At 44.7% G+C, this 72,089-nt stretch overlaps 2 protein-coding genes across 2 annotated transcripts; both read right to left on the bottom strand.

Moving 5' to 3' along the window:
• Window positions 1-23,761: 23,761 nt before the first annotated feature.
• LOC134527829 (uncharacterized) lies at window positions 23,762-24,258 on the bottom strand. Its single transcript, XM_063360782.1, has 2 exons — window positions 24,177-24,258; window positions 23,762-24,132 (listed from the first exon to the last, which is right to left on the bottom strand). The coding sequence occupies exons 1-2, from the start codon at window positions 24,256-24,258 to the stop codon at window positions 23,762-23,764; spliced, it is 453 nt and encodes a 150-aa protein (XP_063216852.1).
• A 444-nt stretch (window positions 24,259-24,702) lies between these two features.
• LOC134527821 (uncharacterized protein K02A2.6-like) lies at window positions 24,703-25,191 on the bottom strand. Its single transcript, XM_063360773.1, has one exon. It carries the CDS (start codon window positions 25,189-25,191, stop codon window positions 24,703-24,705), a length of 489 nt encoding a protein of 162 aa, XP_063216843.1.
• Window positions 25,192-72,089: the final 46,898 nt, after the last annotated feature.

Here is a 72,089-nt window from a genome sequence, read left to right as displayed (position 1 = left end):
GCATAACAATCGTGAGCCGCCACTGAGGAAGTGAGCTGCGCGTGTGACTAGTCGCGTCGGGCAAACAGTTACGGCCAGAACGGGCAGCACCATGTATTGGGCTGTGCTGTATTAAATTCACCAACTATCTTCAGAAGCTTTATGTGATTATTCAGGCGTCCCGAGCGGCCATAACAGCTCGGGGGGCCCTACTGCGTTGACCCCTACCTCTAGCCACAAGGCCGAACCTTCCCTGAGATCTCGAACTGAACAAAAATCACGTCTAAATAATCGGAGGTAGTGGGGACGGCGTCAAAATGGCGCCCGACTAGTGTGGCTTTCATTTTCTAAAAATTAACTTCCAATTTTGTTTCAAATTTTTCAAATTTTCTCTCAAATCTTTCAAATTTTGTGCTTCAAATTAGTGTACCAGTAAGGGCTCGCGTAGGAAGTCAGGAATCGCGCGGAAACGGACGCGACGCGCAGACAGCCAAAGGAGCGGGCACCTGGCGATAGGCGCGCGTGAAGTTACACGCCAGACGCGCATCAAGTTACGCGCCAGGCGCGATAACGGCTGTGAGAGCGGAAGTCCGCGCGCCTCACACAGGGATCGGGTGCTACAGCTGCGCAGCTGCTACGCGCATGAACATGAGCCGTGACGGAGCGGTAAGCATAGACATGGAAGGGGTATGCCACGCGTGCCTTCTGCCAGGGTTGCCAATAAATCATGCCGCGGCAGGGATTTTCGCCACCTGTACCTGCGACACGGAGAGGAAGCACAAAACAGACTTTGACGACGGAAAACCAGGGCCGACGTCTACAATTAAGTGCGGCGCGAGGGGATGTCATCGGCGGCCCGATGAGGTGGCGTTCTGCCATCAGTGCGGCACCGTGAGGCACCGCTCGTGCACCGAGGCCCGGGAGTTCCTCAACTTTAGGAATGGGCTGTTCAGGTGCTGCGCGTGCGAACTCGCGCTGGACAGACCGTCAGCGATGCCGGCGCCTCCTATAGCACCGCGCCCCGGCGGCACTCTCAAACTACCGGAGTACAGAGGGCAGGAGCACGAAGAGTCCGTAAAATTCCTACAACGATACCGGGACAGGCTGGCTCGATATGCAGTCCCCACGTACGCACCAGCACGCCCCGTCAGGACGGACGGGCGCGGCTCACATCGCCCGTCAACGGCCCGCACCGGGTCGTCGGCGAGCTGCACCGTACCCCAGGTGGCCCCGGCGACACCGGCAGCACCTGCGGTACCCACGTACGCACCAGCACGCCCCGTCAGGACGGACGGGCGCGGCTCACATCGCCCGTCAACGGCCCGCACCGGGTCGTCGGCGAGCTGCACCGTACCCCAGGTGGCCCCGGCGACACCGGCAGCACCTGCGGTACCCACGTACGCACCAGCACACCCCGTCAGGACGGACGGGCGCGGCTCACATCGCCCGTCAACAGCCCGCACCGGGTCGTCGGCGAGCTGCACCGTACCCCAGGTGGCCCCGGCGACACCGGCAGCACCTGCGGTACCCACGTACGCACCAGCACGCCCCGTCAGGACGGACGGGCGCGGCTCACCCGACTCGTCAGCGGCCCGCACCGGGTCGTCGGCGAGCTGCACCGTACCCCAGGTGGCCTCGGCGACACCGGCAGCACCTGCGGTACCCACGTACGCACCAGCGCGCCCCGTCAGGACGGACGGGCGCGGCTCACCCGACTCGTCAGCGGCCCGCACCGGGTCGTCGGCGAGCCGCACCGGACACCAGGTGGCCCCGGCGACACCGGCAGCACCTGCGGACCGCCTGACGGCAGCGGCAGCGCCCCGGGAGCAGTGTGGTGTGTCGTTCCAATTAGGGCAGTTGGGACCTGGGGCGGGGCATTTACTCCGGATTCCCGTCAGGATGGATGGACAGCCAGTGCATGCTCTTGTCGACACGGCCGCCAGCCACACGTATGTGTCGGCTCAATGCTCGAGCGTACGGGACATTGACTCAGGGGCGGAGGAGGTACAGTTAGCGACGCAGGGGGCGACAGCGCGTATTGTCGGCCGCTCGAACATCACCCTCTCCATCAGGGACCATGTTAGTCACACAACAGCACTAGTAGTAGAGGGACTACGGGAGACGCTGATCCTAGGTCTGCCTTGGCTGGCGCAGGAGGACGCCACTGTGGAAGTCAGGGAGGGGAGGTTGCACGTTGGCCACCACGAGCAGCGCACAGTTTACAGCCTGGGCTATCGGCCACCCGCCGAGCAGGGGACACCCATCACGCTCGCGGACTTGAGGAACGGTGTGCCCGCTGCCCATGTAGAGCTCATAAACAATGTCTTGTCTCAACAGCCACAGGTGTTTGCGGCCACAGATATGCTCCGCCGTACCACAACCACGGAAAACACCATCCCCACTCGACCTCACCAACCCCAGTTCGTAAAACCATACGGGTTCGGACCCACTGAAAGGCACGTCATCCAGACCCAGATCACGGAAATGTTACGCGATGGAGTCATCGAACCCAGTGAGTCGCCATACAACTGCCAGATTGTCATGGCGAACAAGAAAGATGGCTCCATGCGTTTTTGTGTGAATTTCAAACCAGTCAATTCAGTAACCATACCCGCCCCACCGCCGCTCATTAACATAACAGACGCTTTGGCAGGGCTGGGCGACGCCCGCATCTTCACGTCCCTGGACCTCAAGTCCAGGTACTGGCAGGTGCCCGTACGTCCAGAGGACCGCCCGAAGACCGCGTTCACTGCCCCTGACGGCCGGCGTTTCCAGTTCTGTGCCATGCCGTTCGGGCTGATGGACGCTCCCGCGACCTTCCAGGCCATGATGGTGCGTGTGTTAGACGGGTACGCGGGCGAGTTCGCCGCCGCGTACCTGGATGACGTCATCATCTGGTCACGGTCGTGGGAGGACCACGCCCAGCACCTCGGCCTGGTCCTTGAGCGGCTGGCCAGACACGGCCTCACGTGCGCCCCCCAGAAATGCCACGTGGGCGCGGCTGAACTGGAGTACCTAGGGCACATGGTGGACGCGGAGGGTTGCCGCCCTCTGCCAAAGCACCTGAACCTTATTGAGTCCAAACCCGCCCCACGAACCCGCAAGCAGCTGCAGAAGTTGATGGGCCTTCTCAACTGGCTGCGCTCGTTCATCCCGCATTTTGCCAGCGTCACCGCCCCGATGACGGACTTGCTGTCACCCAAGCTCCGGTTTCAGTGGACCAGCGAGGCGGACGCCGCCCTGGACGTGGTGAAACTGCAGTTCCGCGAGTGCCACAAGCTCGCCCGTCTGCAGCCTGACCTTCCCCTGTTCCTTCAGACAGACGCCAGTCAGGAGGGGATGGGGGCCGTCCTATACCAGGTGGGGGACAAAGGCGTGCGCCGGGTGGTGGAGTACGCCAGCGCCAAGTTCGGCCAGCCCGAACGGCGGTACCATGTGAACGAGCAGGAGTGCATGGCCGTCGTTTGGGCTATGCGCCGCTACCGCCACCACCTGGAGGGCCGCCGGTTCACGCTGCGGACGGACAGCCAGTGTCTCCGCTGGCTGGACTCCGCCCAGGGCCGCAAGTCGAAGTTCACGAGGTGGGCGTTGATGCTCCAGAACTTCGACTTCGCGGTCGAGCACGTCCCTGGACGGGACAACCAGTTCGCCGACGAGTTGTCGCGCCATCCCGACCCACACAACACGTTTCAGGATGACCAGGACTGGGAGGGGCTGTTGCCGCCAGGGGGAGTCGCGCGGCCGGTCACTCCAGGGGAGGCGCCCGCAACTTTATTACACATCCCAAGGGCCCCCGATCATCCCGCCGTCTTGCCTGTGGAGACCCTGAGCGAATTAGTGGAATTCGTGAAACAGGCCCAGCGGACAGACGACCCCACACAGGCCGAGGTGCGGTCATGTGGGGAGCAGGTTCACCCCTACCACAGGTGCGTAGACGGGGTGTTGGAGACCCGGGTACCAGGGGACATGGACGCCTGGCGCCTTCATGTGCCGCTCGGTGCCCGCGAGCAGGTCATGGGCTTCCACCACACGCACGAGCTGGCGGGACACCCAGGTGCGCACCAAACCCAGTTAGACATCCGTAAGACCTTCCATTGGCCGGGGGTGACGCGGGACGTACGGGACCTGGTGCGGCGCTGCCAGCAGTGCCAGCAGAGGAAGACGAGGCGGTCTGACGGGGTAGAGCAGCAGCGCCCCCGACGGCCCCACGACCCGTTTCACACCCTGGCCCTGGACATAATGGGGCCCTACCCGCGGACTACCCGGGGGAAGAGGTTCTTGGTCGTCATCACCGACATTTTCACCCGGTGGGTCGAGGCCTTCCCGGTGTCCAACGTGCGCGCCGGAACCATAGCCGCCCTGCTGGACCACGAGATATTCCCGCGGTATGGTTTCGCGCGCGTGCTGTTGACGGACAACGGCTGTCAGTTCAGCGGGAGGCGCTGGAGAGCTGACTGTCGCCGATGGGGTATCGACCACCACACCACCCCCATTTACCATCCCCAGGCCAACCCCACTGAGAGGCGGAACCAGGAGGTCAAGGCGCAGCTGCGGCTGAGGTTGGGGGACGACCACTCCAAGTGGGACGTCCACCTGCCGAAGCTGTTGTATTGCCTCCGGCGCCGCACCAACGCAGTCACCGGTCATTCCCCTGCCGAGCTCCTGTACGGGAAGAACTTGGCGTTGCCCGGGGAAAGCAGGGTGGCCGATGTCGCCATGGGCACGGTGGCGCGCCCCAATCATGAGGAGGGGAGAGAGCACGCCCGACAACAGCAGGCCCAATTCCTGGCGGCCCACAGGCCCATGAGTAGTCACCCCCCACCCCCCATCCAGCCAGGTCAGCTGGTATATGTCAGGCAGCACCACTTGTCTTCCGGGGCGCGTAACTTTTGTGCGGGGTTGGCGCCCCGATGGTCGGAGCCACGGGAGGTCCTGTGGAGGACGGGCCCCTCATCCTATGCGGTCCGGACGCCAAGGGGGCGGCCCGCTAAAGTGCACCGGGACGACCTGCGCGTAGTCGCGCACGGGGTCAGAGTTGGCCCAACGACCCCCTCTTCACCATTCCCCACACTCCAGGAAGCCACAGATACGCCGCGGGAAGGAGCAGCACCTGAACCCACCACCCGGGGGGACATGCACACGGGCGACACAGACGGGGGTAGCCCCGATCAGGCACATGAGTGCACCCAACCCGACCTCCGGGACACCCCTAGCAGGTCCCCGGTGCCGCTGGCCACAGTTCCGCACGTCCCCGAGGAGGTGGGGAGTCCGTTGGTCTGGTTTCCTGACGAGGAGGGGGAGGAGGTCTGTGAGGAGGAGGACGACGAGCCACTGTGGCCGCTGGACCTCAGCCTGGCGGACGCCACGTTCCGGGTGTCCGTGGACGAGCCCGAGGATGGGGAGGAGGAGCCGGACAGTAGGGATAGGCGCCCCACCCGCAGACGTCCGGCCTGGTCAGGACGTGCTGCGCGGACGACAGCGAGCTGGTGGAGTTCGCTCCTGTCCCCACCGTGGAGGCAAGTTGCCCGACCAACCAACCGGACACGAGGGAACCTACCACACTCTGCCCAGTGGAGACCCCTACCAGCACAGTCCCCACCACACGACCACAGAGGGCCCGCCGACCCCCGGCCTACCTGGCGGAGTACGAGTGGTCCAGGTCCCCGTCGAGCTACTCCACCCGGGCGCGGCCCGTAAGGGGCGATCCAAGGGTGCCAACACTCGTGGCCGGACCCCTATCATTCCCCCCGCCCACGTCATCCATTCCACCACCCTGCCACACCCCGAAAACACTGACCCCCCCACCCACTTGTCACCATATTGAGTTAGAAGAGGCGCACGTCGCTGCCCAGTCCCAGGGGGGGAAAGGACACGGGTCAGGGCGTAACCCCTTAGCATTCATTGAGTGGGAGAGGTATTCAGGGTAGAATATTTGCATCACAACACACCACCACTCCACCGCGTAGTGTAGGGCTCGCAGTGCGGCGAACGTCAGTGAAGTGCTCAGCGTGTGAAGCGAGGCGTTGATGCACATAGCGGTCTCAGAGAAGGGGGGGTCTTTTATGCATCCCCATGGTCCAGCTAAAGGGTTTCAGTGGCCACAGGAATCTGGAAAGAAGAAGGATGAATGTCCGGTGCCACTACAAAATGTTTTGTTAGCAGTAAGCAATCCTACTCCACTTGGACAATCAGCAAGACTCCACACTTTCGACAAAGCTGAGTTGATGAAGATCCAGCAGATCTACTGTCTTTAATCAGCCAAATAATATTTTAGGAAGTTTGTCAATATATTGTTACGATTTCCCTGCGGGTTCGTAAAGGATAGCCCAATTAATAGATTTTATTTCACACACACAGTTTTATTTATTACCACTACTTGTTCCTTACAATTAATCTTCTAAGATGGCAAATAATTAACTACACTTAAAGAAATGTCTATTCCCCAGTCACTTGTTTCACACACCTCGCTGGGCCGCACTTCCCGCCGCAGCACCCCTCGTGGGTCTCCGCCGCGGGACTCCGTCGCCGCACTCCGCCGCCGCCGTTGCACCCTTCGCCGAGATCCCACACGACGACTCGCTCGCCTCTTCACTCGGGACTCCGCCGCGCCCGCGACTCTATCGCCCGGAAACTCCCGACTCCACTGAACTCACTCACTCCCTGCCCTGGAACCTTCGTCCAGGGACTTCGCCACTCTGCCGCACCCGCGGCACTATCGCCCGGAAACTCCGCCGCGGGAGAACTCCCCACTCGCTCACTCAGACTCTCTGCCCTGGAACCTTCGTCCAAGGACTTCGCCACTCTGCCGCACCCGCGGCACTATCGCCCGGAAACTCCGCCGCGGGAGAACTCCCCACTGAACTCCTTACTGACTCGAAGGTCGGCCCAAACTCCTTAAATAGCCCTTGGGTTCCCGTCCAGAACAATCGGGCATGTCTCCGAGATATCGCGCGACCTTCGCCGTCGAAATGCCCAGAAACGCATCGTGAGTCCTCGAAGGACGCGGTGGCTGCTCTAAGAACGCCGATAAAGGCGTCTGAGTCCTTTTATTCCGCAGTGCGGCCTCTTTTAAGTAACCCGATCTGAGGCAGGTGCGCGCTGCGACGGTCAGGATGTCGCGCGATAGTATGACACGATATACCAGGGAGAGGATGCAGGTGGAAGGGGGCGCAGACAGGCCGAACGAGCGTGGCGACGCCAGCACTGCAGCCAAGCGCGATCGTAACATTGCCCCCTCCTTAAACCTGTTCGTCCCGAACAGGTAATGCATCTCCTCCTGGAGGTCCCCATGCTACTCGAAGTTTAGGCCTCCTGCCTTTTCTCCATCGCGGGCTGTACAGTCTCACCAGGTAACCCTCTCTCGCAGTAGATGTAGCTTCCCTCGTCACCCAGTGACACTTCTGCGTTGCTGATGCCCAATGTCGTTCAGTCAGCTGCCCGAGACGGGCCGACCGTTGCCTTGGACGGACCCGATTCTCTTGAGAGCATTGCTCGTTGCCTCCCAATGGTTCGCTTGTTTCTTCCCAGCTCTTCTTCGTCTCTTCTTGGTTCCTCATTCCCTCTTTGTTCTTATGAATATCGTCTGGACTGCTTTCAGTTACTCCTTGCACCATTTTCTTCACTCTTTGTGTTCTCATTTTCTCTTCTCGGTCTTTATTCCCCTGTTCTTGGTCCTTCTTCACCTCTTCTTGGTCTTCCTGTGTTTCTTCTTGGTCTTCCTTCGTTTCTTCTTTGCACTTCTCTATCTCTTCTTGACTCATGTACATCTCTTCTCGGCTTTTCTTCAGCTCTTTTGTGAATTTTGCCCTCTCTCTTTGGTTTATCTTCATTTCTTCTTGTTCAATATTCTTTACTTTGTAACTCATCTTCACTACTTCTATGCTTTTCTTCAGCTCTTCTTTCATCTTCATGTCCTGGCTGAACTCCTCTCCTTGGCTAATGTCCTCTTCGCAGTGTTCTTCACTGTTCTCTTCGCTGTTCTCTTCGCTGTTCTCTTGACTGGTCTCCTCTCGGCAGGTCTCCTCTTCGCTGGTCTTCTCTTCGCTAGTCTTCTCTTCGCTAGTCTTCTCTTTGTGGTTCTTCTCTTCACTGTTATTCTCTTCACTGTTCTCTTCTTGGCTGGTCTCTTCTTGGCTGGTCTCCTCTTGGCTGGTATCTTCTTGGCTGGTCTTCATTTCTCTGTTCTTCTCTTCGCTGTGCTTCTCCTGACCGGTCTTCTGTTCGCCGTTCTTCTCTTCGCTGTTTTTCTCTTGGCTGTTCTTCCCTTCTATGCTTATCTTCACTTCGGTCTTCATATCATTCCTCATTTCTTCTTGGCCATGCTTCAGTTCTTCCTGAACCTTCTTCATTTCCTCTAGGCTATTATTTTACCCGCTCTTCTTTTCTTCATGGTGGTTCTTACTCTCCTTCCTTCCACTCTTCATTTCTTCCGTAAATTTCTTTATACTGGTTACCATTTCTTCCTTAAAGTTCTTCATACTAGCTAACATTTCTTCCTGACCCTTATTTATACTGGCTAACATTTCTTCCTGACCCTTCTTCATACTGGCTAACATTTCTTCCTGACCCTTCTTCATACTGGCTAACATTTCTTCCTGACCCTTCTTCATCTCGTCCAGCCTATTCTCCATTTTCTCCTGGCTATTCTTCATTTCATTCTTCATTTCTTCCTGGCTACTCTTCATCTCGTCCAGCCTATTCTCCATTTTCTCCTGGCCATTCTTCATTTCTTCCCTGTTACTCTTCATTTCATTCTTCATTTCTTCCCTGTTACTCTTCATTTCATTCTTCATTTCTTCCTGGCCACTCTTCAGTTCGGCCAAGAATGCCAGGACATTCTTAAGCTCATCGGCAGCCTTCTTTCTTGTCCACATATACTACAAGCCTAAATAATTTTTTTTCTAATACTGTTCTTAATTTTAAATGACCTAGCCGAACTTTCTAATTTAACTAACAATAACTCTATTACATTCAAAACTAACACTGACTACAGTATACTCAAACTAACTGTAGAAAATTTCAAATTCACTAAAGTTCTAAACACTAACTATTCTCGTAAACTAAATTCTATCCTTAACTATTATTCTAATAATGTAACAAAATCCAAAATCTGTTAATTAGGGCTATCCCACTTCTGACACCAAAATGTTACGATTTCCCTGCGGGTTCGTAAAGGATAGCCCAATTAATAGATTTTATTTCACACACACAGTTTTATTTATTACCACTACTTGTTCCTTACAATTAATCTTCTAAGATGGCAAATAATTAACTACACTTAAAGAAATGTCTATTCCCCAGTCACTTGTTTCACACACCTCGCTGGGCCGCACTTCCGGCGCAACTCTCGCCGCAGCACCCCTCGTGGGTCTCCGCCGCGGGACTCTGTCGCCGCACTCCGCCGCCGCCGTCGCACCCTTCGCCGAGATCCCACACGACGACTCGCTCGCCTCTTCACTCGGGACTCCGCCGCGCCCGCGACTCTATCGCCCGGAAACTCCCGACTCCACTGAACTCACTCACTCCCTGCCCTGGAACCTTCGTCCAGGGACTTCGCCACTCTGCCGCACCCGCGGCACTATCGCCCGGAAACTCCGCCACGGGAGAACTCCCCACTCGCTCACTCAGACTCTCTGCCCTGGAACCTTCGTCCAAGGACTTCGCCACTCTGCCGCACCCGCGGCACTATCGCCCGGAAACTCCGCCGCGGGAGAACTCCCCACTGAACTCCTTACTGACTCGAAGGTCGGCCCAAACTCCTTAAATAGCCCTTAGGTTCCCGTCCAGAACAATCGGGCATGTCTCCGAGATATCGCGCGACCTTCGCCGTCGAAATGCCCAGAAACGCATCGTGAGTCCTCGAAGGACGCGGTGGCTGCTCTAAGAACGCCGATAAAGGCGTCTGAGTCCTTTTATTCCGCAGTGCGGCCTCTTTTAAGTAACCCAATCTGAGGCAGGTGCGCGCTGCGACGGTCAGGATGTCGCGCGATAGTATGACACGATATACCAGGGAGAGGATGCAGGTGGAAGGGGGCGCAGACAGGCCGAACGAGCGTGGCGACGCCAGCACTGCAGCCAAGCGCGATCGTAACAATATGTTACATATAGTTGAGGAAGGGTAAGCAGTCTACATATAATTAATTATAGGTACATATTGTTGGTTTCAATTTTACTTTGAAATTTTGGTTTTCATGCAAGTTAAAGAGTATGCATATGTATTATATGTGTGTATATGTATTGTGCATATTATGTTAATGTGATAATGTATACACAGACTCTCCTTTTGTAATTCCCAAGGTTTCCCCAATTTACAAATTACATCTCACTTTTTGGAAACTAACAAAACATTTGTTAATTGAGTGTGCAGACCTTAGAAAATGTAAGAAAATTACATTTTCAAAAAATTCTAGAAATGTTTACAGGCAAAAACACACTATCCAACAAAGTGCATGCTATTACTAAAGGTGAGGACTACAAAGTTACAAATTTTCAGATTTTTAAAATATGGGATTTTTGAGTAATTTTCAATCAAAAATTGCACTTTTGTCAAATTTTGAAAGTTTTAAAGTTAAATTTTAATAATTCCATGCATCATAGAATTAAAAACAATTTTTCCTGTAAAACTACTGTAATAGGTCCACATATTACCAGAATTACTTTTTATGAAAATTGATTATTCCACATAAAAATTTTTTTTTGAAAATTCAAAAAAATTCAAATTTTTTGCCAAATTCTTTAGTTTCCCCCCCTTAAAGATATTGTCGTTGGGCTCATTGGAACTATTCCACTCTGTAGTTCACTATAATAGTGACGCCGACCGCCAATGCTCCTCTGTCGCATAGACCGCTATGCCTCATCAACGTCTCGTAAAAACGTGTGCATCGAACGCGCTCGTGCGCGCAGCAAAGTGCAGTGCGTGCGACGAGGCGAACACCATGCAACGAGTGCTGCGCCGGCGGAAGGATCCGGCCGGGTGTGGCATGTCCCTCCGCCGCACTACAACAAATTATTTTAATTATGTTTTCCACAGGTTTTATTAAACATTATTTTCCATTAATTAATAATTAAGTCTTTGCAAAATCATGTGTCACTGTGCGATTTGTCCCGAACCAGGCTGGTTCAGTTTCCCGTGAAATTCACACGTTTCCGCGGGAGGGCTGGCGGGGGAGGGGGGTCGCACGCGGCGACACCGTCAGTGTCCTTCCGGGAGCTCGAGAGGCCGGCAGCCTGCGCGCAACGTGGAACCTTCAACCTTTGCATTCACCGACATGTAGTTTTTCAATAGTGTAGTTTCTCTTAAACCTTTTACGTACAGTTCCGCGGTCGGCCTACATTTACCATGAGGTACTTAACTTAATTCATCAGTGCTCCGAAATGAGAGTTCTACGTCATACGTAAGTACTGTGGGGAGATGATGTGGATTTACGTCGGCGCTTCACGCCCAACCTAGCCTACCGGCTACCTAGTTTTGGCCCGCACGGGGCAGCCAGCAGGCGACGCGTGCCATCAAACTTTATAACGAGTAAGTCCCTGGGACACACCTAGGCACCACGTAGAGTCGCCGGAGACACGGGCCTACGTGTTGCTAGCCCAGTTTAATTAGAGTTAGGTCATAGTGTAGTGTATTGTGCGTCAGAAATCATGTGCCATATCAGAGTGTATTTTTTGTAACTATCGCATCACGTGTACAAGTCCGCCCCTCACGCGCATAACAATCGTGAGCCGCCACTGAGGAAGTGAGCTGCGCGTGTGACTAGTCGCGTCGGGCAAACAGTTACGGCCAGAACGGGCAGCACCATGTATTGGGCTGTGCTGTATTAAATTCACCAACTATCTTCAGAAGCTTTATGTGATTATTCAGGCGTCCCGAGCGGCCATAACAGCTCGGGGGGCCCTACTGCGTTGACCCCTACCTCTAGCCACAAGGCCGAACCTTCCCTGAGATCTCGAACTGAACAAAAATCACGTCTAAATAATCGGAGGTAGTGGGGACGGCGTCAATAGGTACAAAATAAAAAAAAATCAACAAAATCAGTATAATAGTTTTTAAATGCCGCTCATTTAAAAAACACCCCTTTTTCCACCTTTTTTGATTTCGAACCAACTTCAAAAGGCTATAACATGGGGAAAAAATTTTTTGGGACAAAATCCTTTTGGCATACTTCTTGTCTGCACTGGTTGTAACTGCTGTAATTTTTTAAAGCAAATCCGATATGGTGACCTGACACGCTCCTGCCTGAATTGAAATGGAATGGCTCTATAGAAGGATATGGATAAGTCACTGAAAAGGAGTTTACAATTATGGAGCTTGTTTGTGAACTAAATAGTAAACTTCCAAAGTTTAAAACTCATTGTTTTGTAAAACAAACTCAGAGCAAGTACTTTGAAGAATGCAAGCAGCAAAAAAATGAGAAAGAAGTAGTTGTGCAGATTGACTTTGCTGAGAATTACTACACTCTCACAGCTCAAAACCAAATCCAGAGTGCACATTGGAAGCAGCGGCAAGTTACAGTATTCACCTGTTGCATATGGTTCTGCGGTGAGGTGCACAGCATTGAGGCACTGACATTGAAAAGGAGGTGACATTTTTTACCAAAATGACATTTACCCAGGAAATCATTTCCAGTCACAAGGCCAATAGCTCTGAAAATGGGGCAAGTGCCTATGAAGTTTCATTATTTGTATTCAATTAGTCGTAAAGCGACACTGAGGTAACTCCATTACAGTTGGCATAGAGAAAGAGGTAAGTGCCATAACACAACTAACAAGCAATAACCTCCATGCCACAGTTATTGTTTGTATTTATAATGGTATCTATGACATTCACATGTTCACCTACTTTATTATCTGTGATACCGATTTGTTTACGTTTAATGTGACATCTTCCTTGTTACATTATCTATAATATCAATACCGTATGTTTACATGTTTACCTTTCACTTGAAGATGGCATGAAAGAAAACTGATTACCGTTTACCAGATAAGGTAAATGTAAGGGAAAAATTGTTTTATTCATTGTACGTATGTTACACTGTATTGTACTCAAATATAAGTAACAGTCAACTGTACCGATTGTTACACTTTTGTGTTAGGCCAGTTGCAAATGTCGCTACAAGTTGTCATTCTCTTACAATGAATGATTTTCGGATTCTTCATTCCGAGTTTTTCAGTTTAACACCAGAAGAACAAGGTACATATCTAATGAGTCGCATTAATTTGACGAACGTATCACGGAGGCGTCACGGTAAATATGACGATGCTTCCCAAAGTAGAAGACAAACATCCACAACATATAATGTTCCATCAAAAGGTGGAAACATACAGGTGTGCAACAAAACATTTAGAGCGATATTCATGATTACCAAAAAGAAAAATGAAAACCTTTTCACACGTTTGAAGATAGGTTATGTGGTATTCAAAGATGGTTGTAGAAAGAATCCTGCTTCACAAAGAACAAAATATACACATGATGATAAACATCTAATTAAAAATCATATACTTTTATTTCCAAGAGAAGAGAGTCATTATTCTCGCCACAAGTCCTCAAAGGAATACTTGAGCCCTGACTTAAATATACATCACATGTTCACAGCATTTAAAGAAAAATATCAGAATACAGCTATAGATGAAAGGTTTTATCGTAGGGTATTCAAACTGGAATTTCCCAAGTTAAGTTTTAAAAGGTGAAGGACGGATACCTGACGAATCTGTGATAAGTTAACATCAGAAATTAAGTCAGCAGTTGGGGTAGCAAGATTCCCCTTAACTGCTAGTCGAGAACTTCATCAAAGGAAGGCAGAAAAAGCAATGAAACTTCTTTCTTCCTCGATTCTGCAGTGTCATATCCTTCAAGTTCAGTGACAGTTGTAGCCATCGACATGCAACAAGTTATGTTCACTCCTGCTTTGACACATAGTGATATGTTTTATTCGAGACAGTTGTCCAATTTCAACCCATGTATACGTGTAGGGAACACTTCAAGAAGTTACATGTGTATGTGGCATGAAGGTATTGGGGGGCGAGGATAAAACAAAGTTGCATCCTGTTTGCTCAAAGTGCTCACATCAGAGTTCACACCAAACAAACATCTAGAAATTTGGTGTGACAACTGTGCAGGGCAGAACAAAAACCGAATGGTGTTGATTGCTCTTATTTTTCTTGTAGTGAAAGGGCACTTTAAAGAAATTGACCTAAAATTCTTGGTGTCTGGACACTCTTGTATGCCTTGCGATCGTGAATTTGGTGTGAATGAAAAAAAGGAAGAAGGTTTGTAAGTGTATGGTGCCAGAAGAAATTCATCAGATGGTGAAAACAACAAGAACTACCTGTTCTTGTTATCGCAGCCCAATTGTTTACTTGATACTAGCTGTGATGATCCTGTAGTTCTCTAGAGATCTTAAGGAATACAGCATAGCCAAAGCTGTTTTATAAAAGACCAGGATGTTTAATGTCAGTATTTTACGACTGTGGCCAAGACTGTTTCCCACCCTAATTAGGCACAAATTTTTCGGAAACCAGTTGAAATTTTAGAAAGACTATAATCTATGTAAATAAAATAACACCTGTAGTATGTATTCAAACTAACATTCTGAATTTTATTAAAATAATGGGTCAAGTTCAAAATACAATACCAGCCTTACTATTGGTCAGAAATAAAGTAGAGGAAATGTATGACACCATGGAAGTTGGCCAATGATAAACTGTTTTGCAGAACCAAGGAATATAGTCTGTGTAATATTGGCAACGCCAAAATCAGAATAAGGGCCAATATTTGGTAGCTACGTGAGGGGGGGGGGGGGGGGGGGGGCAATGTTAGAGAGAGTTTTGGAGGAAAAAAGAGAAGTGAATTAAAAAATCCATTAAATGATGTTTAAAAAGTAAAAAAAAAGTACACAATAAATAATAAGTAGGTAGGAAGAAATTTATTGCTAATGTGTGTAATAAGTCACGAGAGAAGAGTAAGGTCGTGTTTATTTATATTAATATAATAGTTCCAGTGTAGAGAAAATTGTAATCAACAGGATAGCCACAGTTAGTTTTCATGATTTACAAAAAATAAAATGAAGGAATGGCAATTTTTTGGCGTAAATTTAATATCTAAAAGAGAAATATTGACTGTAAACGATTATTGCCATAAAGCCATGAAAGGTAAGTGGTCTTTAAAGGGTGTTAAATGTTTGCGATTTAAAAAGGTATGTTGTTTGCAATATTCGGTGAAATAAGTTATTTGGTTAAGTGAATTATAAAGTGTAGTCGGTAATGTAAAAAAAAAAGCTCATTTTTCTATAGGTTAGTTTTGCAATTGTTCAGGTGATAAAAACAAAGCAAAAGTTTTGGTGAGAGTAGGCCAGATAATTTTTATATATATATATATATATATATATATATATATATATATATATATATATATATATATATATATCTCTGTGTGTGTGTGTGTGTGTGTATGTTTACATCGTGATATGGTAGGGATATTGAAGTCAGCAACAAGGTTGTGCAGAAGTTATTATGACCTCTACGTTCTTACAGTATATGTGCAGGAAAGGGTGTTTTGGATTGGGAAGATTCCCATGCTTGATTCGCAAAAGATAACGTTGATGAGAAAAGTAAATTAGTGTACAAATATATTTTCAGAATCATATTCTATAGTTAAATTATAAAATATGACATCGCAAAACATAATAAACTAGGCAGGATTATAGTGTATAATACGATACCATGGGAAATATTAATTCGGTATTGTGTCCTATACTAGAATAGGTAAGGCTGTAGTATGGAATACGATACCCGAAAGTTAAGTTCGATAGAGTAACCTGATTTGTGCAAAACAAGCATGTGAATGTTCCCCACCCAAAATCCCCCTATTCCTGTGCTTGTCCCGTTAGAATGTAGGGATGGTAATGAAGTCAGCGCCACCATGTTGGGGACATCATTAATATTGTTACGGTATCAAGATCTAGACAACTCCCAAAATATTTTTTTTAACAGAAAAGCAGCGGCAGTAGATATTTACCAACAACACTTTAAATAATTCAAAGGTAAATATGTAGGGTAACGGTATATGCGGAAAAAAAATGCTAAAAATCAGAAAATACTTTTATTCTGTGCTCTTTCACTTCCTCTTTTCAAATCAACCGGCGGAGATAAGAAATTCCAAATACTTTAGGAGATATGGAATTTTTTAATTTTGAACATGTAGAGTAGCGGTATTTGCGAAAACAAAAATTCTAAAAATCTGAAATTACTTTTATTATATGCTCTTTCACTTCCTCTTTTCATTAAAACCGGCGGAGATAAGAAATTCCAAATACTTTAGGAGATTACGAAATTTTAAATTTTCATCACAATACCTGTGAATTCAGGCGGCCACCATTGTTTCTTGTTTACGAGACGAGTATGATTTTTTTTTTCCGCGACGTAGGTGAACGACTACATTGTTGCTTGTTTAGGAGTATCTATTAAAATCTGAAAATACTTTTATTATAGTTATGTTATGTTAGGTTAGCTACATTAAAACACTTTAAAACACTATGGACGGTTAGTATAGCTACATTAAAATAAACAGAGAAATATAAATATTAATAAATAAATCCGAGGTTGGCCGAAGGTAAATTGTTCGGGTGTAATCGGGAATGGCAGAACTTTATGTGCATCTTGATTTACCGTTCGTGAATGCCTAATTAATTAAAATGGTCGATTAGGTCGGGTCAGTTACATTATTAATACAGTACACTCCCTATTTAACGCGGTTGTCGGGGGACATAACTTTTACCCACGTTGTTGCATAACCGCGATGTTTCGATGTGACCAAGGTCAAAAGGCATAAAACACCGCCTGTGTTCTAATAGGTCGGCAAGCACGCACAGTATAGACGGCCCGCCTTTGTGCGGACTTTGCATCCGCAGTTTTCACTAAATGCGGGTGAAAAAATAAAAATAAAAAATTTTAAGGTAAAAATTAAATGTTGAATTTTATTTTTTATTTTTCCGCGTGCCGCGCACAGTTTGTCGCACGGCCTACGAGCGCGCCACACGCCGCCATACACACGTGCGGCACGCAAGCTGCTGCCAGTCTCGTGGTGTCAGCCACAGTATCTGCTTCGTCTGAGTGTCCGTAACAAAGTAAGTGCAGTGTGTGCGGTTACACACGATTCTGTGGTCAAAGTCTTCTAAATAGAAAGGCCATAGTAATACTTCAAACCGAATATGAATAGCAAAGTACCGAGTTTGATTTACAAAATAAAAATTCTAGATTTACGTACTTACAGATAGCGTGTTTTTTGCAGAAGTATGCAGCAGATACGTGAAAAACGATTCTAGCATTCGTACAATATAAAATAAAGAATCGTCTATCGTGTAAAGTGGTTAAACTTTGTTATCCATGCTTACAGTAAATTATAAATGGTCACATGTGGGATACAAAAATTGCGCCAAAATAATTTTAGCGCAATCAGTGGCGCCGTATTAAAAAGTCTGTTAAACGTTGTCTTTACTTATTCCATCAAACGCTGTGTTGAGTTGCTGAGTGTGTGTGGCTCGGATCGGCAAGTGTTATATTCCCCAGCCTCTGGTTAAAGGTCGGGAGGCCGCTACACATTAACATTTCCGGGGCTTGTTTACTACCTCACGGCAAAAGTGGTACAGTATGGTTCACGTAAGTATTGGACCACTGGGAATTCCTCTGCAAAGATTAAAAATACGCTAGCTGATTTACTTTACTATTTAATGTTAAAACATTATACCAAAGTAAAAAGATGAACGTGTATAATACAACGAATAATATTACGTCTGTAGGTTCAAGTTGTAACAAAACATTTATATGTCTCCGCTTGTCAACACACGTGACCACGAGAAGTGTGCAGACGGAAATGAGTGAACCAGTCACCAGACTTCCCCCCTTTCGGCTTAATCGCCCCTCTCATCACTGGCGCCAGGGCCGGCCCTACACATTTTTCAAGTGTAAGCGAACAACATTTTGGCGCCCCCCCCCCCCCCCCCCCCTTTTGCCAACAAATTTTTTTTTTTTTAAATCGAAAAGGATAACATTATTAAAAGCGCTTTTGATAATTTTGGTTTACAAAGCAGTCCCACGTGGTTATCTGTAATATTATTTATACACTCACTACTTTAATAAATTAAATCATGATATTATATAAAATAATTTACAAACTTGCATCAATTTTTACAAGAATAAAAAACGCACCTATGTTATAAATGTACATAAAATAGAGAATGTAAATGAATATAACTACATTCACATTATAAGAACGTATGGCAAAACTAAAAATAAATCATTAAAAAGAGTTTTTTCTGGCTTTCATTTTTGCGAATTCATCGAGTATGAAATCGGTGTCCATTTCATTAAGCAACTTATTTTCAATGGCCATTGTTGCCAGCCCACTCAAACGCTCTTGAGACAAAGTTGGTCTTAAATAAGTTTTTATCAGTTTTAACTTAGAAAAACTTATTTCACCACTGGCCACTGAAACCGGAAGAGTTTGAAGAATTCTCAGCGCAACAAAAATTTTTGGGAAGGTGTCCATATAACCATTTTTGGTTATGAACGACAACGCTTTAGCTGGAGAACTTTCAGACGGCAGCATAAGTCCAAAAATTTGTAGCTCGTCAAACAGTTCAACTCCGTTTATATCACGATCTGCTCCATCACTTAGAACACTGTCTAGAAAACTCAACTCATTTATATCCCAAGTGTGTAAATTTGTAATATCATAAAGAAATTTGAAACTCTTACTGTAGTTCTCCATAAGTTCAAATCTCTCTTTAAGCGAAGATATTGCTGTATCAAGTACTACAAAGAAGAAGTTAACTTTGAACGTTGTCCTCCCAGCCTGAATAGGTTCATCTTCAGTCTCGTAGGAGAATTGCTTTTTTGTTTTCCTTGGACGGACTTGAGTTTCTTTTTCAAAGTCAGCAGCAATACCGACTTTATCTGCAAGCTGTTTTTGCATATGTGATGAAGTTATTCAGGCCTTCATCAGATCTCATTTGCTCTAGAAATCTCTGTACACTTTTGACGAGATCCATTGAGCTTTGCTACCCAAAATTTATGTGTGCAAGTTCAGCACGATCTTATCTTTCTCTCTTCGGCTGTTGTAAATGACCGTGAACTAATGGCTAGGCAGTGCCCTATTTTTTTTTAAGCCGAAACTAATTCGAAGACGGCCCTTAACGTGAACGGATTATCCGGGTTTATTAATTTTTTTTTACAGGATTTTAATCATCCGGGCATCGGCGGGTCCCAATTAACACGAATAATGGTGAGTTTACTATTTTTTATCCATCTGCTGCCAAGGCGCAGTAAGCCTCGGTAGATGTTACGTCACATGATCTTGGCCTTAACCCAGCTGCACGCCGGTGTCTGAGAAGCTTGACAAGACCTTCCGGGCTTTTAATCGCTAGTTCGTGAAATTCGGTAATCCGTGATTATCTCGGTCCCGACCATCACGAATTAACGAGGTTCTACTGTGTTATTATTATTATTATTATTATTATTCATTTCTGATTGGGGGACATGGTTTGACCTGCGATATACCCGATTCCGCGATCTATCGGGGCGCGGTATACCGGGAGTTTACTGTACTTTCAAACTAAGCAGACATTAAAAATAATATAAATTAATTTTAATGGTTGTTTAGTTTTAAAGTATTTATAATGTAGCTGACCTGACCTAACAAACCGGGACAAAGGATGAACGGTAGGAACTCACGTAATTTTTTTTTTACTTATTACTTGCGCAACAAATAAAACATTAAAATTTGAAACGTTAAAAACTCACCTATGTTAGAGGCGGGTACATTTCCTTTGCCATTAGTAGAAAATGATGTAGTCGTTCTACCTACGTCGCGAAAATAAAAAAATTATAAACGTAAACAAGCAACAATGGTCGGTATTGTGATGGAAAATAAAAATTTGATATCTCTTAAAGTATTTGGAATTTCTTATCTCCGCCGGGTTTATTGAAAAGAGGAAGTGAAAGAGCATAGAATAAAAGTATTTTCGGATTTTTAGCATTTTTTTTCGCATATACCGCGACTCTACATATTTACCAATTCAAAATTTCTTCAAATAAATACATTTTTGTACCCATGAATTCCAATCCAACTAATTTATTATTTATTGCACTCGTTAGACTTTAATTATAATAGTAATCATAATGCTATGGGGCAGTTTTGTTTTACGGTAAATCTCTTTATATGTTTACTGTGGAAGTGGCAAACGGATAGTGGAAAGTAAATATCTTACGGGTCTGTGATCAGTTTCAGTTTCATAGTGTGATGGATCACGGCCCCGCAAGATATTTTACATTTCAGTCTGCCCCTACCACAATACAGGAAATAGTGTTGTGAATTTGCTTATTGGCACGGAAGAGCTAGGCACAGCCAAATTAATCCAAATCGGCCCGCATTCGTGCCATTCATTGTAAATACTACATTCCAAGATATCCGTTTAAGAGATACTAACGCGTCATTGTTGAACATGCCTATACATCACAACTACATTACCCCGAAAACTAGGTTATGAACCGTGTTTAGTATATATACCACTTACCAGAATTATCATCCGAGGATCGTAGATGTCGAAGATCTTTTTATTGGTTCTCGCGTAAAACATGCAATGGGCGGCTTGCGTATAGTCTTTATATTTATGCAATTCACCCTGTTCTACCAGCACATAATTTTTCGATACCCGTCCAAAGTGTTCAGTAGAGGCTAGGTGCCCCCATGAATGATCACCAGTTATATCCATCGTGGGAAAATATTTTACAGTTATGAGAATTTTTTTTAAAGCAAACAAGGAATTTATAAAATTGTTCAAAACCAAAAAGCCCGGCTAGGACGGTTGTCCAGCAACCGTCAAAAACATAAACTCCATAGATAGAGGTTAATAAAATTCATAATCAACACAACAATACACAAAGTGCTAAACGTCCACGCAGCGCTAAACTTGCCTGAGTAAAGAAAGGAGCAAAACCTTCCAATATGTTGGTTCCAATATCTTTGAGGGTTGTGACGTCACGTTAAACGTCACTATCGCAACCATGTTTATTTGAGAGGTTGAATGTATAGAGTTCCCTTCAAATTTTTACGTATAGGACTGGTTCTAAAATAATATTATGTTGGATGTTGGATGGGATCAGCCAATCAGAGTTATCTAAAATAAAGCGGCCGCTTTTTTTTCCGTTTCCGAAGTGTAATAGTTAAATATCAGCAATGGCGAATACTACATGGGAAAGAAATGCAGTAATTGAATTGTCTCATTTCGTTGCCGTTCATGCAAAATGTCATGTGGGTCATTCTAAATAAAGGTGATATTATGTCCTGACATCGTACTGCCGAAGACCACCCCAAAGCCCGACCTGCACCCGCCAGTACTCGGCTCTGCTAACGGAAAGCACCCCTAGCCATGGCCCACCTAAGTCAAGTGAGCGGACCGCAGCCCAAGGTAGAGAATAGCGAACCATTTTAATTACACATGCAACGCACTCCCCGTGCCTACAAAATTCCCCACACAATTATAAATTAATCAGAAACAAACAAAATCCCCTATCTAATAGAGTGCGACGTAGGAGTGCCCGGGTCACTCACGTGTAGCTTTCTACTAAAACAGCTGTGAGTGCAACCCTTGCGGCCTTCAGCCTAAATTCAGTAGTGAAATGTGTGACGTAACGCAAACCGCCCCAAATTAGCATTATCATTCGCCACTGGAGTAGTGATCAAGAAACAGACAGTCTCCAGCTTGACTCTAATATTCAAACTTATTTTAGACAATCTTATTAAATGTCAATTCTAAAACATATATAGATATTAAGTTAATCATTAAGTTTTATTGTATGAATTTAGAGCCACTTGCTTTTTATTGTTAATGTAATTTTTTACGAATAACGGAACTTTAGAAACTCTGGCACGACAGGGAGCTCACCCCTCCCCTCGCGCCAGGGCCAGACGCCAGTAAGCGCGACTCGCGGACCGGGACGGACGCACGTCCCACGGGGAGCCATCATTTCTTTGTGTTCATCGAACGTCCATCTGGTATTTATAGTCAAAACCGAAACCCTTTTTTAAATACTCCCTGTGTGCGCCTGGTCCTTTTCCAGTGTAGGGCCTATCCCAGCCGCGTAAATTTAACACGCCCCACACAAAGCATTACGTGGGGGCCGTGCAGTATACGGTTCAGGCCGTCTCCCGCCACCCCAGAACTTTAATTAATCGCCCAGTACACAGGCACAGGCTACATCCAATCGTAGACGTGTTTTTGATTTAGTAGTGAGCCGCGGTCCACACAGGTGGGCCCGCGCGTCGCAATTTACCAATTACGGGATTAGCCGACTCTAATCGAACACTCTTCCTCAACTGCGACTGGCGTGAGGGCTTAATAAGTAAACACACGTAGAGGCACGCAGGTGTCCCTCTCAAATAACGTGTGGAGTGTAATCGTGTATGTAACAGCACCACAGGGTGCCGTTTTGTCAAGTGTAATTGTAATAATAGTGTAACCAAAACTTCTACGTGTTCCGACGCTTCACTGGCAGTCATGTACCGCCGAGTAGACCTCGCGCCCAATGTAATGAACCAGTGTAAATCGTGAACAATTAAACATCAACCCCGCACCTCCCGTGCGCGACGTGCGACCCGTAGAACAACCAGAACAGTGTATGTTGCCGTCACCCGTCCCTAAGGAATAGTTACGGGGGATGCCTAGCGGGCTAAGGGCGGAGCTTTAGATTCGTTGTCCGGTGGGCGCCAGGCTAGCTTGGAAGAACTATACCGTGAGGAGGTTCATGGGTTTGCTGCCCCAGCGTGCCCCGCTAGGTACGTCGGCTTACGGTGGTGATTGGCTTACTGAGTGGATACAGGATGCGCCCTAGGCAGTGTAGGAGACTGCATACCTATGCAGGTGACACTGAAATTACACACGAGTTGGACTAAATTACTATAATAATGTGCTGTTATGCACGATTGACACACAGCACTGATACACGTTTATGACATATCACTACATAGCACTACATGATTCCGTTACTCAACTACCCTAATCTCCGCGGCAGTCTCGTGTGTCGGTATGGTTACCGGAGGCGGCCAGTACCGTGAGTTAACCCGTGATGCAGCTGCGCGGGGCGCTTGTTAAGGCGGTCGGGATAGGCCCGGCTCTGCCGAAAATGGTTCGGGGACACGTGAGCAGCGGTAAAGCAAGGTTGTGATATATTTACTTACTGAACATAAAGACTTATCGGTGCACTTAAAATGTAAGCTACTCACGGGACATACGTCCGCCCCGGCCGCTAGTGTTCGAAGAATGCGGATGATGGCCGCCACGCGGGGGTGGGAGGACTAGCCCCCCCCCCCCGTGCCGCGCGCCAACACCTTTATTTTATCTTAAAGTTATAATTTTATATAATATATCCTTCCAGGTACTTGATTAAATATTAGTACCTGGAAACTTTGCTGAGGGCTTAATACTTCTATCACTAATAATTAACTGTTTGAAAATATAGTCACATGGAACACTGTTGTTTACAAGCATTAACACTGATGAGATCCTGGATTTCATTTAATGGCACTGACAAATATCCTGGTAATTAGCATCTTATGTTTTAATTGTTACGTAGGTCAGGTAGTGAATCCCTCACTTCACTCGTTCCGGATCTGGCTGGGGCGCGCTACGAACGGGAGGGTCACTGATCGGGTGAGAACCGGCTTAAGGTAGCGTCGGTACGACCTCAAACGCCCCCCCCCCCTACCCCAGAGAAGCCCGGTTCTGCCCTGTCAGTCCTCGACGCCAGGTGGTAACGTTAGGTAGATACAGCACCTGAATACATGGTGTAATGGCGCGGTGGCGCGGGCGGGCGCCGCCTCGGCCGCTGCGGGGGCAGCTGGGCCGGTGGGCGGTGCCGCGGCGCATGGCGCGGTGGCGCGGGCGGACGCCGCCTCGGCCGCTGCGGGGGCAATTGGGCCGGTGGGTGGCGCCGCGGCGCATGGTGCGATGAGGATGCCCAGGACGTAGTCGGCCAGGTGTGCCGTGGCCCGGCGTCTCCTCTCCGGCCGTCGGGGCCTGTTCGCGCCCTCACTCTGGGGTTCGTCTGGTTCTGTGACTATAGGGGCTGCGTCCGGCGGCCCTTCGCTGGGGTCCCCGAGCACTGGGGACGTCACCTCCGTGATTCGGAGTCTGGGTGGCCCTTGCCGGTTTCTCCTCTGTCTTTGTGGTGTAGCGTCATCGGCCGTTGAGCCCGCTTGGGGCGAGGAGTGCTCGCGTCCGGAGACATCGCTACATGGCGGTGGCTAGTTGGGGCTGAGCGCATCGTGCCCAGCAGCCGGGTGGCTAGCGGCATCGGTGTGGTTAGGTTCATTGGATGCCGCGGCTCCGGGGGTTACCTCGGGACTGAGTACGTCGGGCTCAGTGGCTGGGCTGCCCGCGATGTCGTCGTGTTCGGGTTCGTCGGGCGGGGGGTACCCGGGCGCTGCTGCTAGCCGCAGGTCGTCTCGGTGGATCTTCTGGGTGCGGCGGCCCCCTACATTCACCATGTAGGTCGTCGCCCCCAGGCGCCGTTGCACTGGGTAGGGCCCTCCCCACCGTGGCGCGAGTCCGGCGCAGTAGTTACGCGGGCCGCCGACAGGGAGTGAACTCGTGCATACACTTGGTCACCGGCCCGGAAGGGGGCTGGGGGCCTCGTCGTCCGGGGGGTGATGACTTGGGTGTAGTGAGCCTGTCACGTGCGCACCGCCTCGTGGTCGTCCGAGCGTCTTTGGTCGCTATCTCCTCTGCCTTCTGCCTGGTGCGGCACTCCATGGACGGCCAGCTCCCCCGGCAGCGGACGGTTGCGGCCCTGGACCATCTCGGCCGGGGTCCTCCCGGTGGCAGCATTTACTCTTCGGCGGACACAGAATAGGGCATCGGCGACGTGGAGATAGCACTGAGTATGGTCATCGCCCAGCCGCAGGCGCAGTTGGACCTTCAACTCCTGGTTGCGGCGCTCGGTGGGGTTTGACCGTGGGTGGTAAGCAGGTGTGGTGTGATGTTCCATGTGGGCCTCCTGGCACCAGTCCTTCCATCGGGCCCCCAGAAACTGGCTGCCGTTGTCAGTTAAAATGGACTCCGGGTAGCCGAACCTGGCCATGAATTCGCGGGTCATGACTTCAATGATAGTGGTGGCCCTCACGTTGCCGCAGGGGTAGGCCTTGGTCCAGTGGGTGGACATGTCCGTGGCTACCACGAGGAACCGTTTACCCTGCGGTGAACGTGGGTAGGGCCCCATCACATCTAAGGCGATTGTCTGGAACGGGGATCGTCGGCAGCCGGGGCTGCTGTTGTTGCACGCCGTCCCTCCTGCGGGCCTTGCGTCGCTGGCAGGTCTCGCACTCCCTGACGTAGTCGCGGACATCCCGGCTCATCCCGGGCCAATGGTAGTACTGTCCTACTGCTCGGCTGGTTTGATCGGTACCCGGGTGTCCTGCGAGGTCATGATCGTGGTAGAACACGAGCACCGTCTCACGGGCCTCTGGGGGGACATACGTCCTCCAGGCCTCAGTTACTCCGGGTGGTCGGTTCATGACTCTGCCGTCCTGGATCCGCCAGGTTGGGTGACCGTCATCGCTGGCACGCTCTCGTCGTCTGTCCATGTCTGGGGACTGGTGCTGCGCAGTAAGCACACGGCGCTCCACATCGGCCTCGGTATTCGGGGGTGCTTCGGCCCCTTCTCCGTTGATCGTGATGTGAGCGCACGCGTGTCCAGCGGCGCCAGTCGAGCTGGCGCGGGCGGGAGGCAGGATGTCATTCCATTCGTCGTCGTCCAACACCTCCTGGCCGCCGTCTGGATCACGGGAGAGTAGGTCGGGGAGATGGTTCTCTGCGCCGGGCACATGCTCAACTGTGAAGTCGAATGACTGTAGGAATAGTGCCCAGCGGATCAGCTTCCCCTTCCTCCCCTGCATGGTGTGGAGCCAGGTGAGGCAGCGGTTGTCGGTGCGGAGAGTGAACGGCCTGCCCTCCAGGTGTGGGCGGTATCTCTTCACGGCCCACACCACCGCCAAGCACTCCTGCTCATTGCTGTGGTACCGCCTCTCGGCGCGCCCGAACTTCGCGCTGGCGTAATCGACCACCTGCAGGTCGCCCGCGCCGTCCACCTGGTATAACACTACCCCGGTACCCAGAGCGCTCGCGTCCGTCTGCAAGACGAGCGGTCGGTCCGGATCGATGCGGGCCAGTGTGTGGCACTGTGTGAAGGCTTCCTGAATAGCGTTGAAAGCTGCTTGGGCGGGTTCGCCCGAGCGGTAGCGCATTTGCGATGACAGCAGATCGGTTAGGGGCACGATGGTCTGTGAGAAGTTAGCGATATAACTCCGCAGCCAATTGATGAGCCCGACGAAGCGTTGAAGTTGCTTCCGGGTGCGAGGAACTTCCGCCATGGCAATCTGTCGTAGGTGGCCGATCTGGGGCCGGTTGCCCTCAGCATTCACCACGTGGCCCAAGAATTCGACCTCGGTCGTCCCGAGGTGACACTTGGCAGGGTTGGCAGTTAGGTGATTGATGGCCAACCTTTCCATGACCAGCGCCAGGTGCCGGCAGTGGTCCTCCCAATTCTCCGAATAGACGATGACATCGTCTAAGTATGCCAGGGTGAATCTCCCAATGTATCCCTCCAGGACTCTGGTCATCATTGACTGGAAGGTGGCGGGGGCACACTTCAATCCAAAGTGCATAGCCTGGAATTGAAACCTCCGCCCGTCTGGTACAGTGAAAGCTGTCTTCTTCCGGTCCCCGCATCTTATGGGCACCTGCCAGTAGCCGGACTTCAGGTCCAGGGTGCTGAACACGCATGCCCTACCTAGGCTGGCTATGGCGGCCTCGACGCTAATTTGATGGGGAGGGCCGCTGACAGTCACAGCGTTCAGCGGCCGGAAGTCCACGCAAAAGCGGCTCGTGCCATCCTTCTTGGATGCCAGCACGATGCACGCATTGTAGCGACTATGTGATGGCTCGATGACCCCGCTCTGGAGCATGTCGTCAATCTGCCCCCGGATAACCCGCTGCTCCCAGAACCCGTAGCTACGGGGTGATTCATACACAGGCTCGTCAGTGGTGGTGGGAATGTGGTGTTCCGCCACTATGGTTCTTATCAATGGCCCGTCTACGGCGAGGACCTCGGGTCATTCGGCCAGGACTGCATTTATTCTTGCCTGGTAAGCAGGCGGGACATTGTGATGCATATCCTCCAAGGTTAAGATGGTGTGTCCCAAGGTGGGGGTCTGGCCTATGGCGTACACTACGTACCTCTCCACCGTCCCGACATTTAGTCGAGGGGGGGCTAACTCCAGTACTGCATTATGTTGCGCGAGCCAGGGCAGCCCCAACACTATTTCCTCACACAAATCATGCACAACAATGGCGGATACGCTAGTCGTTAGTTCTCGCAGACTTACCTCAACGTCCGCGCGTCCTAGCATCCGCCCGGCGTGGGCGGTTGTGGCCAGGCGCAGCTCGCCATCATCCGGGTGTAGCGCGCCGGGTGGTACGAGGTCAGGCCGCACGAAGACTGCGCTGGCTCCTGTGTCGATCAGGGCATCAGCGGGCCGTCCGTTGACCTCCACGGGCACGCGGAACAGCCGGTCGAGTGGGTGCCCAAGCTGCCCCAAGGTCGGGGGGGGGGGGTCTGTTGTTGGGCATGGTGCGGATCCGGTTGGTGGGGGGCGAGCCGTTTAGTTCCGGTCCCCCCGCTGGCCGTTTCCCAGCAGGGTTGGGTTGGCGGGTGGCTGCTGGTGTTGCGGTGGCGTCCCCGATGGGGGCGGCGGTGGGTACGATGGCGACTGCCGCGACCATCTCGGGCACTCGTTGTTCCAGTGGAACACTCCCTGCGGGCAACCTCGCTGACACTGGGGCGGTTGTCCGGTGTTGGCCGTGCCTCTCGACTGTCGGTCTGCTCTCCAGCGTGGGGTTGCCTCTTCGCTGGCCCTGCTTCCACTGGTTGGATGTGGCGTTTGTGGTGCGACAACCAGTCGGTTTCCCGGGGCACTGGATCTGCCCCGTGCTACCGGGTGCAGTTCGCGCCGACATGCGCGGTGGAAATTCCGTTCAGTGTCCCGGGCCTCCCGCACAAATTCTGAGACATTAGGGGGGTGACAGTTACGCAGGAAGGGTTGAAGTTCATCCTTCACTAGGCTCGTTATGGTAGGCAGTGCCTGGGTGGGTTCCACTCCTGGTGCGATGCGGCGGAACAGCTGAAGCTTGTTGGCGATGAATGGCTCTACTGCTGCTCCTTCTCGCTGGCGAGCTCCATAGAATTGCGCCAAACAGTCGACTAGAGGTGACCCAGTGTCAAACCGACGTATGAATTCGTTGGCGAACTCATCCCAGGGCATGGCGAACCTCCCCCACATGCTCTACCACACTCGCGCGTCTCCGCGCATCTGCTCACTGGCCCGCTCTGCCCACTCTGACTGATGGTTGTGGCACTGTGCCAGGCGTTCTTCACATAGCTCTATGAACGTGTGCGGATCCTCGTGCGGGGCCTTAGTGAACTCTGGCAGGTTCGCCCTGCGGGGTGGTAGGTCCCATATGAGGTTGTCCTGTGACATTCTCCCGCCCCTGGACACTGTGGTCTCCGGCGCGTGCGACGAGCCTTCGGTCCGATGCCCCGCTCCGACAGCAGGTGTCGTCCATGGCGTGTCAGCTGTCAGGCGGGTTGCTGTATGTTTCTCCCTTCTCGGCTCTGCGGGTCGGGCCTGTCCCACGTCGGTGCCCCATTGATTTCAAGAGGGCTCAGTTTTCACCTGCGTTTCTCCGCCTCCCGGTGCACACTGGCACGTACGTAGTGGTGGTCTCCCCCCGGTTAACAGGTCCCTGCCCTGAGGCCAGAAGCAGATCTCACACATGCCGATCTTCCGTTGATAGGCCATCTCACTGCACGGAGTTGCGGTGTTTGTTTACGTCCGCTTACGTGGCCGTGTTGTTCCGCTTCGGCGAAGTTTGCTGCGCGCGCTGATTCTGACAGCCGGGTGGAGGGGTTGCCCGGACAGCCGCACACAGCGGAGGCCGAGAATGGCGGTGTTTGTGCTGCGCGCGCCAATCCAAGTCTTGGGTGGAGGGGGTCGCCGAGACCGCCGCGCGAAGTGAAGAGGGGGCGAACGGTGGGCAGAAGGAATGCCCGGACGGCCGCACAAAACGGAGAGCGAAAACTGCTGCTGAGTAGGGGGGGTACCGGGTCGTGACGGCGCCCGCCCGCGTCGCAAGTGGGTCGCCGTGGTGGAGGGGGGGGAAACTCTTTGTCGGCCTTCTTCGTCGCGCCAGTAAGTCTAGGCCCTGCGCATCCAAGATGGCCGTTCACCTTCGTCCTTTCCTGTTTCTTCTACGATTTTTCTGATTTTGATTTTGCTTGTTACGCTACACGCAGGGGCGCCATTTGCCGTCACCTGTCCCTAAGGAATAGTTACAGGGGATGCCTAGCGGGCTAAGGGCGGAGCTTTAGATTCGTTGTCCGGTGGGCGCCAGGCTAGCTTGGAAGAACTATACCGTGAGGAGGTTCGTGGGTTCGCTGCCCCAGCGTGCCCCGCTAGGTACGTCGGCTTACGGTGGTGATTGGCTTACTGAGTGGATACAGGATGCGCCCTAGGCAGTGTAGGAGACTGCATACCTATGCAGGTGACACTGAAATTACACACGAGTTGGACTGAATTACTTTAATAATGCGCCATTATGCACGATTGACACACAGCACTGGTACACGTTTATGACATATCACTACATAGCACTACATGATTCCGTTACTCAACTACCCTAATCTCCGCGGCAGTCTCGCGGGTCAGTATGGTTACCGGAGGCGGCCAGTACCGTGAGTTAACCCGTGACGCAGCTGCGCGGGGCGTTTGTTAAGGCGGTCGGGATAGGCCCGGCTCTGCCGAAAATGGTCTGGGGACACGTGAGCAGCGGTAAAGCGAGGTTGTGATATATTTATTTACTGAACATAAAGACTTATCGGTGCACTTAAAATGTAAGCTACTCACGGGACATACGTCCGCCCCGGCCGCTAGTGTTCGAAGACTGCCGAAGATGGCCGCCATGCGGGGGTGGGATAACTAGTCCCCCCCCCCCCGTGCCACGCGCCAACACCTTTATTTTATCTTAAAGTTATAATTTTATATAATACATCTTTCCAGGTACTTGATTAAATATTAGTACCTGGAAACTGTTTGCTGAGGGCTTAATACTTCTATCACTAATAATTAACTGTTTGAAAATATAGTCACATGGAACACTTTTATTTACAAGCATTAACACTGATGAGATCCTGGATTTCATTTAATGGCACTGACAAATATCCTGGTAATTAGCATCTTATGTTTTAATTGTTACGTAGGTCAGGTAGCGAATCCCTCACTTCACTCGTTCCGGATCTGGCTGGGGCGCGCTCCGAACGGGAGGGTCACTGATCGGGTGAGAACCGGCTTAAGGTAGTGTCGGTACGACGTCAATGTAAATTAACCTAAACAACCCAACCTAATCAGGAAACAAATTCCATCACCGCCGATGGTTCTAGCGGGCCACGCTGGGGCAACGAACCCACGACCATCACACGGTTAGACACCGAGCTAACCTGGCGCCCCCCCGGAACAGAAATCTCTAAGAAAGCCAGCCACCCCGCTAGGACTTGCGCTTGACCTCGAACACGAGACCGCGGCGGACGGCAGTCCAACCAAAAATTTAAAATAAATATTGTTAAAAATGAAAATGTGTACATGGAAATGCATTACTTCAAAACATACCAAGCATATAAAGGAACAATATTTATTGAGAAGTTTTATTTCATTGATTTTTTGTTCGTATCCTCCATTACATGTCCCACCATACAGTTCTCAGAATAAATTTGATGAATTTTGTAATATTTGTTACATTATCACAAATTTTCTCAAGTACTATGAATTCTAGAAAATGTAATACTTCCATTGATATGTTAGTTGTTCTTCAAATAATTAATTTTATTATTTAGAAATAATTTGTAATTGTGTCCCACTACCAGTGTGTCTCCTCCGTTACTCATATGTTAAGTTGCAATAATTCTCACCAGAGTGCATAGGTGGTGTGGTTTTTATTTTAAAATGGAGGGAAAGGAAGCCATATTGAAGTTTTGAGAGCAAAAGCTGCTGCAATGACCTAAGCATGGTGATACTTTATAATCACTGTAAAATATTGGAAAGTGGTTTCCGCATTGTGTCTTTACTGTTCATAACATATACCTAGTTGTAAATTACTTATTTTGTATTATGTAGTACAGTCAGTGGCGTAGCCAGGATTTGTGTATGGGGGGTGTTAAGAAGCATGGCCCCTTCCCACTTTATAAAAGCGGGTGGTCCGGGAGTCCTCCCCCGAGAAAATTTGGATTTTGAGGTGTAAAATAGTGCTATTTTAGCAGTTTTCGGTACTTAAATTTAAATATTGTAATGGTAATATTTTTATTTATTTTAATATTAAATTTGTTTGAGTGATGAATAAGAAATTAATTAAAGATTTGGTGCTAAGGGGGGGGGGGGGGGTTAAACCCCACCCTGGCTACGCCCCTGAGTACAGTGTGACAGTTAGTGTTGATCACCCACAGTAATTAAATGTAAAAATTAAGTTCCTAACCTAGGGTTTCTAACCGTCCCGTATTGTACGGGATTTCCTGTATTCTGTGACTAAAAGAATTATCCCGTACGTGAGCAGGACGGGACATGATATTTCCTGTATCTTGTTTAAAGTTAAATTCACACACCTGCATAAAATTGAAAAGGTATTTTCTTGCCTGTGCCGCACCACCTGTTATGCCTTTATTATTTTGTGGTTGCCTCAAGCAACCACATAATACTGCTCTGGTAACACCTCCATTTTATGAGATGAAATTTTACAGAGGCATTGTGGTTACCAGCTCAGTATATGTGCTTAATGAAGCACCCCCCCCCCCCCCAACAGACTCTCGTCTGACTGACATGGGGGATAACATCATCGCCAGTGAGGGCCGCAGGGCCCGAATGCCGCAACTTGGCATCGAACCCCGCGACCCATTAGGAGTGCCAGGTCCCTTCAGGGACCCATAACCTCCTGTTTTGACCTATGAAAAAAAAAAATTTTGGCTTTTTCTGAAATGTTAATTATAAGTGCTGCGAAGCAGTGTTGAATGCAATTGGCCTGAACGAATTTAAATATAATCTCGTGTGTTGACTCTACTTTAATTGTGTGGTGTTGTCCAGCCCTCCCTTTAAGATTAGATTTAAAGAGGGAAAAAAGGGGGGAATGAATATTAAATTTACGCTGAGAAGTTGGCCGTAGCTGCTCAGTTTGACTTGATTTTTATTTTGTTAATTAAAACATGTTGATTTATTTGTTTGCTTGTGGGCAATGGCTGGACTAATTTACTGTGTATTTCTAAGTGTGTTGTCTGTGTGGCGAGATTCCTGAGACTGTGGGCTGCTGACCCCCTCCCTTTAACGGGAGAAAGGGCTAGGCTGGCGGAGGGGACGAGTCCCCTCTGGCCACGGCTGGCTCGTGGTGTACCTATGACGGCTCAGCACTGCAGTTAGCATTTCTGCCATCTGCAGCACTGCGCCACGAGGGATTGGTTCTAGCTCGTCGTGGCCTCAGGTCCTGGGGAGCTGCGGTCTGGTATGAGCTGGTTCTGCTGCGTGGTGGGCGCCCCTGATGGTAATGCCGGCCTCCAGCAGGTGAGTGGTCTCCTGTGTTGTGGCGAAGGCCACTCTGTGCTGTTACATGACTATCCCGTGCATAGAAAATGAATTGTTTTTGTTTTAAATAACATTTTAATATAATTATTATTTGTTTATATTTTCCCGTTTAATGCTATGTTGGTTATTGGACGTATCTACGAGTGCTACACTCTATGACGTAGCCCGAGTGTCATTCAAGCAACAATTGGCAAGACCCCTCTAGGGAACTAATAATTATTTACGGCAAATTAAACTTTTACCACGTATTTTATATTAAAGGATTTTCATTGTTGGAGATTAACGTTTTAAATTTGTGACATTTTAATATTTTAAGATGTATTGTTGGAAGTCTGTATTTTGTTTTGAAGTGTAAATTGCGTCAACGATCTTCGTGTTTCGGCCAATGAGAGGCCGAGTTACTTAAGTTAAGTGTCCTTTATAAGAGTTAAGAATAAGTTTGGAATGGAGACGGCGTTGGCGATATAGCCTGGGTTGTAATCCCCTTGTTAATCAGATAATGTGACCAGCTAAATAGATCGTCCAGGTGAAATGATGTTTTGATTCGTCGTATAAATATAAAAATATGTGATTAATATAGGGCACATCCTCACTGATGTGTATTTAGGTGTGATTTGGACGTGAGTAAAACAGACTCGTAATTATCCATTGAAATCCACCGTTTTCATGCATCGAATGTACGTCAATCCTGCTAAACACGCATAAAAACATAGATTCTTTTGTTGAACTAAGTAAAGTCTTGCAGAGACGAACATTTTAAACCAATTAGTATTCTGTTTACATATTCCCAGTTCAGACCCAGAGGTGAAATGAGACAGTGTTCTCATGTTGTTCTACCCACCCAACACACTGAATTGAGTCGAGGTATATTATTTTTAATTAAATGTTAACGGTAATGAACTATATTTTGAGACACTTTCTTCGATCTAAGAGTGAGAGCAACGGACATAATAAATTGAATTAATGAACTTTTGTTGCATTGTCATGCGTGCAACATATTTCCTGTTTGTTTGAGAGACATAAGGGTATACCACTGGCTAAACCAAAAATTATATATATTTATTTTATTAAAGGCTATTTGTGTAATCATATTTTTATTTTATTATTATTTCATAGTGTGTATGTATTCAACGACCCTAAATTCTACATGTTTTCACTCTACTGCCAATATTATATCTGAAGTGTTATTTTTTTTTCTCTTATGTATTCTACTACACTTGTTCTCTTTTGATAACAAAGTTAAGGTCTACATAGGAGTGGCGCCCAGAAACAACTATCAATTCAAAGAGTCTTCACACATTAACATTAGAGTGACTCCACCCGACAGAGAGGCTATAATAAGGAGTGTATACTTATGTAAATGTTGTCGTGTCCTGTATTTGGCCTCGGCCACCTTGTGCGAGTGCTACATGCTCATCCCTGAAACAAACATGGCTGCCCCGACACCGCAGGATATTTTTTTACCTAAATCTCTATGCCTAAGCTCGTTTCCTGTAAAATGGTGATGCACCCGGCGCCGATAGATGGCGCCTGCTGCAGAATGCAAATAAGTGGGATTCATTGTGTCATTACTCAGGGAAGGAGAGGCTTCCGCTCGTGTTGGGAGCATCCCGAAGGTCATAAATTAACATATGATCAGTACAGTCAGTGACATCTTATGGAACATGCTACAAAGGCTAAATCTGTAAATATTGACTGTAATGATATTGTACCCGATTTGTATATAAGCTTGGCTTGTACTGAACAGAAGCTCAGGTCAGTGGCCAGTGTGTAAGGTATTAGTTCGGATAGGCTGCTGCGATAGTGCGACCTGTAATTGCGACGCGAAACACCGCGGACGAGTCAGGATCGGTGGTCCCTGCTTTTTTTAAAGAAGGGTGCCAACCTTCAGGAATGGAGGAGGGTGAGGAAATGGACTGTGACGCGGCCACACAACGCGCGAGAGATGATAGTGACTCGGATGCAGGGTTGTTAGACGTACCATTTTCATGGTACTTGTACCATAATTGGACCGAGTGTACCATGTACCATGGCGAGGTCGTCATGGTACGCAAATGTACCATAATCTGACTATCCATCAGGTTTCTGGCGATTTTTGTTGTATATTATATTCGCCATATCGGCTTCCTTGTAGATAAAATGTGCCCAGTGTGTATTCTTTTTTCGTAGTGTCGCCTGTTCACACGCCTGCTTACTTATCTGTAATATAATACTCCAACTGGGCTGCTGGGACTGTCAGATCATATGACGGCAGTTCCCGCGTTGCTCAAATCTTATTGGGAAGGGGGAAGGAAACGCGGGAAAGCTTATCACAGTATCACACTGAACATGAAACGAATTACAGTACATTGTTGATTGTTTTCAGTAGTTAGTTACCTCGCCTCGCCGGTGGAGTGATATCTGTTCCGTAATAATATTTTATAAAGTCGGAATTATCGAAATTATACATCAAAAGTTTATATTGCCTTTTTAGTGTTGTTTTTAGAGATTAGAGGTAGTGTGTGCTAACATAATGAGTTCATGCGGAGAAGATAGTAATGATCCTGGAGTACTTTCTCCTGTTAAGAAAAAATGTGCTCTCAAAAGTGATAAAAAAAAGTGTTCAGAAATATCGTCGGGAATGGGAAAAATTGTATGACATGAAACTGTGGGTGAGTCCAGTCCTGGAAGGCTGTTTTAAAGCAAAATGTAAAATTTGTAATGTTGTAATGAAAGCTGACATATCTATTTTAAAACTGCATGGAAACTCAGGCAAACATTCAAAATCTATGAAGGATGCGAACATCAAATCAGTAAACTGTATGAGTTTTTTCTTAAACCAGAGTAAATCTGTTACACCTCATCAAAACTAGGTAAAAGAAGCAGAAATAAGGATTGCAGCATATTTTGCTGCTCACAATATTCCTTTCTCTGCGATGGATCATTTAGTAGAAGTTATGAAACTGAATTTCTCTGGCTCTAAAATAGCCCAAGGCATGGTCACGAAAAGAAATAAGGCTACTGCTGTTGTGAAAAATGTTATTGGTGCTACACATAAACACGAACTTTCAAAAAAGTGGAAGCTGGTAAAGTTTTCTATTTTGACAGACGAATCAACTGATATAGGTGCTACAAAAACTTCATGTGTTGTGGTGCGTTTTTATATTTCGTTTATTGGGCGAGTGGTAAGCCAGTTTTGGGATCTCGCAGAAGTGTGATGCAGTCTATGCTGAGCAAGGAGCAACAGGAGCACATCTGTACGAGATCACAATGAAATCGTTTTCTCATTATTGCATCCCAAATGAAAATAAAATCGGTTTTGGATCAGATTCTGCTTCAACAATGGTTGGAGAACATAATTCGGTGGCAAGTCGTTTGAAAAAATCTTGTCCAGGGATCATTGTAATGAAATGTGTTTGCCACTCTCTTCATCGGTGTGCAAGTGAAGCATGTGAATGTCTGCCACGTAGATGTGAAGATCTCGCAAGGAATATATACAACTACATGAAATGCAGTGCAAAACGGCAATCTCAACTTTCAGAGTTCCAAAAATTTATGGAAATCTAGGTGCACAAGTTATTACACCCTGCACAAACTATATGGCTGTCTTTGTTTGCTGTAGTGGAGAGGGTAATAGAACACTGGGAGGCATTGCTTTTATTCTTTTCAGATAAGTGGCAAGAAGACTGTATCATTGCTGCCGAAGAAATAGTCAATGCTCTCCGGGACCCATTCATGAAATTGTTTTATCTTTTCCTGAAGTGGGTACTTCCAAAGTTTGTTTCAGTGAATAAGTACTTCCAGTCTGAAAAAGTACTTGTTTCTGTTCTAAAATAGAAGATAGCAAGTTCCTACCGGGAATTACTTTGTGCATATATGGAACAAGACTATGTGGCACACACACCTCTGTGGTCTATCTGTCCGGAGTCTGAACAGCATTTTTTGCAACTTTCAAACATCTATCTTGGTGTAGGTGTGATGACATAAATTAATAAGCAAAGTGTTCAAGATAGGCCCGATCTGATCGAAAACTTATGGACGAAATGTCGAGACTTCCTCATAAAAGGGTGTCAAGGAATAAAATGATGATTTGATTTTGCAGATCCCATGTATGATTCCATTTCTGTATTGCATCCAAAGAAAGCTTTGTCGCAGAAGGAACGCATTACAACTCCATCTCTTCTGGATCTTGCAAACCAAGTAAAGAGAGCAAAGCCTGTGGAGATGTGCGAAATGCAACAAATTGATGATGAATGGAGGCGCCTACCATTCGAAACTTTAGCAGATGATATCGCTAAAGAGGAAGAACCTGACAAGTTCTGGGATAAGTTGCTGAAATTCAAGAATGAAGATGAGAATGTTTTGTATACAGCATTGCCTAATTTTGCTCTCACAGTATTATCTCTTCCCCACTCGAATGCTGATTGTGAGCGCATATTTAGTAAGATAAATCTCATCAAGACCAAGACGATGAATCAAGTTGGAACAGAAACTGTTAATGGAATTGTGCTGGCATCACAGTGTGTGAAAGAAAAAACTGGTGCTTGCTGCAGTAATTTCCAGCCATCTGACGAGATGTTGAAGAGGATGACAGCAACACACCTGTATCCCGAATCTGATTCCCAGGAACATCCTACATACGATAACACACCAACTGTTACAGACATATATTTTTTAAATAATGATAGTGAATAATCATTGTGCCAGTGTTTCAGTGCCAAACGTTCGTAATTTTGTGATTTTAAAAGCATGAGCTAATTTATATATATTTATACAATTAACAGTTTTTTTATATCATTAGTGTGTAATTCAATTATGTCTTGAGCAATGAAAACTCAAAATTTTGATTTTAGACATTTTTTATGTACCATATTTTTTACCAATGTACCATAATTTTGAATGCGTAGTACCATTACAGAAGCACTGTCCATCTAACATCACTGCTCGGATGTCACAACAGCAAAACAGCCTTCAGGGACCCAGATCCCAATCGATTCAGACTCGGACCGCGAGGATGATTTCACAACAGTCAAAAGCCGCAGCAGTAGGCGCAACAGTGCACCGCGCGCGAGCACATCAAACAACCCTCAAGGCGCAGAAGCCCCAAAATATAAACGGGTCCCGTTTATCATCCGAAATTCGCAGGTCGTCAGTAAAATAGGCCCTGTATTTGCTCAAATCGGTGTAAAGAATAGAATGAGCCTAACAAAAAAACAAGAGGTTAAGATCACTTTCGACACCAAGTCAGACCAGGACAAGGGGGTGGCCTGGCTTAATGCGAACGGAGTACCGCACCACACTTTCTCCCAGCCCTGCGAAAAGGGAGAACAGGTGGTAATCAGAGGCCTCAGCAAGTATACGCCTGTAGATGCCATTAAGGAGGAATTAACTTCACTCGGTTTTGAAGTTACTTTCATTAAGCAGCTGAGTGCCAAACTTACCGATAGGTCAACAGGCCAGATGTACTACGAGCCTTCTCCCTCGTTCATCGTAAATGTCGCACCGAGCGCGCGAGACATCTACTCAGTCACACACTTGTATTATACAAGTGGCGTTAAAGTCGAGAGGTATGTAAACCGCGCGTAAGACATTCCCCTGTGTAAGCGATGTGGTGTGTTCGGGCACACAACAGGAAACTGTAGGGAAACCCCGCAGTGTTTTATGTGCTCTGGGGCGCATCCCAGGAGCGATTGTCAGGCTCCGGAGGAGGCGCCGAAAGTTTGCCTTAATTGCAAAGCCACAGGGCACACCGCGGCGTGGAGACAGTGTCCAGACTTTCTGCGCAGGGTAGAGGCCAGGAAGCGCGTCGAGGCCGAGCAGGCAGCCAGAGTAGCTCCGCGAGCACCCGCGCTGACAACTGAGCACTTCCCCCCCCCCCCCCCCCCCCCCCCGCGTCCCACGCGACAACCCTCGTCACCCGTTCGTCCGGACACAGTCGCGCCACGCGGCGATGACGCGGCCTCGCCCGCCGGCGCGCAGGGCAGCCAACCTACCAGACAGGTAGCTCGTGCGACCTTCGCTTCCACTGTCGCTGGGCCCAGTGCACCGCGTCGCACTGCCGAGGAAATCGTGCAGGCGCGAGTCGACAAAAGTCAGCAAAGAGCGGAGACTCGTACAGACGCACACGAAACTACTTCACTGTCAGGCCTTGGGGAACTCGCGGAAATTCTCCACTTATGCGATTATTGGAATCTTGTGCAGGCCCTCGAGCCATTTTACGTTCGCATCCGCGCCGCGTAGACAACAAAGCACCGCCAGACCATTTTGTTGGAAGCCCTTGCAAAAGTGCTCCAATAAATGGCTGTAGACATGGGGAAAACACTGCAAATTCTAAATTTTAATGCAAATGGCGTCCGTTCAAAATCCTACGAGTTAGAACAAGTTTAGTCGTGTACGGGATAGATGTGGCATTAATTTCGGAGTCAAAATTAAAGCCTCACAATCGTTTTAATTTAAGTGGTTATACAACCTATAGAACCGACCGCGACACTCTAGGAGGCGGTACAGCCATCCTTATTAAGAACGGAATAAATCATCACCCAATATAAATAACTGGCTTAGAGCATATTGAGGCCACCAGCATAAATATTCGTAACAAAAATGCGCACGTCTGTATGTCGGCAGTCTATAAACCACCGAACAAGCCTTTATTGTTTAGGGATTTAAATAAATTAATAAATCCAATGCAGCACTTTTTCATAGCAGGTGATCTAAATAGTAAAAACGAAGACTGGGGTTGCAGAAATACCAACCCAGCCGGGAGAAATTTAACTGAGCATGCGGCTCGAAATAACTACGAAATTTTTGCTCCAAATTCGCCGACTAGCTACCCAACTAATGGGGGCATGCCGGAAATTTTAGATATAGCCATTACCAACATTCCGGGAGCACAGGTTACTACCTAAAAATTAGATGAGTTAGACTCAGATCATTTTCCTGTATTAATACAATTGACTTTTGATGCCCAGTTTTGCGCGGCTATTTTTAGCCGAACTTTCGGAGTTACCGACTGGGACAAATTCCGCGAAGATTTAGAAACAATTTTTATTGAATCACCACCGATAAATACTCCAGATGAGCTTGACACACAGGTTAAGTTGTTTACTAACACGATTACAGATGTGCGCAAAAAACACACGAAATTAGTAAACAAAAGAGAATTTACACGAATTCACTATCCAGATGTTGATATTTTAATCATTTTAAAACGTCAGGCGCGAAATAACTATCAACGAACACGAACACCGCAGGCTAGGACTGAATACAATCGCCTAAAAGCCCAAGTTACTCGAAAACTTAAACAATTAAAAATAGATAAATTCGGGAATCTAGTCACCGAAGTCGCAACACAACCTCGTCAAATGTGGCGCCTTACGCGCACACTAAGAGGCAATAATAAATTTATTTCTACTCCCGCGATAATTACAGACACAGGCATAAAATATGACGCAGCTGACAAAGCAAATGCTATAGCTGAAATTTTTGAAAAACAATTTTCGCCAAATGAGGATGTAAATAACCCTCAGTTTACTAGAACCACTACAGTAGCAGTAAATAATTATTTACAAATAGCCACACAAATAGAGCCGTAACTTATAACAGTTCACGAGCTATTACGAGTAATTCATTTATAATGTGTATACGGCCGATATACCGCGCGAACATGCCCATGTACAGCTCTACGCGGATGACTCTGCGGTAGTTTATCAATCTTCTAATTTAAATTTCGCCTTAACTATTGTCCAAAGACAGCTCACATCACTAGAACAGTGGTACACTCGCTGGCGCATTAAAATTAATGGAGCCAAGTCAACCACAATAATTTTAACTAAAAAACGTACAGCTCCTGATCGCGCACTTAAAATCTTTAATCAAGAAATTCCTTACGAAAAATCCGTAAGATATTTAGGCCTAACTCTCGATTCAAGTCTCACCTGGAAACACCAGGTTAATAAAGTTTCCAGGATTGCACTCGGCACTTTAAGATCCCTATACCCAATGTTTAAGGCCCCTCAATTCCCTAGAAGTAAAAAACTTCAACTATACCTGCAAATAGTTCGCCCTCAACTTCTTTATGCTTGCGAGATATATGGCTATGCAGCCCAGTTGCACATAAAGAAGCTTCAAATAACACAAAATAGATTACTGCGAGTAATATCAGATTGCGCCTGGTATACTAGCACTTTAGAAGTACACCAGCTCCTTAAAGTAGAATATGTCTCGGAATATATAAAACGCCAAAATAGGTCTTTTTATGGCAAACTCCCGGCACACCCAAATGTTTTTATACATTCTATCCCCGACTACGACCCAGCTGTCCAGCGACAATTTAAAAAACCGCAACTTGCCTAAGCCAAGGCCACATACATCCCAGTGCACACAGCACCGAAACGAGTACACACAGCCGAAATGCGGCCCAGCGGGGCCCTATATTAGCATGTAAATTCATTATTAGTGTTGCCCGGTCAACTGTACATCACCGTTAGAACTTAAGCGTAGGAGTTGTGGCCAGGGACTCGTGATGAAGGTTTGGGCAGTTTCTCTCACTGACCGACTGCCTTTTGCTGGCGACAGGCGACATGAGCTGTGTCCTCTCCTGAGCGTGGCTCGAAGCAGCAACTCACGGGAAACTTTATATTAATCATTTCACGAATTTAATTAAATTATTATAAATTAATTCTTCAGGTCTTCATTAGCCCAGGCGGGGCTATAGTTCATGCTAGTTGTTTTCCCCAGGTACTTTTAATAAAAATGCAGGTATCATCGCAGTGTTACTAATAATATGCGTTCTTTCACTCACCGGACTATACCTACACGATGATATGCCTGCTTGGTCAGCCGGGTATGTGCGACCTTGGAGCTATACACTACACTCACACAACCAGATTAATTAGGCCATTTTTGCGCACACTCCACACGCCTCTAAATACAGACATCACGACACTTTCATGCATCAGTTAGCCAACTAACTGAGGGGAAAAGGGTGACCTCCCCCCGCCTGACATCTACACTATTAAAAATAGAGCCAAGCAACAAGCGACAGCTATTTTACTTCTTTCTGGACCGTGAGCCACCTTTAATCTTAAAATCGCACACTTCGCGCCCCGCCGTCGTTTCCAATGATTCGAACAAAGTGACGGGGTCGCACTATTCATATTGGCAACCACATAGCGAGTTATGGGAACGTAAGAGTTCCTGGTATCGCTGTCACACGCTCCCGGCCGAGCATATGAGGAAACGGAGGGAGCGAGTAATGGGATCATAATAGTACCTGGTATCGCTGTCACATGCTCTCGGCCGAGCATATGAGGAAACGGTGGTGGCTGTACTCCACATGTTCGTTCTCTCTCTGTCCTCCGAAGTGGCCTTGAGGATTACCCTTTGGGATTTCGCTCTAGCTTCCCTCTTCCCCTGGAGTTGCCTTTTGAGGATATCGCTGTAGGACTCTTCCCTCCCTCCTCTTCCTTGATCCCTGCCCAGCAAGAGGACCAGCCCCTCTCTTCACGGTGGATTGCCGACTACTGGAGATGTTCGAGTGACGACTGAGGATGTCACACCCCACCTCAAGCCACCCCAGCACTGGATGTTATTGCCGGGACACGTCAACACAATACAGTAGTACATATAACTATTCAGAGAGAGAGAGAGAGAGAGAGTATAACTCAGAGCATTGTAGACCTAACTCACCAGAATCAGTATTTTCTTTCTTGTTAAGTGCCATAGAGTAAATACTCAAGCTGAAAGTGTTTTGTGTTGGCCACTCTGGTAAAAAATTCTGGCTATTGACATACTAGCACTGATAGAAATACAAAAATTCTACATTTTGGTTAGCTGGGAAGACAACAATGCCCTATTCGCACCACTGTTTTGTGTTTGATGTAACAAGCTGCTAGGTTTGACTTCAGAATTTGCAAAAACAGAAAATTCATATACTGTGGAAGAATTGGTAAGTACACTTATTACAAATTTGTTATTTTATTGATGTAGGCATTTATGCCAAATATGTTCTTTAAAAATTACGATAATTCATTTTATTTGGCCTTGCAGGTTAACCCCTAGGCTCTTTATAATCCTTTTCTTTTTTGTATGGCTTAACAACACACTTTTGTCATAGTTTGGTGTTAATAATGTATTCACAGCATGTGCACAGATAATTTTTAAGGTACTGTACATTAATATTTTTTTTTAGCAAAGATAATATTGTGAGAATTACTGGAGAGTACAATTCTTGCAGACATACTCTTTATTATTTAAATACTACCTACATTATAATTTGTACTAAAGACATTATAAATCGTTTTGTCATAATTTGCAGTTAGAAATTTCATTATGTGTATATAATAATTTGAGTTGTTAATAAACTGGTACATTAATTATTCAAGAGAAATGGCATTGTTTACGATACCAGTGTCAGAGCTGGAAGGACTGACAGTAGAAGAGATATACCAAAGGTTTGATCTTCTAACTGAAGATCAAGCTTTTAACTCGGAAGATGGCGGGGACAACGATGCTGACGACACTATTCCTATCGGAGCAGCTTCTGGCCCAGCGGCAAAGCGCCCAAAAAGGTAATGTGAAGAATTTATCTAAAATGAAAAGCATGCAATAATTTGTTAACTACATTTGATTATCGTAATTTTATTTCTGACAGAGAAAATATGCCATCAACAAGTACGAGCCCAGGAACACCAACAGGTGCACCACACATCGACGATGAACCTGATGGTTCACCTGACGATACGATCATCTTACATGATAACACACCGGACATTGTACCGCGTATCATTGCAGAGGAAGGTGATACAGAAGATATCACAGGTGAAGAGCAAGAGAATGAAGAAACTAGTTCCTTTGAACCAATTTGGATGAAAGGTTCAGATGCTGACTGTAAAAACATAAAGTCGAAATTTGAAAAAAGTAATCTTAATGAATATTTTTGGGGCAAAAGTTGAAATCAGCACAAGCATTGTGTCCAAAAAAAATTTATTATTCTTTAATTTACAAATTGCACAGTTGATCGTGGAACAAACAACTCTGTATGTTTCACAGAAAGGGCAATATTTAGACATATCTGTTGCTGAATTGAACACATTTATAGGTTTACTAATAATAATGATTTTCAACAAACTGCCATCACTGCTTTTGTACTGGTCATCAAACCCAAATGTTACACATGACAGAATTTCAAAAATAATGACTTTGAAAAGATTCTTCTTTATTTTAAGAATGCTACACCTCAATGATAATACTAAAATGCCTGAACACTCCAGTCTGAATTTTGACAAACTTTTAAAGTATGGCCAATTTTAAATCATTTTAATACAGTTTTCAGACAGGTTTTTAGCCCAAGTATATTTCTATCTATAGATGAGAGCATGATCGCATTTAAAGGAAGGTCATCATTCAAGCAATATCTGCCTCTCAAACCAATTAAACGAGGTTTTAAAATTTGGGTTATTTTCTGCTCAGTTACTGGATATATGTTAGGGTATGACTTTTATGCCGGCAAAACAGCAACTAGAGAGGGACCTTTGGGCGAGAGTGTAGTTCTAGGATTGGTGCGAGAATATGAGAATTTAGGATATTGTATTTTCTTTGATCGTTTTTTTTCTAGTTCCAGTCTCGTGAAGAAACTTTTATTGAAGGGATGTTTCAATTGTTGCACAATTCTACAAAGAAAAAAGTTTTTCCCCAAAGACTTATTGTAAAATGACAAGAACTTAACTTTGGGAGAATACGATTTTGTAAGCACCAACGATATGGAATTAGTAAAATGGAAAGATATGGGGAACAAAGTCAGTTTGTATAGTAAGTTCAATGGACGATCCATCTGAAACCTGTTATATTTCGAGGAAAAACTTACATGGCCAGAAAGATCAATTAAGTTGTCCTTTGGCTGTGTCATCGTATAAGTATATGGGAGGTGTAGATTTATTTGATCAGTTAACATCATATGACAATATTCAGTGGAAATCAAGATGTTGGTGGTTAAAAGTTTTTTATTACTGGATTGATGCTGCTATTGTTAATTCACACATACTCTGTAAACTAGAGATGAAGAAACAACAACAAAAAAGCAGTAACACATTTGATGTTTCGGAGTCAATTTGCAGATCAGTTAATTGGGGAATTTTGCAGCAGAGTTACATAAAAGAAAAAGGTTGTCGTCACAAAGAAAAAGTTTAATTTAAGTTCAACCATAACAGTTCCTAATACAGAAGGACATTTGCCAATTAAAGGTTCAACAAGATGTGCCAATTGTAGCACCAGGAATAAACCTGTTCGAAGTAATTTGCATACCTGCCAACTTTTACGTTTCATCCGTAAAATGTACGGTTTGGCACAATGTTAACGTTCTTACGGGAAAGGACACAAATTTTACGATTTTTGAAATTTATTTTTGAGCAAAGCAACATTTATGTTTTGTTTACATTTTTTACAAGGCCACAGATCACGCAGTAGAGATGAGTCAAGTGAACGATAAAAAAAGATGGCTGCTAATCGCATTTCGCTTGTAGGTGGTGCTAAAGTATGTATAAATTGAACACTTTGTCTTGGTACGTGTATCTTTGCATTTTGTCATTATGTGTTTGCCTCCCAGTTTTTTGTGGAATGTTAAGGTTATGTTCTGATGTTATGTGCGTTATGCGTTGAATAATTTTTAACATGAGTGGAAAATGCAAGAAATCGTATTTTCAGACTTTCAGAAGAGAGTATACCGACGAATTTCCGTGCATCTTAAAATCTAACAAAGGAGAGAAGTTCGTGTTTTGCGGTGTTTGTAGATGTGATATAAACATTTCCCATGGCGGCAGAAACTATGTTTATAACCACGTTAATCGTGAAAAACATACCTATCGAAAACGTGAAAGCCAGCACAAGCAGTTCAAAAGTCGACAGTTTCTTTGCAAAGAGTTCTGAAGTAGAAGTGACACGAGCAGAATGTTACTTTACGAGTTTCCTTGTAGAGCACAATGTCGCAATTAGCGTTGCGGACCACGCCGGGGCATTATTCAAAAAAATGTTTCCCGATTCGGAAGTGGCCAAAAAGTATGGTTGCGGCCGTACGAAGACGACTGCAATCATTCAAGAAATGGCACATCAAGAAACAAATTATGTAATTAAGTGTTTGCTAGCTCGGCCGTTTTCTGTTCCTACAGATGGTAGCAATGATTCAAATGTTAAAACAAACCCAATTGTTGTTACTGTATGGGATGAGTTGCAGCAGAAGGTTGTAAGTACTGGACTTTCTGTACCTATTTTAGAAGGTGATTCTACTGGAAGAAATATTGGAAATCTAATTCTGTCAGAGTTTGAACGCCTAAAAGTACCTATTAATCATTGTGTAGCTTTTGGGGCTGATAATGCTTCAGTCATGTTAGGTAAAAAAAAAAAAATGGAGTGTCTGCAGTACTAAAAGAAAAACAGGAGAATATCATTGTTATTGGCTGCTTGTGCCATTTGATTAATTTGAGTGCTGAGAAAGCTGCATCATGTTTGCCCATAAGAATTGATGATATTCTATTAGATGTGTTTTATTACTTTGAAAATAGTTCAAAAAGGAAGGATAAATTGAATTCTTTGCAAAATTTTCATGGAAAAGAAGTCAAGAAGCTTCTTAAACATGTGTGTACGAGATGGTTGTCATTGAACAGAAGCTTATCACGGGTTGTTGAAGAATGGGAGCCTTTAGTTAGCTTCTTTAAAGAATAAATCAAGCAACAGAAGACTTCAGATAATGTTGGCCTTTCTTCTTTTCTAATACCAAAACTGACCATCAAAAAGAAGACTGAAGAACAAGAACTTGCCAATGGTAAGGTTGACTGTAAACCAGATCTCACAAGAAATATTCAAGAAGGCAGCACCATTGTCAAGAAAGTTAAACTAGAAACTGGAACCATTTCTAAAATGACAGCTCAAGAAAACGCAACAAGTAAATTGAAACCACTATCAAGTTTAGGGCCGAGTTCCAGTAGCAAAAGAGATATTCCCAAAAGTAAAACTGTTGTTCCCAAGAGTACAAAGGCTATAGGAATGAAAAATAGTATCTTGAGCCGAGAAGAAAATTTGCTTTTAAGCTGTAATTTAAATAAGGCATTTTGTTTATTTGTACTTTATATTATTCCAGTCTTTGAGAAAATTAACATATTACTTCAGAGGGCAGAACCACAAATACATATTTTGAAAGAATTGCTAGAAAGTTTACTGAAAGATCTTTTAACAAAATTTGTTAAACCATCTGTTATAAAGAGTGATATCTCAGCACATAATCTGGATTATCAAAATTACAAAACTAGAAAGAAAAGTTGCAGAAATGATAAAAACGGCGTGAGAAGTACAGGAAGCAGCTCTATAGGAGTACAAAAAAGAAATTTGTTCCGAGAAATGGAACACCACAAAATAAGATAAGAAAACATTCAAAAGGAAATAAGGTTTCATCACAAATTCGTAGAAAACTGATTTTTGGCGAAGTTGTGACACATCAAATCAAAGGTGCTTTTAGTGAAGAAAAAGAGCTAAAGAAGAAACGAGAATTTGTGCGTAAACTATCTGGGAACATAGCCAAAAAGTATAAATGTCTCGAGCAGCTTAAATGCTTAACTTCTCGTAAAATGGTACCACAAGGAATGAGATATGTTGGTAATACTACAAAAGTAGGCAACATCAACAAACGAAAATTTTAGATTGGTAGTCAGCGATGCTAACCGCACGCCCACGAGGCCATCTTTAAAATTGGTTGCTAATTTTTTGGAAACAGACGAGTCCAGTCGATTGTCTTCCGGGAAAAAGGATACCATAACTGTTATGTTTAGTGTTGTTGAGATGTGTCAGTTGGCACCCGGCAAGAGAATTGTGGAGACAGAGGTTGGCACGCGTGTGGAGAGAAAAAGAACGATTATCATAATATAGGACTCGGTGTGAGTAAACAAGGTGATGTAATGAATGTGATGTGAGTGAGATAGTTAGTGATGTATTAGATTTTAGAGCAATAAAGTGAGAATTTATTACTGGCGACGAGGATGGGATATAATAGATAGGTATCACATACAACCAGCATCATGACTAACTGGGGTAACATTGAAGAATTTGATGTGGCGCATCCACAGACCTGGGATGCCTACGCAGAGTGCTTAGAGTTTTATTTTGAAGCTAATGAATTCACAAGTAACGAGAAGAAGCATGCTGTTCTCTTAAGTGTGTGTGGCCCAAAAACGTACAGTGTTGTGAGGTCGTTAATCTCGCCAGCTGCTCCAGCCACTAAAACATACCAGGAGATAGTGGCGCTGTTAAAAAACCATTTCGCGCCTACACCATCGGAAATTTATCGTTTTAAATTTCACCGTCGCAATCAACGGTAAGATGAAAGTGTGGCAGAGTATATTGCCGAATTGGGAAGGCTGGCCGAACATTGTAATTTCGGCAATAACCATGACCTTACTCTACAAGACCGTTTTGTTTGCGGTATGAAGGATGAAACGGTGCAGCGAAGGTTGTTGTCTGAATCTGTTTTGACATTCGCCCAAGCCCAGAAGAGGGTCCTTGCTGCTGAGGCTGCATACCAGAACACTCGTGACATTCGTGGTGCATCGGCAGCCATTGTGAATGCCGATTATGTAGCACAGGAAGCAACTTGTGGGAAGGAACACATCCCTGTGAGGGTAGACCAAGTGAGTAACAGGAATATTGCACCTAGGCGTAACCTAAATTCTAAGACACCTAAGTGCGCATATTGTGGTGGTCAACATTTCAGGGCCGCATGCCGGTTTATAAATGCAGAATGCTATTACTGCAAGAAGATAGGCCACCTTGAAAAGGTCTGCAGAGCAAAGGCGACTGATAAGAACAAGGGAAATGTAAATCAGGTGGAGCAAAGGCAGGAGGAAGTGAATAGCATTCCAAGCTCTACAGAAGACCAGGTGTACCATCTTTGGAATGTCAATGTGCAAGGGGCTGCTGAGTTTGGTACAACAGTGTTTATTGGAGGTTATCCAGTGGAAATGGAGCTAGATACAGGAGCGGGAGTGTCAATTGTTGATGAATCCACCTTCACAAACATCTACCCCCAGGGGTCACCGGCACTAAAGGGTTGTCCATTAATCACGTAATGTTTTTTTTAGCAAATTTTAACTCCCCCTCCCCCCTAGTGATTTGTGGTGAGATTTTAGACTACCCCCCCCCCTTCCCAATAAATCACGTGTATTTTTTTGGTACAAAATAGTTTTAACAATTTCAGAATATTATCTTTAAATACAGGGGCGCAACAACTAAATTTCCAAAGGGGGGCAATACACTTTTTTTTATAAAGAATCATCAATCCCCCCTATTGAAGTGGGGAGTCCGGGGGTCCTCCCCCGGGAAAATTTGTATTTCAAGGTGGAAAATGGTGCTTTTTAAACAGTTTTATTATCTAAAGATTGATTACACAGCACTTTCTTTGCCCCCGTTTGCCCCCACTTCAAGGTTTCAGAGGGGGGGCAAAATACCCTTCCCCCCCTGTTGTTGCGCCCCTGTTTAAATATAGGTATAATCTAATTTAATTATGGAAAATTAAGCACAGTGATAAAAAGTCCAGACACACATTAAGGTTGCAGGTTTATTCTCACTGGCATAAAAATAATAAAGGAAAGGCTTATATGTGATTTACGCATGTATTCGGCGCCAAAATCACAGCTTTACTGGTGACTGGCAAGCCGAGCCGGGTGGTTCATGTTGCGGCGGGCGGGGATATTGTTGCCTGGCTACGGTGAGTCAAGGTCACGCATCGCTTTTCGGTTTAGTAGAAATCGGCCAAAAAAATAAATACACGTGATATGTGATATTTCGTGATTTTTCACGGACCCCCCCCCCCCCCCCCCCTTTTCGAGCCTCACGTGATTAATGGACGATCCCTAAAGAAGAGCACAGCGATCTTACAGGATTACAGTAGGAATGCTATAGACACGCTGGGTACTTGTGAAGTTGACATGACGTATGGATTGCGAAAGAGTAAACTGCCATTAATTGTGTCTAGGGGGCACCACCGATCGCTCCTGGGTAGGAACTGGATGAGGGCGCTAGGAATAGAAGTTAGAGGTGTTCTCGCAGTAAGTTATTCGGTCTCCGACTTGGTCAATGATTTTCCTGATGTGTTCAGTGCAGAGTTGGGAGAGTACAAGGGCCCTCCCATTGGGTTTCAGTTAGACGAGGAAGTCAGACATCTGCGACTGAAACCACGGGCTGTTCCTTTTGCACTCCTGTCAAAGATTGAACGTGAGATTGACAAGTTAGTAGAGCAAGGGGTCTATACAGCTGCCATGCATTCTGAATGGGGTACCCCTATTGTTCCAGTATTAAAACAAAATGGGGAAGTGAGAATTTGCAGGGACTATAAAAGCACCATCAATAAGGCTTTGAAGAAAGACCTGTACCCTATCCCTCCCATTAACCAACTGCTAACCAAGCTTTATGGGGGCACAGTATTTGCTAAGATCGACTTGGCTCAGGCATTTCAACAGCTGCGAGTGGATGAAAGTACGGCCATGGCCCAAACGCTGGTTACACATAAGGGGGAATTTAAGGTGAACCGCCTACAGTTCGGTGTTAGTGTAGCCCCTGGTAAGTTTCAGCAGTTCATGGAGGACTTGTTGGCGGGCATGGATGGTGTTTTGCCCTATTTTGATGATGTGTTGGTGAAGGGGACATCAATGGAGGATTTATATAGCAGGGTAAGGCAGATCCTAGAGCGTTTTCGAGCAGCGGGAATCCATGTGAAGGCACAAAAGTGTGTATTGGGAGCATGTGCGGTGACTTTTCTTGGATATATAGTGGATCAGAAAGGAATTCGTCCAACCCCTGATAAAATGGCTGCTATTCATGAAGCTCCGGTCCCCACCAACAAGGAAGAGCTCCAGGCCTACTTGGGCCTGCTGAATTCCTACCATTCGTTCCTTTTACATAAGGCTGAGGTGGCGGAGCCCCTGCACCAGCTGCTTCGGAAGGAGTCACTGTGGGAATGGACACAGGTCCATGACAATGCTTTCGCAGGTACCAAGGCCCTTTTGACATCAGAGTCCTTGCTGGCACATTATGATCCAAATCGACACCTTATATTGACATGTGGTGCTTCACAGTATGGGGTTGGGGCTGTTCTCAGTCAGCCAAATGACAACGGTGATGAAGTACCCGTATGTTTCTACTCTCGCACAATGACGGTCACCGAACGTTATTATGCGCAAATTGATCGCGAGGCCCTTAGCATAATTGCAGGTGTGAAAAAGTTCCACAACTACGTATATGGAAGAAATTTCGAGATTCGCACAGACCATAAACCCCTGCTTGGGCTATTCACGGTAGACAAGATTACGCCAAACATAATTTCGCCAAGAATGCTTCGTTGGAGTGTACTGCTAAGTGGATATGATTTTGTGTTGAGATACCAACCTGGAGCAAGCATATCCAATGCTGATGATCTTAGTCGCCTTCCCCGCGTAACCCATGAAAACCCTGTGCCAGCACCAATGGAAGTACTTCTCCTAGAAGCGCTTGACACTCCTCCCTTAACAGCACAAGAGATCGCCGAGCTGACCAGGAAGGATCCCACATTGTCAAGGGTCTACAATTGGGCCATGAAAGGATGGCCTACTGCAAGAGTGGCGGAAGAATTCGTTCCGTTTGTTCAGAGGCAACATGAATTGACCACGCATCGAGGTTGTTTGCTGTGGGGCAACACTGTGGTAATTCCAGAAGAAGCTCGCAAGCACATCCTCCAGACGCTACATGCTTGCCATCAAGGAGTGGTCCGGACAAAGGCACTGGCACACAGTTACGTGTGGTGGCCTGGACTTGACCGAGATGTGGAGGCAGTCGGGCAACAATGTGAGATCTGTCAATCATCCCATCATAGTCCACCCAAGGCTCCCAATCACCCGTGGGAATGGACCAGGAAACCGTGGTCCAGGCTACATGTCGATTTTGCAGGGCCTATCAGAGGGCAAGTGTTCTTAGTCGTGGTGGACTCGTACTCGAAGTGGTTGGAAGTATTACCGGTAGTGGCCACAGATGCTAAGAGTGTGTCATAACGGCTATGCGTACGTTGTGTGCAACCCACGGTATTCCCGATGTTATTGTGAGTGACAACGGAACTGCATTTGCCTCTGATGCATTCATAAGTTTTGCAAGGAACAATGGTATTAGGCTGGTCAAGGTTGCTCCATACCATTCTTCGTCAAATGGTCAAGCTGAGCGAATGGTTCAGTCGATGAAGGAGGCGCTTAAGCAGTTGGATGGGGCACTTACCACACCATTTGGCAAGGATGTTATTAACGCAGCATGTGACGCAGTGCGCAGCAACCGGAGCCTGCCCAGCCGAACTTCTCATGGGGAGGCGACTCCGAACATGCCTGGACAGGGTGCATCCTGATTTTGTAGAAGAAATGAAAAGCAAGCAAGAGGAGAAGACCAAACCAGTTCCTCCAAGGATGTTTGTTTCCCAAGACCTGGTATTCGCTTTGAATATGGGTAGGGGACCGAAATGGGTTCCTGCTGTTGTGGTGGGCGTAACAGGGCCCCTTTCGTATACAGTGTTAACAAGTGAAGGAGTTTACATGAGATGGCACATTGATCAATTGCGCTGTAGGTATGCTGTTCCTGGAAATGATGCTAGCAGGAGTCTTCCACAAGCAGGGGGTGAGGGGGTAGGATCCGCGGTAGGATCCTCCAGCGCTGAAATGGAGCGGCAGGTAGGGGAGCACAACAGAGCAGAGCAAGGACGGTCTCCAGGGCCGCCTAACGGAGCAGAGCAAGGGCGACCGCCGGGGCAGCGGCCGCAATCACCAGAGGAGGAAGAAGAGTTCATAGGTTTTGAGGCCAGTGCGCCACTGCTTGTAAACCCACAACAGGGCCCTTGCCATGAGGGGAATCAAACACACGAAGGCGATAGTAGTATACGAATGTATTTCCTGAAACAGGCTTTAAGGCTGTGGATTGAAGATTGTCGACCGCCATCTTGGATTCTGACGTCACGGCGGCCATCTTGGATGGATGTGACCTTGACCTTTGACCTTGACCTTGAATTTGATCCTCAAAAATCGCCAAAATCCGCCAAAATTGGGCAAAATTTGCCCAAAATTCCTCAAAATTCGCCAAAATTTCCATTTCTGTGGAAAAAAGTTCCACCAAAAAATCTCAAAAAATTCCACAAATTAAAAATTTCTCTTTTCGAGGGAAAAATTTCCCGTTTCGAGGGAAAAATCCCCGTTTTTAGTCCTTAAAAATCCCAGCGGCTGAAAATTCCTAAAACTGGCTTAAGCATCCTTAACTCAAGCCAACATTAAGCCATTTATAGGATTATGACGTCACCGTTGCAATTTCCGTTACGATCGCCATCTTTAACTTTTCTATTTATTATCCGATTTCAATGAAATTTTTTTTAAAATTTATAAAAAAATTAAATTAATCAAATTTTAATATATTTTTTATAAAAAATATACTTTTTAGACACGGAGCTCGGAGTCCTCGGTTCGAACCCGACGAGGTCAAAAAAACTAAAAATGGCGACAGACTCCTTCCCTCGTGGTGGGTGCTGGCAGACTGACTCCCACCACTTTTTATCATCATCTAGTATGACGTCATGGCCGCCATATTGTCTTCGATGCTGGAAGCCATCATCATTGTATCATCGGCTAGAGTGCGCCGGTGACATGTTAGTTTAATTCGTATCCACTAGAGTGCAGTAATCATTTATTATTGCTGTGTCACCCGCCATCTTGTCATTTGGCCACCATCTTGGAATCGTGTAATTATTTAGCTAGAAATTCGTAAAAAATTCCAAAATTCATTAATAAATCACTCATTAATTTACAGATTGATTCGATCAGTTTTAGTCCTTGGTTCGATACCCGATCGATGCAATAATGTTTAATTTGATGTAAAAAAATAATAATTTCATTATTCCATGTTCAACATTCTTAAAGAGACATTAAAACCTTTACTGTCATCATCATCCTATAAGCCACCAACACCAACATATTGGTAATTCATAATTTTAATGCTAGAGATTCGGGAAAAGTTCAGATATCATTAAATAAATTTCCAATCAATGTACTGATTAATTAGATCAACTTAGGTCCTTGGTACGATTCTGGACGATGAAAAAAAAATATCAATTTAACATAATAGTAACAGGTTCGAGGAATTAAACACCACAAGTTCTTTCACAAACATAATATTTATTACATAATTTCTATTCTACTACAGGATCACTTACGAAAGCCAGCAAATTTACAATCATTTAGTTCCGCAGCGGTGTGAAATGACTAATTCTTAGCTCCAATCGGTTTATACTAGACAGAGTCCAGCCAGAACCTTTACAGACATAGTCCACCTCTTCTTGACAGAGTTCCTGGATACCGTTTTTAACAGTTTGCTTCACATCGTTAGAACTGTAAATTACTGCAGCCGATGTCTTGAATGCACACTTCTTCACTTTGTCATCGAACGGATATGGCTTTCCATATATACAGTCCAACCACAAGTTATATTTCAAAGGTCCGTTTGTTGCTACATCATCAGTAAGCTGATTGATTATCTTCTGTCTGATATCGTCAAGAAAATTACAAATGTCCTTCGACTCACCGAACGTATTTAGATAATAGTAGTCTTTCAACGTTCCACGAAATGCAGACTGCGCCAAGTAGAAGCCATTATCGTTCACTTGTAATGCTCCGAACACAGTCTTAGGTTTAGTTCCATGTTCAGACGTCATAACAATCGGTTGCTGGGCATCTGTTCTTTTGGTTGTACGCTTTCGTGTCTCCAATCTAAAGCGAGGAGTCGAAATGTCGGCAGGTAGTTCAACAGTAGGAGCACAGACTCCGCCTTTACATTTTTCCGCATGATGTCGCAAACTGTCAATTCGAGTAAACCATTTAAGACACTCATCACATCGAAACTTCATGCGAGAAGGATTCTTCGTGCATTTGCTCCGCTCATGTCTTCGTGCATCATGGGAAAATGCGAACGACGTATCACAGTAGCTGCAAGTATACCGTGGTGATGAAGACGATCCTTTCAGACCCGATCCAGATACAGACGTTGCAACAGTAGTACCATTTCCAGGCATTCTCTTATGCACATCGATGCATCGTTGTTGCGACGAAACCTTTACTTTCTGCCGCACAGCAGGACCTTTGCATGCCTTCATGTGCGTTTTCATATCATCTTTTCTGGCAAACTGCTTATGACATTTCTCACAAACAAAACATTTTACGATATAGGTTCTTGACACATTCGCTCCTCTCGTGTCGTCGAGCATTGCTGTTTGAGAAAATCTTGTCACAGTAACAACACCGATGTTCGTTAGTTGTTGTCGATTCGGCATCCATTGAAGCCTCCATCGAGGGCGAAACGAAGTTCGTCGAGTTTTCCTGCACAGCCAGCACTACCGGCATTAAAGTCTCTTCTGCTGGTGGTATCGCGTCTGATGAAGTCTCCTCCAGTGTTGTCGCCGTGGTTGTCAACGGAATCTGCTCCTTCTCCGTCGTAGCTGTCGTCAAGGTTCCCGTAGTCGACGGTACAACCTCCATCGAGTTCGACGATAAAGACGGTAAAGATGCCATCGAGGTCTCAAGAACAGATAATTGACGCGACTTATGCACCAGATGAAATAATCTAGGTGATCCTTACACCATCGACGACAGTAACAAACTGAGCGACCTGCTGTCTAGGACTCGCTTATATACATGCACCGGATGGAATAATACGCAAGTCAAATCAAGAACCATTTACTATAATACTAGAGTCAAAACAACATTAAAAATAGAAGGACCATCAACGAAAAGGCAGCACATTTGGAAGCACCGACAACGAAAAGGCAGCACATTTGGAAGCACCGACAACGAAAAGGCAGCACATTTGGAAGCACCGACAACGAAAAGGCAGCACATTTGGAAGCACCGACAACGAAAAGGCAGCACATTTGGAAGCACCGACAACGAAAAGGCAGCACATTTGGAAGCACCGACAACGAAAAGGCAGCACATTTGGAAGCACCGACAACGAAAAGGCAGCACATTTGGAAGCACCGACAACGAAAAGGCAGCACATTTGGAAGCACCGACAACGAAAAGACAGCACCGACAAGGAAAAGGCAGCACATTTGGAAGCACCGACAAAGAAAAGGCAGCACCGACAACGAAAAGGCAGCACATTTGGAAGCACCGACAAAGAAAAGGCAGCACCGCCAACGAAAAGGAAGCACATTTGGAAGCACCGACAAATAAAAGGCAGCACCGCCAACGAAAAGGAAGCACATTTGGAAGCACCGACAACGAAAAGGCAGCACCGACAACGAAAAGGCAGCAAATTTGGAAGCACCGACAACGAAAAGGCAGCACCGACAACGAAAAGGCAGCACATTTGGAAGCACCGACAAAGAAAAGGCAGCACCGCCAACGAAAAGGAAGCACATTTGGAAGCACCGACAAAGAAAAGGCAGCACCGCCAACGAAAAGGAAGCACATTTTGAAGCACCGACAACGAAAAGACAGCACCGACAACGAAAAGGCAGCACATTTGGAAGCACCGGCAAAGAAAAGGCAGCACCGACAACGAAAAGGCAGCACCGACAACAAAAAGGAAGCACATTTGGAAGCACCGACAAAGAAAAGGCAGCACCGCCAACGAAAAGGAAGCACATTTGGAAGCACCGACAAAGAAAAGGCAGCACCGCCAACGAAAAGGAAGCACATTTGGAAGCACCGACAACGAAAAGGCAGCACCGACAACGAAAAGGCAGCACCGACAACGAAAAGGCAGCACATTTGGAAGCACCGACAAAGAAAACGCAGCACCGCCAACGAAAAGGAAGCACATTCGGAAGCACCGACAAAGAAAAGGCAGCACCGCCAACGAAAAGGAAGCACATTTGGAAGCACCGACAACGAAAAGGCAGCACCGCCAAAGAAAAGATAGCACATTTGGAAGCACCGACAAAGAAAAGGCAGCACCGCCAACGAAAAGGCAGCACCGCCAACGAAAAGGAAGCACATTAATTTGTCATTGACTCCAATATTCATTGGCTCCAATATTCATTGGCTCCAATATTCATTGGCTCCAATATTCATTGACTCCAATATCCATGAGCTCCAATATCAATTGGCTCGAATTGCTCCAAAAGGTTCCATCAGCCTTTTGGCTCCAACAGTCTTTTGGCTCCGATAGTCATTGGCTACAATATTCATTGGCTCCAATAATCATTGACTGCAATATTCATTGGTTCCAATATTCATTGGCTCCAATATTCATTGGCTCCAATATTCATTGGCTCCAATATTCAATGGCTCCAATATTCATTGACTGCAATATTCATTGGCTCCATCAGTCATTGTCAACTACAGTCTTTTTGTCCCAAAAGTCTTTTGGCTCCAAATATATTAGGCTTGAATTCTTCGAGTCTAAGAGACTATGAGACCACATGGCTACGAGTCTAAAATGATCTAGCTGGTTACGAGTTATACATGGCTTGCGAGGCTACAGAGCTACGAAGTTTCTAGTACACAGGTTTACATGACTGCGAGGATACAGGACTACAAGTCTGCAAGAGTTCTTGACTACGAAGCTACTCGTCTACAAGGCTCCAATTGACACATCTGTCTTCGATGGAATTTTCTCTTTTGCTACATCTACACCATCAGCATTATGTTATAAGATTACAAAGCTACTTGCTTACATAGCTTCAAGTCTACGAGGCTCCAATACATCATGTCTACGAGACTACGAGCCATGAGGTTACGAGACTATGCGATTGCAAGTCTTCAAGGTTACGTCATCGCGAGGCTATAGGACTACGAAGCTTCCAGAACGCATGGTTACGAGAATGCATGACTAATTGGCCGCATGGCTACCAAACTTTATGTCTCTAACTGACTACAATAGCACTATTCAGTGGTGAGAGTTAATTTATTTCATGCAAAGGTACTTGCTGCAAGCAGTTCCGCTTTTCAACATCAGATGACGTCACGTTTTGCTTGCAGGTAAAATAATATTTATTTTATGCGGGATGCGGGTTGTTCACTATCGATCGCATAAGAAGAATGGCATCGATAGTCTTCAAGGCGAAGGAAGTTCGTCCTTCCTGCTAGTGCTTCTCAGATTTCTCACGGTCCGTCATCTTGGATTGCGACGTCACGGCTGTCATCTTGGATGGGTGTGACTTTGACCTTTGACCGGAACCGCAGGAATGATCGCAAGCACACGGATTAACCATCAAAATATTGATAAGAATAATCAGGAGCACACGGAGAAAACCATCATAATATTGGCAAGAATAATCAGGAGCACACGGAGAAAAACGAAACATGTTTTCTTTGATATCATAAAATTACAGAAAAAAAATATTTAAAAATAAAAATTAATAAAAAAATTTAAAATAAAAACAAAAAATACATAATATTCTGGCTTGTACTAGAACTCTATCTTTGCTCAACAATTATAAGTTTACAAGCTAGCAGAATCTGTTTATGTATTTTTTGTTTTTATTTTAAATTTTTTTATTAATTTTTATTTTTAAATATTTTTTTTCTGTTATTTTATGATATCAAAGAAAACATGTTTCGTTTTTCTCCGTGTGCTCCTGATTATTCTTGCCAATATTATGATGGTTTTCTCCGTGTGCTCCTGATTATTCTTATCAATATTTTGATGGTTAATCCGTGTGCTTGCGATCATTCCTGCGGTTCCGGTCAAAGGTCAAAGTCACACCCATCCAAGATGACAGCCGTGACGTCGCAATCCAAGATGACGGACCGTGAGAAATCTGAGAAGCACTAGCAGGAAGGACGAACTTCCTTCGCCTTGAAGACTATCGATGCCATTCTTCTTATGCGATCGATAGTGAACAACCCGCATCCCGCATAAAATAAATATTATTTTACCTGCAAGCAAAACGTGACGTCATCTGATGTTGAAAAGCGGAACTGCTTGCAGCAAGTACCTTTGCATGAAATAAATTAACTCTCACCACTGAATAGTGCTATTGTAGTCAGTTAGAGACATAAAGTTTGGTAGCCATGCGGCCAATTAGTCATGCATTCTCGTAACCATGCGTTCTGGAAGCTTCGTAGTCCTATAGCCTCGCGATGACGTAACCTTGAAGACTTGCAATCGCATAGTCTCGTAACCTCATGGCTCGTAGTCTCGTAGACATGATGTATTGGAGCCTCGTAGACTTGAAGCTATGTAAGCAAGTAGCTTTGTAATCTTATAACATAATGCTGATGGTGTAGATGTAGCAAAAGAGAAAATTCCATCGAAGACAGATGTGTCAATTGGAGCCTTGTAGACGAGTAGCTTCGTAGTCAAGAACTCTTGCAGACTTGTAGTCCTGTATCCTCGCAGTCATGTAAACCTGTGTACTAGAAACTTCGTAGCTCTGTAGCCTCGCAAGCCATGTATAACTCGTAACCAGCTAGATCATTTTAGACTCGTAGCCATGTGGTCTCATAGTCTCTTAGACTCGAAGAATTCAAGCCTAATATATTTGGAGCCAAAAGACTTTTGGGACAAAAAGACTGTAGTTGACAATGACTGATGGAGCCAATGAATATTGCAGTCAATGAATATTGGAGCCATTGAATATTGGAGCCAATGAATATTGGAGCCAATGAATATTGGAGCCAATGAATATTGGAACCAATGAATATTGCAGTCAATGATTATTGGAGCCAATGAATATTGTAGCCAATGACTATCGGAGCCAAAAGACTGTTGGAGCCAAAAGGCTGATGGAACCTTTTGGAGCAATTCGAGCCAATTGATATTGGAGCTCATGGATATTGGAGTCAATGAATATTGGAGCCAATGAATATTGGAGCCAATGAATATTGGAGCCAATGAATATTGGAGCCAATGAATATTGGAGCCAATGAATATTGGAGTCAATGACAAATTAATGTGCTTCCTTTTCGTTGGCGGTGCTGCCTTTTCGTTGGCGGTGCTGCCTTTTCTTTGTCGGTGCTTCCAAATGTGCTATCTTTTCTTTGGCGGTGCTGCCTTTTCGTTGTCGGTGCTTCCAAATGTGCTTCCTTTTCGTTGGCGGTGCTGCCTTTTCTTTGTCGGTGCTTCCGAATGTGCTTCCTTTTCGTTGGCGGTGCTGCCTTTTCTTTGTCGGTGCTTCCAAATGTGCTGCCTTTTCGTTGTCGGTGCTGCCTTTTCGTTGTCGGTGCTGCCTTTTCGTTGTCGGTGCTTCCAAATGTGCTTCCTTTTCGTTGGCGGTGCTGCCTTTTCTTTGTCGGTGCTTCCAAATGTGCTTCCTTTTCGTTGGCGGTGCTGCCTTTTCTTTGTCGGTGCTTCCAAATGTGCTTCCTTTTTGTTGTCGGTGCTGCCTTTTCGTTGTCGGTGCTGCCTTTTCTTTGCCGGTGCTTCCAAATGTGCTGCCTTTTCGTTGTCGGTGCTGTCTTTTCGTTGTCGGTGCTTCAAAATGTGCTTCCTTTTCGTTGGCGGTGCTGCCTTTTCTTTGTCGGTGCTTCCAAATGTGCTTCCTTTTCGTTGGCGGTGCTGCCTTTTCTTTGTCGGTGCTTCCAAATGTGCTGCCTTTTCGTTGTCGGTGCTGCCTTTTCGTTGTCGGTGCTTCCAAATTTGCTGCCTTTTCGTTGTCGGTGCTGCCTTTTCGTTGTCGGTGCTTCCAAATGTGCTTCCTTTTCGTTGGCGGTGCTGCCTTTTATTTGTCGGTGCTTCCAAATGTGCTTCCTTTTCGTTGGCGGTGCTGCCTTTTCTTTGTCGGTGCTTCCAAATGTGCTGCCTTTTCGTTGTCGGTGCTGCCTTTTCTTTGTCGGTGCTTCCAAATGTGCTGCCTTTTCCTTGTCGGTGCTGTCTTTTCGTTGTCGGTGCTTCCAAATGTGCTGCCTTTTCGTTGTCGGTGCTTCCAAATGTGCTGCCTTTTCGTTGTCGGTGCTTCCAAATGTGCTGCCTTTTCGTTGTCGGTGCTTCCAAATGTGCTGCCTTTTCGTTGTCGGTGCTTCCAAATGTGCTGCCTTTTCGTTGTCGGTGCTTCCAAATGTGCTGCCTTTTCGTTGTCGGTGCTTCCAAATGTGCTGCCTTTTCGTTGTCGGTGCTTCCAAATGTGTTGCCTTTTCGTTGTCGGTGCTTCCAAATGTGCTGCCTTTTCGTTGTCGGTGCTTCCAAATGTGCTGCCTTTTCGTTGATGGTCCTTCTATTTTTAATGTTGTTTTGACTCTAGTATTATAGTAAATGGTTCTTGATTTGACTTGCGTATTATTCCATCCGGTGCATGTATATAAGCGAGTCCTAGACAGCAGGTCGCTCAGTTTGTTACTGTCGTCGATGGTGTAAGGATCACCTAGATTATTTCATCTGGTGCATAAGTCGCGTCAATTATCTGTTCTTGAGACCTCGATGGCATCTTTACCGTCTTTATCGTCGAACTCGATGGAGGTTGTACCGTCGACTACGGGAACCTTGACGACAGCTACGACGGAGAAGGAGCAGATTCCGTTGACAACCACGGCGACAACACTGGAGGAGACTTCATCAGACGCGATACCACCAGCAGAAGAGACTTTAATGCCGGTAGTGCTGGCTGTGCAGGAAAACTCGACGAACTTCGTTTCGCCCTCGATGGAGGCTTCAATGGATGCCGAATCGACAACAACTAACGAACATCGGTGTTGTTACTGTGACAAGATTTTCTCAAACAGCAATGCTCGACGACACGAGAGGAGCGAATGTGTCAAGAACCTATATCGTAAAATGTTTTGTTTGTGAGAAATGTCATAAGCAGTTTGCCAGAAAAGATAATATGAAAACGCACATGAAGGCATGCAAAGGTCCTGCTGTGCGGCAGAAAGTAAAGGTTTCGTCGCAACAACGATCCATCGATGTGCATAAGAGAATGCCTGGAAATGGTACTACTGTTGCAACGTCTGTATCTGGATCGGGTCTGAAAGGATCGTCTTCATCACTACGGTATCCTTGCAGCTACTGTGATACGTCGTTCGCATTTTCCCATGATGCACGAAGACATGAGCGGAGCAAATGCACGAAGAATCCTTCTCGCATGAAGTTTCGATGTGATGAGTGTCTTAAATGGTTTACTCGAATTGACAGTTTGCGACATCATGCGGAAAAATGTAAAGGCGGAGTCTGTGCTCCTACTGTTGAACTACCTGCCGACATTTCGACTCCTCGCTTTAGATTGGAGACACGAAAGCGTACAACCAAAAGAACAGATGCCCAGCAACCGATTGTTATGACGTCTGAACATGGAACTAAACCTAAGACTGTGTTCGGAGCATTACAAGTGAACGATAATGGCTTCTACTTGGCGCAGTCTGCATTTCGTGGAACGTTGAAAGACTACTATTATCTAAATACGTTCGGTGAGTCGAAGGACATTTGTAATTTTCTTGACGATATCAGACAGAAGATAATCAATCAGCTTACTGATGATGTAGCAACAAACGGACCTTTGAAATATAACTTGTGGTTGGACTGTATATATGGAAAGCCATATCCGTTCGATGACAAAGTGAAGAAGTGTGCATTCAAGACATCGGCTGCAGTAATTTACAGTTCTAACGATGTGAAGCAAACTGTTAAAAACGGTATCCAGGAACTCTGTCAAGAAGAGGTGGACTATGTCTGTAAAGGTTCTGGCTGGACTCTGTCTAGTATAAACCGATTGGAGCTAAGAATTAGTCATTTCACACCGCTGCGGAACTAAATGATTGTAAATTTGCTGGCTTTCGTAAGTGATCCTGTAGTAGAATAGAAATTATGTAATAAATATTATGTTTGTGAAAGAACTTGTGGTGTTTAATTCCTCGAACCTGTTACTATTATGTTAAATTGATATTTTTTTTTCATCGTCCAGAATCGTACCAAGGACCTAAGTTGATCTTATTAATCAGTACATTGATTGGAAATTTATTTAATGATATCTGAACTTTTTCCCGAATCTCTAGCATTAAAATTATGAATTACCAATATGTTGGTGTTGGTGGCTTATAGGATGATGATGACAGTAAAGGTTTTAATGTCTCTTTAAGAATGTTGAACATGGAATAATGAAATTATTATTTTTTTACATCAAATTAAACATTATTGCATCGATCGGGTATCGAACCAAGGACTAAAACTGATCGAATCAATCTGTAAATTAATGAGTGATTTATTTAATGAATTTTGGAATTTTTTACGAATTTCTAGCTAAATAATTACACGATTCCAAGATGGTGGCCAAATGACAAGATGGCGGGTGACACAGCAATAATAAATGATTACTGCACTCTAGCGGATACGAATTAAACTAACATGTCATCGGCGCACTCTAGCCGACGATACAATGATGATGGCTTCCAGCATCGAAGACAATATGGCGGCCATGACGTCATACTAGATGATGATAAAAAGTGGTGGGAGTCAGTCTGCCAGCACCCACCACGAGGGAAGGAGTCTGTCGCCATTTTTAGTTTTTTTGACCTCGTCGGGTTCGAACCGAGGACTCCGAGCTCCGTGTCTAAAAAGTATATTTTTTATAAAAAATATATTAAAATTTGATTAATTTAATTTTTTTATAAATTTTAAAAAAAATTTCATTGAAATCGGATAATAAATAGAAAAGTTAAAGATGGCGATCGTAACGGAAATTGCAACGGTGACGTCATAATCCTATAAATGGCTTAATGTTGGCTTGAGTTAAGGATGCTTAAGCCAGTTTTAGGAATTTTCAGCCGCTGGGATTTTTAAGGACTAAAAACGGGGATTTTTCCCTCGAAACGGGAAATTTTTCCCTCGAAAAGAGAAATTTTTAATTTGTGGAATTTTTTGAGATTTTTTGGTGGAACTTTTTTCCACAGAAATGGAAATTTTGGCGAATTTTGAGGAATTTTGGGCAAATTTTGCCCAATTTTGGCGGATTTTGGCGATTTTTGAGGATCAAATTCAAGGTCAAGGTCAAAGGTCAAGGTCACATACATCCAAGATGGCCGCCGTGACGTCAGAATCCAAGATGGCGGTCGACAATCTTCAATCCACAGCCTTAAAGCCTGTTTCCGGAAATACATTCGTATACTACTGGCGATGTTTCGAGTAGTGCCAGGCCTAATAGGGCAATGGTCAAACCAGGGTGGATGAAGGATTTCATCACTTAAGGGGGAAGGGTGTTATGTTTAGTGTTGTTGAGATGTATCAGTTGGCACCCGGCAAGATAATTGTGGAGACAGAGGTTGGCACGCGTGTGGAGAGAAAAAGAACGATCATCATAATATAGGACTCGGTGTGTGTAAACAAGGTGATGTAATGAATGTGATGTGAGTGAGATAGTTAGTGATGTATTAGGTTGTAGACAATAAAGTGAGAATTTATTAATAACAAAAAATAAACAAAAGAAACATAAGAGGTTTCTCAATGACACTTTAATGAATTTGTACAAAAAAATTTTGAATGTCATTCCAGTATAAAACTTTTATATTATGCTGCTTTTTGTACATACCGCCCATTCTGGATTCTTGTACTAAAGACTAAAGACAGAGATACATGCCAGTGTATGATACATTAAAATTTTGCCTATTTTGGTAAAGAAACTGCACAAACTAAACATGATTAAAGAACATGACCCAAAAGCTGTTGTTATGTCACTGTTCTGCAAATCTGAAAGTGAGGAATGTATGGAAAGTAAGTGTAAAATTTAGAACAAAGGAGTGCATTTCAAGGAATTTAACAATGAGGAAACATCTGTTCAGAAATGGATGAAGAAAAAGGTGAAAGTGACTATAAAAATGAAGAAAAACTTTGCCAGCGGACCATCAAAGAAGAACTGAACTGTTCAAAGAGAGGCCTTGCTGATGCTTTGTTGAATAGTGTTGATCGATACATGCAACAATGTGCTAATATCACTCATCAGTACAAAACCTTTGATGCAATAAAGAAGAGTCTTTCTGAAGAAGAAATCTTATACACATGGATTTCTCTGAAAATTATGCATGTAAATATGCAAATGAAATTCAATCAGCTCGCTTGGAAGTTCAAAACCACAAGTATCTATGCACACAATAGTGGTATACAGTGCTTATTCAGAGGGAAAATTACCAAAATCACTATCATTTTGCACATTATCTGACAATCTGAGACACGATTCTATTGCTATTGTAGAACGTGGTATATTTAATTATTGCAATTGGGCGCCTAATTATATATATATTTTAAAAGTAATGCCAAAGGTTAGGAATTTTGAGGTAACTAGTTATACCTTCCAAAATATTAGTTTTTTTATTATTACCTTGACTTAACAGAACAAGCGAACATAAATGACATCTATTTAGGTAATCAAATAGTCTCATATATGCTATATCAGTGATAGTTATCTGTATGCGGACATATATTCCTAGAGAGCCAAAATCTAAGTAAAGTTATTTCATACTAGTAATGTCTCGATTCACGTAACCTTACGTCTAGTTCAGTTGTTCGGAGACACTGCGAACTCTGCAGCATTGGACATCTGGGTAGCGGTAACCAGAGACAAGGACGTTTTCGACCAGCTGAAAACTACGAATACTACTGTTCTAGTTGTAAAATTAGATGACGACAGTCCAGCATACTCCTCTGATCCTGAAAAGTCTTTATAATTAATTTGAAACGATCTCACCGACGTAGACCACATGGAACCTTGGATGTATGGTTGTCATGGTTGTGACGGGAACTCAGGCCTCAGAATTCTTGTGACAGCGAATGACGGCTCCGACCATCGTCCTTCAGGGATGGAAAGTACGAAGATTCGAACCCAGGATGGTCATGAATGTAGATATCAACCGAAAAGTAAGTTCATTCTTGAAGTTCGGAAAATCCATAATTCTGTCAAATTAATGCAGAATTTTATGAACCCAACTTGACGTCTACCAAAATAACGAAACTCCGCTGTAGTCTCTTCTTGTGAGCTGAACGGAAATGTAAAGAGAAGTACGACCCTCACTCAGTACGTATCTTCCTCTCCAGATAATTTTTTTCTTATTTTATTTGTTTTTTTTTTACACATCCATATTCCAAAAACCACTATCGAACGAATACCTGTTTATAGCAACCATAGATGAACTAACCAAAGCTGGAATTGACAATCCACAGACTTATGCAAGTAGGAATAACGAGAATTTAAACCGCGCTAAAATATAGTAATGGTTTTATAAATGCATAGATAAAATAGCTTTGCAATAGCATCATTAATTAGATTTGAGGCTCTCTATTCACATCTTTCTCCTACTGTTTTTAACATAAAACCTTTTAAATAAATTACATCAATTTTGCACTCATAAACTCATAAAAAAAAGGAAAAAGAAAAACTGTAAACATAGTGACGGTTTACAGAGCCGCTCCAGATGATTGAATGTTAATTACATTGGAATTCTTGAAATCATCTTAATTTTTTTCTCAAATGGAATAATCTATGTACAATATTTCCTCCTAGTCTATGATAAGGTCTTTTTAACAGAAATCCATTTAGATGCAATAAACAAATAACTACGATCATAATGTTGCTCTTAGCTGTGAAGGTACAATGTAACATTTACCAATTAAATTACGTTTTCACATAGAATTAAAAATTATTAACCAAACAAACAACATAATCCTTCAAACAAACTTAAACATATAAACAGATACATTAATATATGACATAAATCATTATTCATTTCAATCAAAGCTTGAAGTTGGTTAGTACCCATTTTGTAATGTTGCTTAAAGTTTTTGTCTTTCAACTGGATATATATCATATAATCTTGATGTTTAATCACTTCACAACTATCTTAATATAATAGTGTCCACTTCTTATTTTCTGAAGGTATCGTGTGTCACTTTACACCAAAAATAGTTTATAAGTATTATAGTTTAGATAGTCTTTTCTTTTTTAGCTTTATCTTTCAACTTGAAGACTAAACTACCTATTTGGCTCTCTCTAACTAAAATGCTTGTAGTCAACATATGACATGACAGTTAATTAACTATTACATATTAATATGTGTTTCAATTTACTATATATTAATTGATACATACAGAGTCCCCTCTTAATTGTTAATAATGTTCTCAAAATTATTACATCACAATTCATACTAAAAGGTAACTATATTTATCGGAATTCATGAAATAATTTCACATGTACGCAAATATTATGAATTGGTTTGTATAAGTGAAGTTCAACAAAGTAATGTTATATTGTAAGAATATGCATTCATTTTGTGGTACTCTCAGGAAAATAACAAGGAATTATAATAATAGAAAAAATGTTATATAGAAAAAAATGTGTAAGATCAACAGGTGGGAACCAAAATCAAGAAACTATGGACAGAGACGTACATGTTTGTTAAGCGGAAGACAAATTTAACGTGCTAACCTTCTTCGTGATATTCGTGATACTACTATTGGCGTATGTTCTTCTTCCAATGGAATTTCTTACTAATTTGTTATCTTCATTTATGCAATTCTTCTTTGTGACATAGTGCCACTATACGTATAAGGCTACAAAACAAAAACAACTATATATATATATCCTCACTACAACTTCTCTGTGGTGGGACTAAATAATCGACGGCGAATGCCTACGTTACAACGAATGTCTGCACTGGACGTTGCGCAGTGGACTTAAATCGTCGATATGCTCAATAGCAAAAGTAAACTGCCCTCATTGGTATTCATACTCAATGGACAATAAATTGTTTAGCCTGTTAAACATACGTATTAGCTTTACTAAATAACATATTAGCATTGCTTATAAACGAAGCATTTGATAGTCAAAAAGAATACTTCCATGTTTCCTTCTTCTGCGAGGTAATTACCGCCAATAAGTAAGTATCTATCATTTATATGATAATTCACGAGGTTGCTGGTCGATAAGGCCTTAATTGAGTTATATTGTACTTCCCAATGGTCTCGTCACTGTTTAACCTCTGTAGCACATAACAGTTCTCGTTTATCTTTCCCTTATTTTGATGTTACAGACTTGTAATTTTAATTTTGTCAAATTTACCCTTTTGTTGTCACTAGTGACCGGTGTTCGTGGTATCGTATCAGCGATCTCTACTAGTTTAACTGTATTGGGTTACTGGTAATGGTGGTAGGTATTTCCCGCGTAACCATTGAGTCCGATATCGCTTCTTTGCCCTGCGGATTAGTATAGTAGACTGCAGTATTAATAGGTTCTTGCTTCTGAAACTGTGTAGAAAAATGAGTAGCTGACCGATCTGGTTTAGTATAGGCATTTACATGATTTCCTGGTATGGAGTTGTTATATATGTCATTTCTCGACTGATTAATCTGTAGTGAGTTACAGTGATTTCTGTTTAGAGCTTGTGTGTTTTGTGTAGGCTGAGGTATGTCGACCGAACGATTTTCAACAGTTCCTTCATAATATTTGAACACGCCTGCTTCGTTCCTATGTGCATGTTTATTTTCTCGCTGTCGAGGTGATCTAGAATGTTTATTCGGCGATGTCGGTGGAGTATTGTACGAACATTCGCCGCTCCAATTCCTTTGTGGTGTTGATTGTGGTCTATCATGACTTTGACGATATTGATTTTTTTCGGGTCTAGTGTACCAAGAATCATCCTGTTGTTTTCCAGAATCTTTTGAATACCGTTCTCGCTGTCGGTGATAATGTTTGTGGTTATTATACCACTCATTCTGATTACGTTTGGGCTTGTTATTACGCCATACTAACGTATTAACTTGAGGTGTGTGACGAGTGTTATTTTGTTTATCGCCCTCATTGCGACGCTGATTCCAAGGCTGGTATACAGGGTTAGGTTTGGTATATATAGGTCGTTGGTTCTCCTCGCGATCGATGTTGTTCGTTCGATTCTGACGATCTAAACGTTCGTAAGCTAACAATTGTTCTCTAAAATCCGAAATATTCTCGAAATTTCGTCCGGACAAATGAAGCTGGTATCTCATTGGTAATTGTCCTAAAACCATTGCTACAAATTCCCCGTCGTCCATCTCTACATCTAAATATCTCGTTCGTTCGAACATATCACTCAAGTGTCCCTCTAACGATCTATTTCTCTTTGGATCAAATTTTTCCCCGTGTAACATCGCACGTAGATTTCCCTGTAGTTTCAAACTCCAATATTGATTTAGAAATAATTTCTTAAACTGTTCGTAAGATGATATGACATGATGATGCACTTCCCACCAATAGTAAGCTGTGCTCTTCAAACTGCTACTTAAACATTTTAATTTTTCACTTTCGGTAAGGTTAAAATGGGATGAATACTCTTCGAACGTTTTCAAAAATTTTCGTGGATTTTCGTGAGATTTAGCCGAGAATGTGGGCTTATCCTCCACCCAATGACGTGAAGGATGGTTCAAAACTGATGTAGGATCAATCATGACAATAGGTTGTCCGTCAACTGTATGCACTGTTTTCCCTCGCGTTTCATTGCCCGTGATATTACTGTGCACAGGTATAGATGAAAATGTAGCACGTGTTTCTAATGGAATTGTAGTGTCTGAACTCGCAGTTGGTAGGTCTGCGCGTTGTAGTGAAATTCCTTGAACTCGATTCTCTAATTGCGCGATTCGGTGAGTTACTATTTGAATTTCGTCTGATGTATCTGTTTTTTGTTGATTTAGTTCCGTACGAACCTCTGCAAACTGATTTTCCGTAGTCCGAACATACTACGAAATCTGTTCCTCTGTTGTACGTTTTGCAGTTTCTTGACACGTTGCCTCGGTGTTGACTAGGCGTTGATTTATGTCGGATATCTGTTCATCTACCGTTGTGAATTTAACCTTTACCGACTCGTTAAAAGTCCGTACTTCATTACGGGTTTCGTGTATTTGCGAAGCGAAATGTTGCACGACTTCTGTCATTCTATCATTTACTTTATCAATTTTATCAGCTAGCTTACGCGTTAACTCTTCCGACTGTCTACGCGACTCTTCCGACTGTCTACGCGACATCTCCTCCAACTGTGTACGTGACTCTTCCGACTGTCTACGTGACATCTCCTCCAACTGTGTAGTTAATAGTTGTGCGATTCGTGTCCAGTCGTCTGCATTAAGTGTGCTAGTAACATTACTCTGTGTATTAGATGTGGGCCTAGAAATATTTACATGTTCCGTGTCAGTTTCAACTCTTTCGACCTGTGGTTCTATGACAATCCCTTCACTAACCTCCATGTTTGCGATAGTGTTCTTGTCTGCCATGTCGTTTGTCTTGATAGTTTCCTGATGGGTGGGCCCTTCTCTACCGTTTTCTCCGTTATGTTTACGCCTCAAGAAATAAGTGGTTTCATCCATAGACATTATCTTTACCTATCCTTGCCTGCTAGTTATCCTGTTTCGTGGCCCCACGTTGTGGCGAAACTTTATTATCTCTGTAGAACGTGGTATATTTAATTATTGCAATTGGGCGCCTAATTATATATTTTAAAAGTAATGCCAAAGGTTAGGAATTTTGACGTAACTAGTTATGCCTTCCAAAATATTAGTTTTTTTATTATTACCTTGACTTAACAGAACAAGCGAACATAAATGACATCTATTTAGGTAATCAAATAGTCTCATATATGCTATATCAGTGATAGTTATCTGTATGCGGACATATATTCCTAGAGAGCCAAAATCTAAGTAAAGTTATTTCATACTAGTAATGTCTCGATTCACGTAACCTTACGTCTAGTTCAGTTGTTCGGAGACACTGCGAACTCTGCAGCATTGGACATCTGGGTAGCGGTAACCAGAGACAAGGACGTTTTCGACCAGCTGAAAACTACGAATACTACTGTTCTAGTTGTAAAATTAGATGACGACAGTCCAGCATACTCCTCTGATCCTGAAAAGTCTTTATAATTAATTTGAAACGATCTCACCGACGTAGACCACATGGAACCTTGGATGTATGGTTGTCATGGTTGTGACGGGAACTCAGGCCTCAGAATTCTTGTGACAGCGAATGACGGCTCCGACCATCGTCCTTCAGGGATGGAAAGTACGAAGATTCGAACCCAGGATGGTCATGAATGTAGATATCAACCGAAAAGTAAGTTCATTCTTGAAGTTCGGAAAATCCATAATTCTGTCAAATTAATGCAGAATTTTATGAACCCAACTTGACGTCTACCAAAATAACGAAACTCCGCTGTAGTCTCTTCTTGTGAGCTGAACGGAAATGTAAAGAGAAGTACGACCCTCACTCAGTACGTATCTTCCTCTCCAGATAATTTTTTTCTTATTTTATTTGTTTTTTTTTTACACATCCATATTCCAAAAACCACTATCGAACGAATACCTGTTTATAGCAACCATAGATGAACTAACCAAAGCTGGAATTGACAATCCACAGACTTATGCAAGTAGGAATAACGAGAATTTAAACCGCGCTAAAATATAGTAATGGTTTTATAAATGCATAGATAAAATAGCTTTGCAATAGCATCATTAATTAGATTTGAGGCTCTCTATTCACATCTTTCTCCTACTGTTTTTAACATAAAACCTTTTAAATAAATTACATCAATTTTGCACTCATAAACTCATAAAAAAAAGGAAAAAGAAAAACTGTAAACATAGTGACGATTTACAGAATGTGTGCTCATTTGAATCCTGTGTTACAATAAATCAAAACTTTTGTGCAATGTTTAAAAGTAGTTCACTTTGTTAGTGATGGCCCTACAACCCAATATAGGAACAGGAAGATGTTTCATTTGATCAGTAATTACTTGTCAAACATTTTGGATTGTGAGATAATAGAATGGCATTTCTCTGAAAGTGGTCATGGCAAAGGATCACCAGATGGCATAGGAGGGGCTTTAAAATGGACAGCTGACTGGCTGGTGGCAACAGGGACCGATATCCCTTATTTTGAAACTCTTCTTCGCTGCCTTCAAAACGCAACATCTGGGATTCAGGTTTTTGGCTATGAACAGCACCCTCATTCCAGAAATTGAAAAACATCTCCCGGAACACATACCAGCATTCAAGGGGACCCTTGCAGCCCATCAGATTACTTGGACAAAACTTAGACCAACAAAAATGCAAGTCCGGAGACTTAGTTGTATTGTATGTGATCCTGCTGCCACGTGTGTGCACTACAACCTTGGCTCCATTTCGGTTGTCTGAACCAGTATCCTTTTAAAGCATTGAAGTTATATTAATCACAACAGTTTCCTGCTTTATTTGTTATTGGTCAACTATCAATATAGAATGTTACAAAACACTGATTTGGGTTTATTATTTGCTGTTGTAGAGTTGTAGTTATCGATCACTAGCAGTGTTTTTCTTAACAGTTCTCCGGCCCTGCAATACATGGACATCTACAGTTCTGATAGCGACAGCGATGGAAAGACTGCATCAAAAACTCCCATTTCATATCAAGGAAAAACCAAAGCCATAAAACCTATTCAGCAATATGACTATGTTATGGTAAAAC

This window comes from Bacillus rossius, chromosome 1 (genome assembly GCF_032445375.1).
Source record: "Bacillus rossius redtenbacheri isolate Brsri chromosome 1, Brsri_v3, whole genome shotgun sequence".
Taxonomy (NCBI): Eukaryota; Metazoa; Arthropoda; class Insecta; order Phasmatodea; family Bacillidae; genus Bacillus; species Bacillus rossius.
The sequence above is the reverse complement of the archived record's forward strand: the minus strand, read 5'-3'. Positions and strand labels throughout refer to the sequence as shown.

What these genes read in the sequence shown, in the direction of transcription:
- LOC134527829 (XM_063360782.1), bottom strand. Translation starts at nt 24,258, where the DNA reads ATGTCTCCGGACGCGAGCACTCCTCGCCCCAAGCGGGCTCAACGGCCG. An exon ending in CAAAGACAGAGGAGAAACCG is followed by an intron (nt 24,133 to 24,176) that starts GCAAGGGCCACC and finishes TGACGTCCCCAG; the next exon opens with TGCTCGGGGACCCCAGCGAA.
- LOC134527821 (XM_063360773.1), bottom strand. Translation starts at nt 25,191, where the DNA reads ATGTCCACCCACTGGACCAAGGCCTACCCCTGCGGCAACGTGAGGGCC.